Below are 72,089 nucleotides of genomic sequence, written 5' to 3'. Positions count from 1 at the left end.
GAGTTCAGCAACATCCTGCATTGAGTCAGAGACCCTTATCAGAAGTTTATGTTTAAAATTCTTCACTGAGTAATACCCCCCCGTAACTGCGCACGACCTCCCTAGCCAATAGCTAACAGCCACATCAGCTTCTGTATGATGGTTGCTCATCCTAGATAGCCACCCTATAAAAAGGAGCCATTTTAGAAGCTCGTGGCTGCAGTGCTCCAGTCTCTTCGGAGGCGTGGGTTGCCTGCAGTCCCTGCGCAGGTTTGGGGGGCTGCAGTGTTCCCCTGTGTGGGTTACCTGCAGTCCCTGCGCAGGTTTGGGGGGCTGCAGTGCTCCCTTGCATGGGTTGCCTGCAGTCCCTGTGCAGGTCTGCAATAAAACTTATAAAATTCACTTTGTGTCTGCTGTGGCCTTTCTCGCTAGGATGTAACAGTGAGCTTTGCTCAAACCAGATGAACCCGCGCTCAAGCTGGCGACCTTGGGGTCTCGAACATCCTTGTCCGACACTCTAGCCACTGCGCCACCATCAGTCCAGACAGGCTAGATTTAAGGTAAGCATTGACCTTTGTTAGAGAAAAATACCTCTCTAGGACATGACTAACCACCATGAACTGCTTTTAGTTAGAAAGTTTTCATTTCAGACCATCCTGTGTGGTTACTCTAGGTCTCTGAATCTGCAAGGTCACCATGTAGGTCAGGGGTCCCCAAACTTTTTTTTTTTTTAATTTATTTATTCATTTTTTTAGAGAGGAAAGGGAGAGAGAGAGAGAGGAGAGACAGAGAGAGAGAAGGAGGGTAGGAGCTGGAAGCATCAACTCCCATATATGCCTTGACCAGGCAAGCCCAGGGTTTCGAACCGGTGACCTCAGCATTTCCAGGTTGACGCTTTATCCACTGCACCACCACAGGTCAGGCGGGGGGCCCCCAAACTCTTTACACAGGGGCCAGTTCACTGTCCCTCAGACCATTGGAGGGCCGGACATAAAAAAAACAACTATGAAAAAATCCCTATGCACACTGCACATATCTTATTTTAAAGTAAAAAAAACAAAACGGGAACAAATACAATATTTAAAATAAAGAACAAGTAAATTTAAATCAACAAACTGACCAGTATTTCAATGGGAACTATGGGCCTGCTTTTGGCTAATGAGATGGTCAATGTCCAGCTCCATATTTGTCACTGCTAGCCGGAACAAGTGATATGATGTGCTTCGGGAGCCGTGACACATGTGTCCCGCATCACCGGAAGTAGTACTGTACGTGAACGACGCCGCGCTTTGCGACACCGCCACATACAGTACTCCAGGAGCACAGGATGCGGATGCTCTCAGTGACCACCAATGAAAGAGGTGCCCCTTCCGGAAGTGCGGCAGGGGCCGGATAAATGGCCTCAGGAGGCTGCAGTTTGGGGACACCTAATGTATGCTTTCCCTGAGCTTGTCAAGTTCAGCGTGTGGCCCCTTTTAATCCACATTACTATGAGTTCAAACTGCTTTTATAATAAAAAAAAATTAATATAAGCATCAACCCCATTTGAGCAGTCTTACCTGGGCCTACTCGTCTGCCTTCTTGCGCAGTGTGTCTGCTGGAACACTGGGGCTGGCACACCCTTGGCGTGAGATTTGTTCAACCTGGAAGCCACAGCTACTCTGCTGCTGGGACAAGAACACAACAGACTATCCTTTCTGACTGGAACAGCTTTCTCTTTCCCTCCTGCTCCTCCACTTCTTTGCAACAATATAATTCATCATTTACGGCCTAGAGGGCTTGCCCCAGGTCACTCCTGGCTGATGGGAGGCAGCTGCAACAGCAGTGGTGGATTCAACAGTTGTAATTACATTGGTGTTCTTGAAAATAAAACAATAAAACTCCAGTTAGGAATAGGATTTTTTAACTAGTAAAATGATAATGTGGTTATTGGTTATTTACATCAAATCCCAAAATACAAGAACCATATTGTCTCCCTGAGAAAGATAAGAGATTTGGGAAGGGGTCTCCAAAAGGAAGTGCCCCTTTACCTGATGTGTAGTCATCTTAGAGAAATCACAACCCGAGACTTTGATATGAGCTAGAAGCTCCAAACCCAGATAACTGCCAACTCAGGGGAAGTAAGAAGGGTTTAAAGGTAATTTCACAGACTTTCAAGATGGCACCCAAATAGGAATAATAGCATAATAGCCCTTTCTGCTTTTATTGAACTCATACCACTAAACTGGACAGGCTGTTCTCTGACTCTGAGAAATAGAGAACAAATAAGCACCTATAGAACTGTATGGCCAGTAGCCACGGCCACCATCACAGCCGCCTGGCCTTTGCAGGTTCACATTTGATTCAGACAGATGGTAATAAAACAACAGAGCCATGAACTGGTGAGCCATTTCCTTTATTCTAGACTCATACTAGCCAACGAGTAAAAACAAACACACAGGGCACCAAAACCCACTCACATGTTCTCCTGTTCCACAACCAGGAGAATCTTTCTGGTTTTTCCTAGAATCAAAGGACCTCACCAGTCTTATTCCCCTCTGTTCTCCATCTCCTTCTCTTGCACGAACTGGCTTCTCCTTCAGCATCCCACCATCTTGCTCTCTGTCTCCTCCACAACCACGTAGCCTCTCTTCCTTACAACAATGTGGTCTCCTCTCTCCAAAATGGCCTCCTAGCTCCTCCTTTTAAAACCTTTCGGTGGGACAATCCTTCCCCCTGCACACATTAGCATAACCAAGCCCCTTCCCAATCAGGAAGGTAATAAATATTATCACCTGGCAATGGCCATTCATGTGGGGCAGCACCATTTTTAACAATCAAAGTGAGCAAAACCAAAAAATACAGATTTTACAACTCACTTGCCCAACAAGAACCCTTCCACATTGGCCCTCACAGCTCAAAGTCCAGAATTTATTCAATCACAGCAAATCTGTGGGACACTATAGCCTCTTTATTTTTGTTTCCCCAATTACCTTGGCCTCTGGGTCTAATTTTAATTTTGCCTGTTTATTATATATCTTTTGCTTCTATTTCACTTTAAAAATTGTCCATGTTTCAGTATGGAGTGTCCTTAAAAAGTTAAAAATAAAACTAGCTTATGACCCAGCAATTCCACTTCTGGCGGTATATATGAAGAAACAAAAAACATGAATTCAAAAGACTATATGCACCCCTTTGTTCACTGCAGCATTATTTACAACAACCAAAATATAAAAGCAACCCAAGTGCCATCAATAAACAAGTGGATAAAAAATATGTGGTGCATATATACAGTGAAATATTACTCAGCCATAAAAAAGAATGAAATCTTACCATTTGCAACAGCATGAATAGACCTAGAGGATACTATGCTCAGTGACATAAATCAGTCAGAGAAAGACAAATACCATATGATTTCACTTCTATGTGGAATCTAATAAACGAGTACAAGTTGATGCTTCTCATCTCTCTCCCTTTTTGTCTGTCCATGGCTGTCCCTTTCTCTTTATTTTTCACTTAAAAAAAGGAAGTGAGTACTCCTCCTTGTTTCCTTTTAGAAGATGGGAAACGTGAGCATGAGAAAGAATAGTGCCTGACACATAGTAGGCACTCACTATTGGAGTGATATGAACGAAAGGCATAAGTGAATGAACAATGAATGAATGAAGGTTACTGACCTGCTTTAAGGCATAAGCATTTTCCTTGCCTCCAAATGGATGCATCAGTAAAATTGGTCAGGATTCCATCTCCTCTCCTGAATGAATTCTCCTGGGGTCCTAGGACTGGACCTAGAGTCCGCTGTGTGTAAATCAGGAACAAAAAAATTCATTCACTAATAGTCCGTCTGGTGTATGCTTGTCAGATGGACAAGCCATGTAGAAAAGTTTGTGGAACCTGAAACTTCATAGTAGCAGTGGCAGTAATCACAGTAATGATACAGATGAAAATAACAATAACAATAATAACAGGCATTTTTAAATTTGAAAGCACTTCATAGCTTTCAGAGTGCTTTTAAATGCATTAGCTGCTCCTTTCATGCCTCTGACAACCCTAATAATGCACAGGTAATCATGACTGTGGCCACATCTTTAAAAGTTCCTGTGATTTTGAATCAAGATTCAAAAGTGCAGGAAAAAGGAAACTAACCAAGATTCAAGGGTGCACGGAAAGGAAACTTTTATCAGTGCATAGAAGGAGATCTATACAATCCACTCACCAGACCATGCCAGGAAGCGTAGGCATCATCCTTGTGGTAAGGACCCTGAGCACAAGGATGATGGTCAGACTCCCCACCCCCTGTTGTCCACAACTGCCTTGGGTGCTTAGTAAGTAAATTGTAACAATCAACAATGTGAGACTTGATAAGCTCAGGATTGCCGGGAAAGGAGTGACCTTCTAAGGCTGTGTCACAATCTCATTTCTTTTCCTACTCACTGGAATTTTAATCAGTCTGAGCATCAGTTAATGATTCTTTCTTATCCATTTGATTAAAACACAAAGTCACTGAGGCAGCAGCAAATTGGATTTTTTTTCTTGGCCCTTAATGCACTGCAGTAATGAAATCCATGACTTCCAACCTCTGCTCATGAAGAGCCAACATGTATGTATAAGAGCCAGGAAGGCTCATTTGTCTCCTGGATGATTTTCTTTCCCAAAAAAGGCTCCCTAGGAGTCCTGCATCAATGGAACGGGCACCTGTGCTGATGGAGCTGAAGATTGAGTGTCAAATGCAGTACAACTTTATTTCTTTAAAGAAGTTGCAGCTTTGCCTGACCAGGCGGTGGCACAGTGAATAGAGTGTCAGACTGGGATGCGGAGGACCCAGGTTTGAGACCCCGAGGTCTTCCGCTTGAGCGTGGGCTCATCTGGTTTGAGCAAAGCTCATCAGCTTGGACCCAAGGTTGCTGGCTCAAGCAAGGGGTTACTTGGTCTGCTGAAGCCCACGGTCAAGGCAATATGAGAAAGCAATCAATGAACAACTAAGAGGTCACAACAAAAAACTAATAATTGCTGCTTCTCATCTCTCTCCCTTCCTGTCTGTCTGTCCCTATCTGTCCCTCTCTCTGATTCTCTCTGTCACTGAAAAAAAAAAGAAGTTGCAGCTTTAATTACTTGAATGAAATCATATCTCACATATTATCTTAAGAAACTCCTTTAAGCTTACACAAAGTCCTTTCTTGGAAAAAGGATGCATTTTTATCCCATTGGCCAGTGCACTAAAGGATTTTCATTTACATCCCAAGGGAGAAAGAGACATCAAGATTAAAAAGAAGTCCAAACCCCTCCAACTCATAATCTGATTAAACTTTACAGTCTAATGATCACAAAATCAGGTCATAAAAATTACATAATAAGGTGGCATCCAACGCCTTATCATTGAAATATATATATAAAGAAAGTGACTCTCCATGGCTATTGTTTAGGCCTTTATAATGATCCCCTAGTGCCCTGTATCCCATTGCCTCAGGTCCCAAGATCACCACACCTGGGCGAAGGCTGTCTTGTTCAAGTACAGTGCTAGTCTTGCCAGTGGGGGTGCTTTAGAGTAGTTGCTCCCAAGTGTACAGAAGAACCTGTGGCCCACCTTCCACTCCTTGTCTTTTTCAAGGAAAAAAGAAACCAGGTAACAAAGAATTGTTAAGGAACAAACAGCTGCAGTAGACTACTTCTTAGAAATATATACTTTTTTAAAAAGCCTTATTATTTACATTATAAGTGGATAATCTGAGTTTATACACCTTATTTTACATTTATTTATTCAACAAAAAAAAATGTTTTCTTCTGACACTGAAGATATATCCATACAAAAACGTATGTCCTCACAGAGCTTTCAATTGTATTATAAAACTATGCCCTATAAGCTTAAAAATACTTCTGTAGTCAGTATACTTCTGTAGTAAGTTTCATTATACTTCTGTAGTAAGTATACTTCTGTAGTAAGTTTCATTATACTTCTGTAGTATGTAAATATATGAAATGAGTAAAACACATCCTTCCAATCCCTGAAACTTCAGTACCACAGAGGTGGACAGCTCCACCTCCAATTTCAATTGTTTCCAGGCCAAGCAGGGCCACTTGCCTCTCCACATCCCAAAGTTGCACAAAGCTGCCAAGCTATACAAGCAAGCACAATCTGGAAGAAGGAAATCCGTGACACAGGGCTATCCTTGGGAAATAGGAATCCATAGATAAATGTCCTAGCATCTTCCAGTGAAACATCTCTGAAACATGGTTCCTCAGGTCTCCGATGCATTAACATCTAGTCTTTCTTAGTAGGAACCCACACAGTAAGAAAACCCTTATTGAAGTTTCTTTTTTTACTGAAACACATTCCCACTCTTCATTTTTGTTTCCCTGAGATGGCCCCCTTTATTAGTCAGGGTTCTCCAGAAAAACTGAGCCAATAAGATAGATAGAGATAATGATAAACACAGATATAGATATTTCTATATAAGAGAATAATATGAGAGAGATAAAGATGTAAGTATGAATGAATAGATAGATAGATAGATAGATAGATAGACAGATTGATGTTGATTTATTATAAATACTTTGCTTGTGCAATTATGGATGCTGAGAAGTCCCAGGATCTATAGTCAACAAGCTGGAGACCCAGGAAAGCCAGTAGTTTAGTTTTAGTCCAAGTATGAAGGCCTGGGAACAAGAAAAACTGATGGTGTCGATTTCAGTCCAAGGACAGGAGAAAACCAATGTACAGCTCAAATAATCAGGCAGCTGAAGTTCCTTAATCAATAATTCATACTATTCAGGCCTTCAGTTGATTGACTGAGAGCCACCAACATTAGGGAGGGCAATCAACTTTAGTTAATTTACCTATACAACTGCTAATTTCATCCAAAAACACCTTCACAGACACATTTTGAATAACGTTTAATCAAATGTCTGGCAAACCTGGTCAAAACAAAAAGGGAGGGGAGAAAATCATATTTAAACCATAGTGTGTGTGTTTTTAAGTTTTCATATAGGATTTTACAGTCAAAATATAATTAGTTCAAGTGCCATCATTACATACTAAAGAGTTTAAAAAAATAGGGGGAAAAGTATATTAGTAATGATAAAGCTGAGTTATCATTAAAGTTAAGTTTATCATTAAGTCAAGATAAACAGCCAGTGAAAACACTGAGCAACTCCAGAGATGTGAAACACTGCAGCCTCTGCAGGAGAAGCTTGGCCATGCTGCCCCGTTCAGGGGGCAGCCAGGCTTCTAAGAGAATCTGAATTAATCCTTTACAAACTAGCTTAAACCTCCAGTGTTCAACCCAAATCTCCTATTTGATTCATATTTAGCCTGCAGAAGGAAATCAGCCCAATCCCCGTGTCATGTCAAAGCTGGATCCGTAAACTTGTGAATGCTCACCAGCCCCATGATTCATAGGCTACCATCCTACCCAGTCAGCACAAAAGTGCCAGCGCTAAGCACAAACCATGTCACTTGAATTTATTGTCCTTTTCTGAATAATGGATTTCAAAATCGTGTATTATGATATAAGTGGAAGTAAAAAGCTCCTAAATGTTTTATATGTTAAAATGTTGTCAATCAGTTGAAGCATAAATTTACACCTATTATCACAAAATAGAATGCGGGCAAAATCACCCTTAGTAGCAGGGTCTAAACCCCTTGGCTACAGTGGCCTTGGGTCACTCCACGCTGGTCATGCTTCTGCTCTAGCGTCATCAATGGAAAGAGAGCAAGTGTTTTATATCTACATGTTCACAAGATGATGATCACAGAAGCAATTTATCAAACTTAAAATCTGACCACCAAAAAAAAGAAAAATCTCATTTTTAACAAAATTTAAATTATTCTTATATCTTAGCAATTTAGCCTATGGTGGCAATATTCAGCTGATAGATGATTTTCACCATTTGGTGTGTTGTCATTTGATTCATCTCTGATTTAAATGCCTGATTGTATTGCCCCTTAATAATTTGGCCAGGTACTAATAAGAAGGTCTCAATGGTAAAAATAAAAGTCTACAAAATTACTCCATCCTCATCTATAGCAGCAAATATATGAGTTGTGTTTGGGATGGGTGTACAGCTCCTGAAGGTGTCTTACAGTCCACTCTGGGCCATGGACCAGATGCTGAGCATCACGGCTGTCAAGCCCTGCCCAGGTAAAAGGGCACACACCTGCGCTTTGTTGAGAGACCATTTTTAAAGGGTCTCTCATCTTCCCACCTGCCTTGTGAGCAGAGGCACTGACTGCCCTTTTTTCTAAGAATGCCCTTTTTTAATCAAAGACGTTTGAATAGTGAACACACACTTACATATAATATAAAACAATGGATCTCAACCAGGCATGATTTTGGCAATGTCTGGAGACATTTTTGCTTGACATAACTGGGGTAGGAAAGCTAACAGTACTTGATGATAAGGCCAGAGATGCTGCCAGACATCTTACAATGCACAGAAACATCCCCCAAAATAAAGAATTATTCATCCCCAAATGTCCCTGGTGCCTAAGTTAAGAAATCCTCTATACAAATAGTCTCCCTCCAAAGCAAAGGACAAGCATGGTCATTGTTTATTATGAAAAGATTCAGAACCCCTAAACTCAAGTTACCTCAGGTAAGACATACATACTGTGTACACAGACATCTATCCAGTCCTGCTAGCTTTAATGCCTTGAGAGTTGGAGACAAGAAGAACCACTGTGCTTCATTTAATAAACTCTGTTGTCTCTGAGCCAAGAGTGTTATGTCTTCTACCAGCCCCAAGGAAATTGACAGGCTAACTTGTGAGCTTGCCAGCAGGGTAAAAATTTACACCCTTCACAGTCTTGACACCTTTCTAGAGACAACTGTTGCCCTTTGGATCCAATATGTTGATGTCTGAGATCTGAGATACTTTGATGTGTTAGAAGAGTGATGATAGAACAAACAAGCTGCTTGCAGAGTCAGCAGGAACAAGAGAAGAGCTTTGTGCCAGCATGCCTCTACCCTGCCTCATGTATAAGGAACTATACAGGGATGCAGAGTGGCAGCTCTCAGGCCCCAGGAGCAGTCCCTGACAGGAAAGGACTCTATTACAGCTCTGCCCAAAGCTAATAAGCAGCCAGACAAACTGAGGTTGTGACTGCCAGGTGTGACTGTATTAGGCTCTGGAGTCCATCAAAACAATTCAATAACTCATGTCGTATTACCAGTTCAATTCATTTTTCCAACAGGCATCTGTTCCTATTTGATCTGGGCAGAAGGAATTGGGCACAGCAAGCTCAGCATCCACACATCCAGGGGCCACTGACTCAGGAGGGGTTCACCCAGAACAGACGGTGTGACTGAGGAAGAGGAAAACAAGACTGACTCTGCATCAGAAAGTCAGGCACTGGAACTGCCTCAGAGCCCATCAAAGCCTCTCTGTAGTTTCCAGAACAAAGGAACCAGAAGCCATTGCATGGTGACACCAAAGTCAGGGTTCTCACCTCTCGCTCACTGACTCCCAAATGGGCCACTGCTGATGGACAGTCCTAAGCACCAATCAAGATATTGTCTCTCATCCATTTCCGCTCACTGACCCTGACTGGTCTGCCAGGAATCAAGGCCCTCTGCATCAGGGTTCAGGTCCAAGTACAAGTTCCAATCTCTAAATGGAATAAAATATAAATCAAGTTCTATAGTTTATTTTCCATCCTTGTGGCTGCAAGAGAAGGCGGTCACTGGGGAATGTTTTAGTGCTTTGAGGGAGCACATGCCACATTCCACACCGTGCCACTGTCAGAGGGAGAGCGAGGCGAGCCGGACGAGGACAGCCACTCAGGCCCCTTCCTACCTCTGCTACCACCAGGTGAGTGACCCTTCCTGCTCAGAACAGGACTGGCTCCTAGATTTGTCCTCATCAGGTGTCTGATTCCCAGAGTATCTGCTTCACCCAGTGCACCTAAGGTTTGTGTCACAACCCCATAGGGACAAGAGTGCTTAGAGCTCAGACCACTCAATACCAGGCACAAGATGAGCCTCCAGCAGCCCAGGGAAGGGGAGAGAGGCCCACTGTTGATTTCCCATTTCAGAACTAGCATCCTTTGTTATAAGGCCCTTTAGGAAAACAAATGTTGAAAAACAAGGAACTCGAAAACTGTGTTGTGTTTCACAAGACCCTCCCTTCTTGGAAGCATTTCTTCTTCCACCTTTAGGCCACTACTGTAAAATAGTTTTTATTCCTGGTTTTTTGTTGTTGTTGTTGTTGTTGTTGTTGAAAGATAATACACACTTCTTTTTTAAGTCCAAACTGTGCGAAAGATTGTGTCTGTCCCCTGAACACTAGGTCTCCCTTTTCTCTTCTCTGCAACAGTGACTATCACCAAGTTCTTATCTATCTAGGTCACTTCTGAAAAAATTCCATCATCTCCTGGGCACTGGAAGTGTAGTGAGGGAGGGTGGAGAGAAGCCACCCTTGTTGAGGCACGCTCTGTGACAAGGACATCAGTAGCCACTTTGCATATCTAACTTCATCTTCAAACATAAGCATGAGATGGACACTATTTTCCTTTTAAATAAGGAACCTGAGGTTCTAACCTGTGATTGTATCTAACTACTGATACCGTGAAGCTTTCACTCCAGTAACAAAAGATCTGGAAATAACTGTGGCTTATCATAACTTATTTATAAATTATATTCAGTTACCGATTATTGCAGAACAAATTATTCCAAAGCTCAGTGGTTTAAGACAGCACTTATTTATTTTGTTCACTGTTTTGCTGAGCAGAACTCAGCAGGGAAGCTTGGCCATGCCTCACATGGCATCAGTTCACATAAATCAACTGGATCCACTTCAAGATGGTACATCACAGAGCTGGCAGGTTGGTGCTGGCTATTGGGTCTTCTCCATGTGGGTATCTTCACAAGGTGGCTTCAGCTTCCTCACAGACTGGTGGCTGAGGTCATAGACTAAGTGTCCCAAGAAGCAGGAGGTAGAAGTTATCAGTTTCTTAACATGAGCTGAGACACTGGGCTGTCATCTCATTGTATTCTACTGTCTAAGCAACACAGACCCAAGATTCAAGAGGCAGGGACTCTGCCTCTCAATGGGGAAGAATTTTGAAAATATGTATCCAAGCTTTCACAGACACTCATTTTTTATATTGTTCATTCATTTGTTTATTTAATCATTCAAAGCTATTTTGAACATAATTAAAAATGCCGTTCATCCCAGGCACCACACTTAATTATATCATGCTCAAATATCAGCAAAAGTAGCCCAGCGTTTGTATCAGAAAACAAAGCCTGTCCTTGTGGCTTGCTAGTGGTTGGTTATAAAGAGAAAACCAAACCTATAGAAAATAGTGTCTTATTTTGAAAAATAGGACGGAGAGAGATTCAGAAGTGGCACTAGTCACGGCAGAGTCACAGCTGTGACACGTCCTATGAGAGCTCTTCCCTGTTTCTTACATGTGATTGATTATTCACAGCCCGCACCACCATCTGATCCGCACTGAGGCCTCCACCGTGTGACACATGGCTCTGTCCTCTGTTCTCCATGGCTCTGTTCTCCATGATCTCTGTCCTTCTCGGGCACAAGGGAGTCTCCTCTAAGCCTTCTGGCCTATTTGATCTCCTGTCTGATGTTTTATTAACAGCTCTTCTCTGTTTTCTCAGAGCTCTTACACATAACTCAGTCTTTTACCACTTCTTTAAAAATTTTTAACACTAAAAGCCTGACCTGTGGTGGCACAGTGGGTAGAGCATTGACCTGGAATGCTAAGGTCTCTGGTTTGAAACCTGACTTGCCCCGTCAAGGCACATGAGGGAGTTGCTATGTGCACCTTCCCACACATACAAAAAAATTTAACACTAAATTAAGTAAATCACGAGAATTAAAAAAACTGAGAGGACAAGGACACACCACCAGAGGGGACTGCACAGTGCCAGACCTTCCACACCCAAAACGCTTTGACTCACTAAGTAAACATTCAATGACAAATTTGGAGAGTTATAGTATTTTCATCTGCCTGTCACCTCGCAAAGGTAACATTTACCAACAAACAGCTGCAATTGTCACAGGATCACAGAATAATTATGCAGGCATTGCTTGCAGGGAGCCCACGAAACGTTCAACCAGCTGAACCTAAGTCAGACACAAACATTTTCTTTTTGTTTGTTTCTTTTATTGATTTTAGAGAGAGAGGAAGAGAGGAAGCTAGAGAGTGAGAGAAACAATGATCTGTTCCTCTGCGTGCCCTGACTGGGGATCGAACAGGTAACCTCTGCACTTCAAAACGATTCTCTAACCAACCGAGCTATCCCACCAGGGCCACAAGAATTTTCTGTAGAGTCCCTGGGGAAAGATGATTCTTACATTCTTCCAGTCACCATCTTTTTGTTCTAAGCACAGACATTTTATTCTTCAAATATTCATTTATTCAACAATATACAACCTGACCAGGTGGTGGCACAGTGGAAAGAGTGTTGGACTGGGACACGGAGGACACAGGTTCAAGCCCTGAGGTTGCTGGTTTGAGCGTGGGCTCATCTGGCTTGAGAGCAGGGTCACTGACTTGAGCATGGTATCATAGGCATGACCCCATGCTCGCTTGAGCCCAAGGCCACTGGCTTGAGCAAGGGGTCGCTTGGTCACTTGTTCTGCTGAAGCCCCCTGGTCAAGGCACATATGAGAAAGCAGTCAATGAACAACTAAGGATACTAAGAAGCTACAACAAAGAATTGATGCTTCTCATCTCTCTCCCTTCCTGCCTATCTGTCCTTCTCTCTGTCTCTCTCTCTCTGTCTGAGTCACAATAAAAAAGAAAAGAAAGAAACAATATGCAAGCACTTCCGAAACATAGGTACGTATGACTTCATGCATGTGTGAAGTCCACGGGGAGTCTGTGTTCTGGCTTCTCACAGTCAGGTTTGGACTCTGCAAATGCAGGGAGGTGGGAAGCTGCAGGGTCCATCAGGGAGAAGGGACAACTCAGCAGAACAGAGCTGGGAGAATAAGAAAGTCTGGAAGCTTGTTACTTGATATTTCCTGATCCCTAGCCTCTCTGCTCAGTACACACCAGGCACAACCCATGTGCACAATTTGGTGCTGCATACACATGCATGTGCTCACGTGTTCCTTCGGAAGCACTGTTCTTAAAGATTTTTAATGTGTGCTGTGACGGGGTCTGAGCACTACAGAGCTGGTGGAGAAGTTTCGTAGTCCTCTATCCAGTGCAGTGCAGGAATTCAACAGATGGTCATTAAGTAAGTAAATGAACAGCCATGAAGCAGTTTTCAGGGGTGAGGATGAAAGATTCAGCCTCCTCCTCACCACCCCCTCATCTCAGGCCCCCTAAGCTCTCGCCAGAGTATCAACTCAGCTCTGGACTCCTCTCATTGGACTTTTCATTTTTGTTTCACAAATGAGCCACTACAAGTACTGACATGCAGGCATGCATATGTGTGCATACGCATGAAAACGGGCACACACAGGTACATGCACATTTGTGCACTTACAGACACTCCATTGGATGCTCACACACCCGTACCTGCTCTCACTGAGCCTATTTCCCCTGTATGTGAAATGCCCTTTCCGCAGACCTGGAAGCAGACCCACACTCGAAATGAAGGCAAGGCCCCACCTCCCCCAGAATGGCATCCTTCCAAGATGGAATTGAATTCTTCCTCTCCTCATTCTCTTACATAGGCTTGTACAGAATCTCAGTCACAAGACTCCTCACTGAAGTCACTCTCTCTCAGTGCAGACACCCTCTGCCTCTGCCTTCAGTGTCATCCAGCCCCCGACCCAGCACCCCGGGAGCAGGGGTGGTGCTCTCTCCAGCTTTGCAGCCTCTTGGTCCCTGGCCGGAGCATTTCCATAGGTCCTCCCACAGGCTGTTGCATTGGAACGGGCACAGAGTGCCTGGACCACAGAGAAGAGGGAAGTCTGTCTGCTCAGGGAGCCTCAGGGCTGTCCCCCAAAGTCCTGGCCAGGCAGCACAACTCTCTCCCTCCCACTCTTGCCCTCCAGTAGGAGTTCCTACCCTTTGCTGCAACAGAGCATGCTCCAGCAGCCTTGAACAAATGTTCAAAATGCATAAAATACACCCCAGCTGAGTGGCTTGGTTGGGTAGAGTGTCGTTGTGATACACAAATGTTGGGAGTTTGATCCCCTGTCTGGTAACAATATAGGAACAGATAGATCGATGTTTCTCTCTCTCTCTCTCTCTCTCTCTCTCTCTCTCTCTCTCTCTCTCTCCCTTCCTCTCTAAAAATCAACAAATAAAAATTTAAAAATAAATATATAAAATGCATAAAATAAACACAAAGATTACAAAAGACCCAATGATACTGAAATTCAGGTCTCCAGTGGACTTAAGTGGGAGATCCCCTCCCTACCCACTGCAGCACTGCATTGAAACCCCTCCCCATCCTCCATGTTTCTTATCTCCAACCCCTCCATGTGGATCCTCCTCCCTTGGGTAGGAAAGACACAGAGGCGGTGATAGGCAGAGGGGCTGCTGGCAGGCCAGCAAAGGTAGGACAAGGGAGAATGAGACAAAAGACAGGATTGTATGTCTCTAAGAGGCTGTGGCTGTTTCATACAGCAAGATCTGAATCATGATTTATGGTTTGCAGAGCTCCATCTTGGGTGGAGAGAGAGAGAGAACTGTTCTCATAGACAAAGCACAAGAAATAGACAAAGCTGGTGAATAATTGTTCTCACTGCAATGGTGTTTCTGAACTGCAACTGTGGAGTTTAGAAATATTTTGTGAACTTTTATTGTTGACTCCATCACGCACTATACATATAAAGCATTAGGACCAGCAGGAACATAGTCATATGAATTCAAGGATCACACAAGCTCAAAGTAGAAAAAGAACTTGTTTTTTTATTTCTTTCTTTTAACCTGTGGCAAAGCAAAGGAAATGAAGTAATTTTTATATTATAGATTTTAGGGGTTTTGTACTGTGTCTATTTCCTCTCAATGACAGTTGTCAGAAGTCACTTTTAACAAAGTATTTTGAAATTGAATAGAAAATGTCTCACACATTTACTTTTCCTATTTTTGTGAAATTCAAATAAGATGTGAGGACAGGCACTGAGTGCTTTGTACCCCCATGTTCAACAAATGCCTCTGTTTTCTTTTAAAGCCTCTGTTTTCAGAAGTGGGAGAGGAGAGCAGAGATGTGTTAGGAGGCACCTGGCTGGGATTCCTGCCCTTGTGACTCAGGCCCCACCAGAAATGCTGTACAGGGTATGGTAGACAGAAGGCTGACCCCACACACACATTGTTCTTGCCCCAGTGCCTGGGACCTGTTTATATGGTAGGTTACATAGCAAAAAGGAATTGAGGTGGCAGATGGAATTCCTGGCCTTAACATAAAGAGGTCATCCTGGATTGTCTGGGTAGCTTCAGCATCATCACAAGGGTCCTTCAAAATGCAAAAAAGAAGAAAAGAGTAGAAAAGATGTGACGATGGAAAAAAGCACAGAGAGGCAATATACTGGGTGTGAAGATGGAGGAAGGGGCCACAAGGAATGCAGGCGGTCTCTAGACACTGGAAAAGACAAGAAACAGATTGTCCCTTAGAGCCTGTAGAAAAGACACAGCCTTGTGATGCCCACGTCAGACTTCTGACCTCCAGAACTGTAAGATAATACATTTGGATTGTTGAGCTGTTAAATGGCAGTAATTTGCTACAGCAGCCACAGGAAACAATATAGATCTGATCTCATAGTGTCATTGGGGGGAACCAAATGCCAAAGTCCAAGATTTGCTCTTACAACCATTTGAAAACTGTGTGACCTAAGCAGCTTTCTGAACCTCTCTGAATCTCTATTGTTTCATTTCTGAAATGTGTACAATCATGTCTTCAAGATGGTTGTTAGTCCTACATAAAATTGGGCTAATTAATTGTAAAAACGGCCCTGGCCGGTTGGCTCAGTAGTAGAGCGTCGGCCTGGCGTGCGAAGTCCCAGGTTCGATTCCCGGCCAGGGCACACAGGAGAGGCACCCATCTGCTTCTCCACCCCTCCCCCTCTCCTTCCTCTCTGTCTCTCTCTTCCCCTCCCGCAGCCGAGGCTCTATTGGAACAAAAGATGGCCCGGGCGCTGGGGATGGCTCCTTGGCCTCTGCCCCAGGCGCTAGAGTGGCTCTGGTCTTGACAGAGCGTCGCCCCGGATGGGCAGAACATCGCCCCCTGGTGGGCGTGCCGGGTGGATCCCGGTCGGGCGCATGCGGGAGTCTGTCTGACTGCCTCCCCGTTTCCAGCTTCAGAAAAAAAAATTGTAAACAACAAGAAAAGTATGAATTAGTTCATTGATTTGAAAGGAGCCTGAGGGGTAAAATTTTTGAAGCTGAGACAGAAATTGCTAATTGTTATTAACTACAATAGTTTTCCTCATTCATAGCAAAAAAAAAAAAAAGTTTGAATATCTGTAAACACTTCTCTTTTAAATAATCACATATATGGCTTTAAATCAATATAATGAACCTTCTTGGGAAGGGGCCAGGAAGCCAGTAGGAACTCCATCATGGGGTAACATAACAGCCCCAGGTAGGTCTTCCCAAGGCATAACACCGGTTCACCAGAGCTACAGGAATGGCAAACAGATAACTGGCCAGGAACTGTCCCATTGGCCCCTCCGACGGAGCACAGAGTGACACCTGTGCCACCTATAGCATGAAACTTGGGGAACCAGCCCCTCACCCTTGAGCTATAGAGCTATGACTGAAAGCCAAGTTGGCATGACTTTTTCCATCAGCATCACGTTAAAATGTAATGGGTTCTGCTGCAATTACATTCCCTGCGGTGAATTCCCCCATGGAGAAGCACTTTTATAATGTCAGAAATTACCCACTTTTTAGTTCTGGCTGTAGGGTTTTAGAATTGTAATGCATCACATTCTTATAAAGGCCAGAACAGCAGGATCTGGCATTGTTTTCGCAGGGGGCCAGCATTTACTGCACTTCTACACTGGGCCAGGCACCAATTACATGTTATCTCTCACACTCAATTCCTTTCTTCATGAAATATATATAATATCTACTTCATGAGGCTGTCAAGGAGTAAGTTAAATGAAATAAAATAATGTAGCCATGGACACAGCTGAGATGAAAAAGAAATGGGGCCACCCCACCAACTTCCTGGTTTCCCCCATGAGCTTTTCTCATTCCCTCCACACAACACAACCCACCTCATGGAAGGTGCTAGGTCAGGGGTGGCTCTTTTGATGGCTGCATCTGGCTCACAGACAAATCTTTAATAAAAATAATAATAACGTTAAAAATATAAAACATTCTCATGTATTACAATCCATTCATTTCCTACCGCTATGTTCATGGTTGCGGGTGGCTGGAGCCGATCACAGCTGTCTTCCGGGACAACATCAAAGTTTTATTGGATAATGTGTGCCGTACACGGGTCGTTGTATGGCTCTCAGGGAATTACATTTTAAAATATGTGGCGTTCATGGCTCTTTCAGCCAAAAGGTTACCGACCCCTGTGCTAGGTCTTCCATCCCTGTGAGTTTTTTTCTCATTCCATCATGTGACTAAGCTTTTCATTCCAAATTGTATCAGGTATTGAACCAATAATCTGTTCCCTACATATACATTCACTTAAAATAGCACATCCTTAAAAGTTAGTTAATAATAAGAGAAAAGGTTGTGCCCTGAACTCCATTAGGAAATTTAAAATTCATTCATCAATATCCACCATGTTCCTGCAGTGTGTAGAAACTCCTCTATAAACTGGGGATGTCAAGGGTCCAGTACTCTTGAGCTGACATAATGGGAGATGAGAGGACATAGACAATGAACAATCAACAAATCAAAAAAGAAGAACCATACAGGTGTTCTGAGTGTCATGCAGAGAATGATTTAAACTGATGTCTAATAAAAGCTTCTCTGTAAAGGCTGAGTTTTATTAAAGAGACCAGGAGGAGCACGCTGCTGGCAGAGAAAACAGCTGGTGTGAAGACCCTAGGGCAAGAGCAAGCCTCTGTCCTAGAGGAACAAAGGAAGGTAGAGTGGCTGGAGAGTGTGGGGGAGGGGAGCCGCCCAGGTGGCTTCAGGAGACAGGCCAAAGCCAGGTCCCGTAAGGCTTTATGGCCAATGGCAGAAGAATGGGTTTTTCTCTATGGGTAATGGGAAGCCAAAGGGTAATGTTAAGCAAGAGAATAACATGGCCCATTGTGCATTTTGTTGTGCTTTTAGATCACTTTAGCTGCTGTATGCGGACTGGGCCTGGGAAGTCAGGTGAAAAGTGGAAGCATCTTCAGAGGAAGAAGATGATGGCTTGTCCTGGAGGAAAGGGGAGGGGGTGTATAGAGGGCAGCGGTGGGGTATGTTCTGGAGATACAGGCAACAGAACTTGATGAACAAAACAAGAACTGTGGTTGACTGAATCATTTTCTCCAGTTAACCCATCCCACTCTGAGTATGGCTCCTGAGGGGAGAGCATGTGTCTTCTCCATTCACGTTGGACGTGGCCACATAACTTCCTCCAATCAATGGGATGTGCACAAATGTGACAGTGTGCTAGATACAGCAGAGAGTTTAGAAGGCACCTCCTGAGTCTGCTGCCCTTGCTAAGCTTCTACCTGCAATATGAGTAAAGCATGCCCAGGCAGTGACTGCTCTGCCAGCCTGGGTTTTGCTTGGATGAGAAGACACTTAGTCTCCTGTTAGGCCCAAAGGACTTTACTCAAGAGCATCAGAGCCCTGGAAGCTTCTGCCTACCTGCTGACCCACGAGCAAGACGCAAATGTTCATAATTGTAAGCTTCAGAGATTCTAAGAGTATTTGTTACTGTGGCAGAAGCTACCTTCTTCAAGAATATCTTCTAGATGTTTGTCTTAAGCAGTTGTGTAGATAGAGGTTCGGTTTACAGACTGAAGGGTTGACATAGTGGGGTAGCATTTCATTTTGGAAAACATGTAACAAACAAGAATACTGGATATTTTATAGATGACAAGATACAATTTTCACACTCCTCGTGTATGTAGGAAAATCAAATTATTTCTGTTTGGAATTTAACATCCCAAATAAATCTTTAAATCTTTTATACTCAATCTACTCATTGTCAAACATTTTATTCCCTGAAATTGTTTAATTCACATTTATTTAAAAACAAAGTATATTTAGAGTTAAAACTAGTTCCGCCCAAGAGGTTCTAAAGAGTTTTAAAATGGGATTACAAAGGATGACACCCACTAACTGTCATCATCTCGTCCTCATCACTCAGCTGTGTGAGGCTGGGGAGCAAATCTGTTGAGACTGAGGTGGGAAAGTGACTGTCCTTAAAATCATACCCAGCCCTTCCTAAGAAATAATACCCACTGTGTTATGGATGGCCCACTGTGAAGATGGCCAAAGGCATCTTTCCCAACAAAGCTAATGTGTTTGTTTGGTTGGTTGGTTTTTAAATCAAGACAAATCATCTTTTTAAAAATTGTATTAATTTTATTGAGGTGATATTGGTTTGGTTAATAAAATTATATAGGTTTCACATGTACAATTCTATAATATGTTATCTGTATATTACAGGGTGTGTTCACCACCCAAAGTCAAGTCTTCTTCTATCACCATAAATTTGACCCCTATACTTTCTTCTACTTGCCCCCAAGCCCCTTTCCCTCTGTAACCACCATACCATTGTCTGTGTTTATGAGTTTTAAGACAAAGTCATCTTAAACAAGATAAGAAAAATGGGGTTTTTTTGGAAATCCTAACCTGATATTGGGTTTATGAATAATTTTATATCATGCTCCATTCAACTGAATATCATAGTTTCACATAACAATGTAATTTTTATAATTAACTATTTAATGGAGCACAGTAAATAAATATACCATGGTATATTTTTAGTTTATTTTATTGTAACATAATTTTTAACAAACAATAATACACATCCATGGAAAGTTGTTGACTAGGCATTATTAAGTGGAAAAAAGAGATATAAAATTTTTGTATGATATAACAAAATTAAATATAATAATAAATAGTAATAATAAATATAATAAAAATTAAATATTATATAATGAATACTAAATATAATAATAAATATATTAATAAATATATACATAAATAAATATCTGAACAGATTAATGTTAAATTATAAACCTATAAGGATTTATGAGGGGGGTTCATTTCTACATCATTTACATTCTTTAGAATGAACACATTTTTTCTAGAATCAAAAACCAACAGCAAAAACATTTTTACCAAGAAGAAATAGAAGAAGAAATTGTTCATACCAGAGAAGACTGAAACTAAAGCATTGCAGCTAAAATGTTCTGAAATAGGCCTCCAAGCAAATGCCTTCAGTAGCGAGGCTTTCAGTCCATGGGATAATGAAGAACCCAACTTATATTCTCCAGTCCATACCTCCTGGCAGCCTAACACATGTTTACTGCTGCTTAGTGCACTTTCATATGGATACAGTATTAATATTTAATGTTCTTCTATTGTTTCTCTGTTTGTGGGTATCTACAGACTGAATGAGTAAGTTGTAGACTAGAGACAAAAACACACAGGTAAATTCACACTTCCCCTTAACGTCAGGAACGACGGATACATTAAAAGGATGATAGGGGATGCAGGTACACTTTGACAGTTTTATCTAACCCATTTCCACACTCAAAGGGTGCTTTGAGAATTACTTATAAATACATAATTGTGCACTTAGCATCAACTGAACACTTGCTTGAAGTCATAATTGGAGATTTACAGTAACGTGTCAGCCGACACAGTGACGGGACTTCTGAGCTCCGAGAAGGGCTGGCGAGGTGCCTGCTGATGAGAGTGGGCTCTGATGGGATCTGTTTATGTCTCTTACGCACCATGAAGGTCTGCCTTTTCCTGAACCCTCTCTGCCCCCTCTCCTTCTTGCCTTACTCCTCCGTTATGGGAAAGGAAAACCAAGAGGCAAACAAAATTCAATTCAGTTCTGCAGCAGATGAGTTGGTTTCAGACTCTCAGTTGTACAATCTTCACTCAAGAGTTTGTAATCCATCCACTCTCCCTTTGCCTTTGATGGTTGAGCTTGAATGAAACCCAAAGGCCACCTAAAGCTACAGGAGAAAATTACACTGATGACTGAGTCAAAATTCCAAATTTAGCCTGGATCTGTCTTCAAATGCTGATTCACCAGGCTTTGAAGTTTGATGCTTCCAACAAGGCTGGCTGGCCATGGGAAGTTAGAACAGAATCTTAAACCTTGAGAGTTTCAGCCTATTGCAAGCCCCACCCCTCCTGAGCCCCCTGCTTAATAACCAAGTGGAAGTGCTAATATTGAACAAGGGCCATCATTATAATTTGATAGCATCTCCAAGAACAGTGTCACACTCAGAATAGCCCACTGTGGATGCTTGTCGGCCAGTTAGCCAGAGACTGATGCTCTCTGTAGGTTTCTTTCAATTTTCCTGTTTCTTATAAGATTGTGGTTGTCTCACAAATTGCTGTTTTAAAAAAGGAATCTTTTTAAGGTTGATTCAAAAAATTGATTTTCCATTTTTAGCTGTAACATTTTAAAGTCAATAAATGCCAGAATGTTCCTACAACTCTTCTAGAACATGGACCAACCCAAAGAAGTGTTTTATTAAAAAGTGTCAGAAAGAGATGGTCACTATAATATACTTCTTCCTCTGTGGCCAGCTATCCCCTGGGCCTTTGGGCAGATGTCATAATGAGGCTCTCAGTTCCACCATCATGGAAGATGGGCTGTTATTACCTTGGTGAGCTGAAGGAACCAGGTCCACGGCCATGACAGCAGTGTATTTGTAACCACCACAAAGCTCAGGATCCCACTGAAATCATCTGAGGCTCTTAATAAAATACAGACACTGAGGTCAAACCCAAATTCACTGCATCAGACGCTCTGCAGGTGATGGTACTGGTTAGCCAGGTGCGGGTACTGAGCCTGCACTGTTCACTGCCCCCCTCTATCAGTGCCTTATTTTTCTGGGCCCTGACATCCTGGAAAGGAGGTAGGCAGGTCAGGCAAGAAAGCAGGAGTTGGAGCTCAGCATCACAGACTTTGCAACCTCATTAAAGAGACAACACTACTAACTACTTAGAGAAAATGTGGTATAAAATGAATGCCCAAGTGTAGCATTTAGAGAGTTAGAGACTGAGACAGAACATGTAACAGGAGGATGATTATGCAACTCGAAGCAGCTCTGCTCAGCTTTCTGCCCAGCCCAGTCGCAGAAAAACCAGAGTGCAAAGAAGCCGCATGGGTTTCGCAGAACCCGATGGCGAGCTGGCTTTCCAGTGAGCCTGGTACACAGTGCTCCAATTCCAGCTCCATGTGGCCCACTCAGCATGGAATGAAACACTCAGACCATTTTCTGTGTAATTATGGGTGCTTTTTCTTTAACTCTCATCTGATAAATGCACGTAATTGACCCCCTAAAAGTGATTTCTTTTCTTTTTGAATTATCCGTATAATTGCCTTCATTTTCCACTTCATTTTGCTTATGTAACTATAACCTCACTTCCCATTTTGCATAGTAAGCATGAAGCAAATTTTTTCCCTGAAAATCCACAGATGTTGACTTACCATTATATATAAGGCAATTTAATTGGTATGGTAAGGAACTGTGAACACAAATCATAAATAAGCATATCCAAGGGCCCTGCCTTTCATAAGCTCATAGCTGTTCCATACATAGTCTTAGGAGAAGGTAACTCACAAGGTAAGCAAGGCATGATGGGTGCAGGGGGAGGACAGTGCTGTTTGGAGGAGAAGGGGAGAGTGGAGAGCGTGAGAATAGTTAGAACAGAGATGAAGAGATGGAGAGTTAAGCTGGGTTGGGTGGGTCCTACGGGTGCTCATCTGAGTGAGAGGAAGGGGGTGTAAATGCCAGTCTGTGGGGCATTGGATGTCCAGCTGTTTGAAACCAGGTTTGACTGGGCTCTAATAGCTAAGAGCTGGGTGATTTGTGCAAGTCACTTCACCTCTCTGGACCTCAGTTTCCCATTTGTAAATGGGTGTGATAATAACTTTCTTTGTTAGGTTATTGTCTTAGTTTGGGCTGCTACACCAAAAACACCACAAACTGGGTGCTTAAACATTTATTTCTCACAGTTCTGAAGCTGGGGAAGTCCAAGACCAAGGACTTGGCAGATATGATTTCTAGTGAGGCCCTACTTCTAAATGGGTGCCTTCTGGTTGGAGCCTCAATGGCTGAGGGAGAACGCTCTAGTCCCTTTATCTCCTTATAATGGCACTAATCCCATCATAGGGGTCCCAACCTCATGGCCTCATCTACCTCTGATCACCTCCCAAAGTACCCACTTTCAAAACCCATTACACTGGGGACTAGAATTTCAACATATGGATTTGAAGAGAACAGAAACACTTAGTCCAAGGCAGTTATTTTGCAGATTAAATGAGTTGATATCTTTAAATCATTTCGGGAGGGCCAGGGGCATCGTAAGCACCATGTGATGGTGGTTAGTTAACTATTCTACAGATCCTAGGGCAGGGGTCCCCAAACTACGGCCCGCGGGCAGCATGCGGCCCCCTGAAGCCATTTATCCGGCCCCCGCCGCACTTCCGGAAGGGGCACCTCTTTCATTGGTGGTCAGTGAGAAAAGCATAGTTCCCACTGAAATACTGGTCAGTTTGTTAATTTAAATTTACTTGTTCTTTATTTTAAATATTGTATTTGTTCCCGTTTTGTTTTTTTACTTTAAAATAAGATATGTGCAGTGTGCATAGGGATTTTTTCATAGTTTTTTTATAGTCTGGCCCTCCAACGGTCTGAGGGACAGTGAACTGGCCCCTGTGTAAAAAGTTTGGGGACCCCTGTCCTAGAGACTGGAAGATGACCTTCATTCTGGGCTCTTTCCAGGGGTGTTGCGTGACAGTTCACCATGGACTCCATCACTCCTTTGCAGACTGGAGGGAGCCAGGATGGACGAGCAGCAGCAGCACTATGCCAGGGGAGAACCAGGGAGCCCTGACCTGCGGGAGCCTGGAAACACCACCAAGTCACAAACAAGAGATATGTGGAAAGAACGAAGGAAGAGGATGCCCTGGGTGGCCTCCTACTGAGTGTGAGGCAGGCCACACAGAGGGCCTTACAGTCCTCTACCGCTGGTTCGGCAGAAGAAAAGGAGAACCCTTAGTCTTTTCTGAATGAGGTCTCTCATGGTCCTCAAGTGAGAAAACCAGTGACTATTAGAGCAGAGAGACCAGAGGCGGTTGGGAGTTTGGGAGAGTGAAGGTATGCTGGAGGCGCGTGCTACGAGGAGGGAATCCAAGAAGAGGTAAGTCACGTGCTGAGGCCTGGAGAGCCAGGAAAGAGGCTTTGTTACACTGTGGGGAGCAGTGGTTCCAGGGAGGGTGGAGGTGACAACCAGAGCTCTATATGGAGCCCATATATACACCAACATACGTGGCACTGTGTGGGAAATACTACATCAAAGACAGAGCTCCAGGTGGCCTGTACCTGGGAGCATTCGCAGATCCCGTGCTCTGAACGCAGTCAAGATCCGGGGCTCGTGCCAGGAGTCAGTGAGGACGAGGGGGGTCATCTGACGCTGGCTGGCCTAGTGAGCCTCTTTGATTATTTTTTTAAACTTTCAGTTTTGACCATTTATTTAATGTTTAAATCCACAGGAGGGACCATGACTTTCTAGATATATTAGCAACCCTGAACTGAATACATGTTAAAATCTATCAGTTATATCCACAATGATACTTCTGAAGGATTTGTGAAGCCCCTGAAGATAAAGACTAAAAAGAGCCAGGCTGTACACAGAGCATCAAAACGCCATGAGGAACCGGAACTGGGTCAGCATTCTGAACAGAAGCTACTACTTCTGCCAGGCGACACACTGGTGCCCTGAGTAGCTCTTTTTTTTTTTTTAACCTCAAAAACCGCAGAAAACCTTCTAAATGTTTTAGCTAATTTTTCAATAAGTATAAAAGAAAATGGAAGGAGGGAGGGAGGTATGGAGGGCTGGAACAAAGAATGGAAAGATAGAAGGATGGATGGATGGATGGAGAACACTCTAGATCAGGGGTTGGGAACCTATGGCTTGCGGCTCATGGACAAATCTTTAATAAAAATAATAATAATAACGTTAAAAATATAAAACATTCTCATGTATTACAATCCATTCATTTCCTACTGTTCATGTTCCTGGTTGTGGGTGGCTGGAGCCAATCACAGCTGTCCTCCAGACAACACCAAATTTTTATTGGATAATGCGTAAAGTACACGGGTCGTTGTATGGCTCTCATGGAATTACATTTTAAAATATGTGGTGTTCATGGCTCTCTCAGCCAAAAAGGTTCCTGAACCCCTGCTCTAGATAATAAACCTTCCAACCAAAGTAAGCCTAAAACTTATAATAACATTAGTTTTCCATTTGTGAAATAAAACTTTCTTTCTATAGTTGTTATCTTTGTCTTACAGAGTTTGGTTTTAATAAATGAGGTAGCATTCCCTATGTTGTACCCCAAAATGCCCACAAAAAGCTCTTCTAAACTCTATTTGACCCATCACCTTGTTCCCTGCTTTTTTCTTTTCCAGTTGAACTCTTGGAAAGCAGGGCTTGCGCATGGCCAGAATTCAGAGTCACTGCCCTCTTCAGCACCCTGCACAAAGTCACCCAGGTTTGGTTTCCCAGCCTGAGTCCGAGTGGTGTCAGGTCATGTTCTCAGTGGCTGACGAGCAGTTGTGTGGTTGTTTGTGAATGTGTTTCTCACATTCTGAAGGTACTGAGTAATTAATTCCACAGGTCATGGCTTGAAGCTGTCTGCACATCAGTTTATAATTATTATTGATAACAATGGGGAACAAAATTTTTGTTGCATCCACAAAAACACTTGTTCTTACCTAGTTCAAGTGAGCTGATCTCAAATCTGACATTACTTTTTCTCTGTAAGTTACAGTTTTTTTTGCAATTCAAGATTTTAGGTTTTCATCTTGTAAAATTTTCAACATTTAGTTTAACATAATAAAGTAGAATGTCTTCTTGGGCATCATCTTTGTGAAAATATAATAATTTATATAATGCAGTAAATACACTAATACACTAAAAGATATGACTGCATCAGAATTTGTCTACAATTTCAAAATAGAACATATTAAAACACTTATTTTGATCATAAAATTTGTGCAAAACTTATTTAAATTCTATTCAGGCAAAAATTTGCGTTTGTAGCTGTTGCATTTGTGTACTTGTTGAGGACAATCTCGTTTGATGCTCCAGCAGTAGTCTGCTCATCACTAACAGCTCCAAGATTTTCGGGAAACTTATCAAGGTGACTGTTCAGGAAGTGAATCTTAACGCTCATGTTACATCCAATGTCGCGTAAAGCCAACAGCATCCTTTGAACCAGAAGTTCATAGATTTCTGCTTTTCAGTAGCCAAGGAAGTTCTTTGTAACTGCCACAAAAGACTGCCATGCTGCTTTCTCCTCCTTATTCATCTTCCTGGCAAATTCTTCGTCATGTATGAGGGTTTGAATTTGAAGTCCATCGAATACACCTGCTTTTATCTTCTCAAAAGACAAGGCAGGAAAAGCAGAAATAATATGTTGGAAGCATTCACTTTCTCTATTCAAAGCCTGAACAAACTGCTTCATTAAGCTAAGTTTGATGTGAAGTGGGGAAAAAATAATCCTGTCTCGATTAACTACAGGTTCATTCACAATATTTTGCATCCCTACTTCCACAGTTTCACGTTTCGGCCACTTCTTCTATGTCCAGTGTTTCTCCCGAGCTCGGCTGTGCCACAAACACAGAAAGCAAGGATACTTTGTGAAATCTTTTGGTTGTCCTAGAAGAAAATTTATCATTTTAAGATCCACACAAATGATCCAGTTATGCTCCTCATACTTCAGAAAGTCAAGGACAATTTTTATGTCATTCTTACTAAGTCATTCAATTTGGGTTGGCTAAACTGCTGAGGGGTTAATGACTAGCTTGGCATCAGAAGAAGACCCTTCAGATTCTACAATCATTTCTTCATGCATCTTATCAAAATACACTTGATCACCATGTTCACTTTCTTTGTCCTTAGAAGAAATAAAACCATTGAAAACTGGAACCGGGAGTGTCTCAGAGTGTGGGATAGGTCGTATTGCTGAAGGAATATTAGGATATGCGATCATATGCCATTTTTTCTTGCCGATGCCCTTTGTATGGATCAGACAGAAATAACAGTCACTGCTGTGGTCCTTAGGTTCATGCCAAACCATGGGAATATCAAAAGACATTCCTTTGCATTTTCATTTTGTCCAGTCACGAAGCATTTCCTCACAATTATGACACACAATATGAGAAGCCCCATTCTTGTCTTGATTACCAAGGGGGACTTGAAAATAGGCAATATATGTATGTGTCACAAATGATAAAATATTGCGCTTTTGACGTTGAAGTGTGTAACAGCCACATATAACAGAAGGTGTCAGGACTATTCTTACATTTACGCCTACTCGAAGAAGCCATGACTCAATCTTAAAACAAAATAAGAGGGTGTTTTTATTAGATAATAATTTTTTACATTTAAAAACAACTATAATTATGTAAAAGTAATGTTTGTAAAACATTAATTGCCTTGTGGTTATGTTCAATCCAAGACTCACTGCCCTTTAACTTCAGTTTAAAAACCAATGCATTTGTTCACAGTGGCCAGGACATGGAAACAACCAAAAAGCCCATCAATAGATGACTGGATAAAGAAGATGTGGCACATATACACTATGGAATACTACTCAGCCATAAGAAATGATGACATCGGAACATTTACAGCAAAATGGTGGGATCTTGATAACATGATACGAAGCGAAATAAGTAAATCAGAAAAAACCAGGAACTGTATTATTCCATACATAGGTGGGACATAATAGTGAAACTAAGAGACATTGATAAGAGTGTGGTGGTTACGGGGGGGGAGGGGGGAATGGGAGAGGGAAAGGGGGTGGGGAGGGGCACAAAGAAAACAAGATAGAAGGTGACAGAGGACAATCTGACTTATGGTGGTGGGTATGCAACATAATTGAACGACAAGATAACCTGGACTTGTTATCTTTGAATATATGTATCCTGATTTATTGATGTCACCCCATTAAAAAATAAAATTATTAAAAAAAAACAAAACAAAAAAAAACCAATGCATGCCATTAACTGTAATAAAAAGAAATTAAAGTTGCATAAAAACTAGAGTATACACCAAAAAACAAATTTCAGATTTGAAATCAGCGATGCAGAAATATATAGAAACAGTTCTAAAACCTCATGCAACTAAAATGAAAAGAAAAATTGTTCCCTAGTGTTATTAGATAAAGGAGATGGAAGGAAGGAAGGGAGGGAGGAAGGAAGGAAGGAAGGAAGGGAGGGAGGGAGGGAGGGAGGGAGGGAGGGAGGGAGGAAGGGAGGGAGGGAGGGAGGGAGAGAGAGAGAGAGAGAGAGAGAGAAAGAAAGAAAGAAAGAAAGAAAGAAAGAAAGAAAGAAAGAAAGAAAGAAAGAAAGAAAGAAAGAAAGAAAGAGAAAGGCATTCCGTGGGTTTTTCTTACACCATGAGAAGACAGGCTCCCATCACTCAGTGTTAACTCTGTTTCGACTCTGGAAAAATAAGCACCAGGAAACATGGAAATGAGACTAAAGGTAAAACTCTCTAATGTCTGGGAAAATGTAATCTGTTCACTTTCCTAAATCTAGCACATGTCGCTGCATGAGCTAGAGAAATCATCTCAAAATATTTGTGAATTATTATTCTGTCCAGAACATTAATTGCATCACTGTAAGTAAAATGATATAGAATGCATATTAATACTAAGGTATATTTTAGTGTTCATCATAATTGAGCTGTTCAAATGATATCTGATGACTAAAATTAATATTTGTTCATTCCTAATCTTATCAACATTAGGTTTAATATCATTTCAGTGGGTTTTCTAGTCAGTGGACAGGACAATTCTGAGGCAATTGCTTTTATAATATTTTTGTAAAAACTTCTTAAGTAAGCATAAGTGGCGCCAATTAAATTTTCCTTTGAGTTCTAACCAGCATTGTTCAAAACAACAACAACAAAAAGCTAAACATAAAAGTCACTAATTTATTTTATGAAACTCATCGAACACACAGCATGAGACACTATGATGAGCCCATATGCACAGGGTCTGAACCTTCTCACCAGTTCCGGTTTGAGATTATACAGCATGGCTCACCAGACATTCAGCACGAACATTTACCAAGAAACAAACATTTACTAAGGAGGCCACCTGTCAACTACTCCAGAGGCGATGGCGCCTGTGACAGGGGCACAGATATCTCTATCCAGGGCAGGTGGATGGAGACAATCTGTTACCTATAGGGCCAGAGTGGAGGCAGGAACGTCTTTGCAGAGCCAAGAAGGGGCCTCCTAGAGCATCTAAACTCGGCAGATGAGTGCAAGCAAGTCAGGGAGGCAGCAGCTGTGGTACAGAAACAGCAGCCCTGCAGAACGGGGAGACCCTCTGACGCGGGGCTGAGGGCACTGGGGTTGACAAAGGAGGCTCACAGATGGCAGGTGGCTGCACTTTGAGCCGTGTTGACTGGTCTGCCATGCTGGGCTGTCCAAGGATTGCTGAGGGAAGGGAAAGGATGCGAGGTGAGCTATGTCAAGGCCACCCTGGCTGGGCTAAGAGGATGGACTGGAGTGGGGGCGGGGATGGGACTGGGGGAGTAGGAAGCAGGCAGGAGGCAGCTGCGGCTCTGGCCTGGACAGTGAGAGCAGAAGCAGCAAGTGCCAGAGAAGCCAAGAGCAGACTCCCAGGACCACACATCAGTCTGTTGGAGCTGCACAATCGTGGCAGAAGAGGGCTTTAGCCAATGGCCAGGCTGTGGGCGGCAGACTGAGGTCATGGTCCCTGAGAGAAGCCCAGAGCAAGAGCACAGCTTCGTGCAGCATTGGGACTTCTGGCTGGTAGGATGTACCCAGGAGTCCCTGTGGCTAGTCACAGCGAGCAGCCTCAGATGACTGGTGACATTCTAGTTGCTGCTGTTGCTACTTCATCGAAATTCCCCACTACTTCCACGCAAACTTGAGCCACAAGAGCCTGAGGTGATGTCCCAGGCCTGAGGTTTGCAACAGACTGTATACCTAATCCTGGCAGAAGGGACCAGTCCCTGTCTCTTCCAGAAAAGAAAAGACAACTGGTGTCTTGGAACAAACCCTGGGGTTGGGACCCAGAGGTCTTGGATTCCAGACCCAGCTCTGTACCCTCTGAGCCCATTTAATCTCACTAGGCTCCTGTCTCCTTATCTAGAGAAGTAAGGCTTTGCTTGGAAATCTCTAAGGTGATTTCAGCTTTAAACCGTTGGAATCCCATCTTACTGCTGACTGACATTGTAATTTTACAGAGGCCTTATCTTCCCTGCAAATGATCTTCAGCTGCTGCAGAGCCTTTCATCCTTGCTTTAGTTTCCCTGACCTTTTTATCAAGTGGTTAATAAACACCCTGGTGCTGAAGGCGCTGTCCTGGCTGTGCGTGTGTGGTCCGTGGGGGGTCCTTCCAGGCGTGGGAAAGCCGCTTACATGATTAACACCAGGAACACAAAACTCCCTTTGGCTTGTCCTGCGGATTTCCCAAAGCTGAGCGCAGGAGAAGGTGGCCTGCAGAGGGGCCCTGGATCAAGAACACGGGCTCCCCATTCCTGCCTCATTTTTATCTTCAGAAGGGCTTGTCTCTGGGAGAAACCACATGAGACTGTCTGTCACCCAAGGAGCAGGTTGCAGATGTGACCAGAAGAGCCCCGCATCAGAAGGTCAGTCTCATCTTGGTGCCAGGAGAACCTCGCCCACTGGACACCTGTGCTCATACAGGTGACAGGAGGGGGCCAGTGTGAGTGTGTCTGGACAGACCAGGGGACAGAGCACATGAGTTCCAGGACAGGGCAGGACAGGGGGTGCGGTGCCCAGTCAAATCTCCTGAAACAGAGGCACACGTGCAGCAACATAGACCTTCTGTCTCCACTTGCCTTGCATCCTTATTTCAGGATTTCATATTATCAATTGGCCATTAGTGGATACAAGTTTATGAGATAAGAAGTAGTAAATATACAGGTTATCCTCACACACACACAAAAATGTGTATCTATGTATGGTAATGGATATTAATTAACTAGACTACTTCTGGTGGTCAGTTTATAACATAAATGGTATTGAATCATTATGATGTATACCTTAAACTAATATAATGTTATATGTCCATTATATCACAATTAAAAATATACATATATATGTTAAAACATTAGGGAAAATGTTCAGTATAACTAGCCGGTCTGATATCGCTGATCTGGTAGCTATACATACTTGTCTTATTAAAGGCACTAGGACATGAATGTTTTCTTTTTCTCACACATTATGCAATTATATAGGAGATATTGCCTCTATCTGTAGCTTTAAAATCATTACACTTGTCAAACTGGGCAAGTGATAAAAGTGGAATACTACTTCATTAGTTAGTAAGGCATTTGCAAACTATTTAATAATAAGCTTCTTTTAATTGAATCTCGTTGTTGGTCTCAGAATAATTCTGACAATATTACCTACCACCCCCAAAAGCAATAATAATACCGAAAAGCAATCATCTTTGGACCTGAGATTTGATTGTCTATGAATTACTTTTCTTTTTATGGCTGGAGCCCTAAAATAATACCAGTGACCAGTGGAGAAGGGGGGAGGGGAGGTAGAAGAGACACAGGATTTGAAAGCTGCCGACAAGGAGGCAGAAGGACCTGCTGTGGCTGCTGTTGCTGTTTGTTCTGCCTGAGCTTCATTTTATAAGGTCCACATAAGGGCATCACTCGGTAAATACCAGGGAGCTCTCACAGCAGGACTCTGGGCTCGGTAAACACACTTGTGCACAAGGCTCATAAACTGGCTGTCACTCACAGGGCTTCTGGAAGAGCAGACTTCCCAGCAGGGAACGAGGGTCACGTGAAGTTCACCACCCCTTAGTACCTTCCCCACCCCTGGCTGGGGTCGCTCTCTGTCCTCCAAAACCATGGAAGGAGTGTTGAGGGTGGCCGGCAGCTTCTTGAGCCAGCCCACAAACACTTGATGACCTCTTCATTTTGAAATGCAGTATTGTTCTAGGGCAGGAGTCAGGAACCTATGGCTCATGACCCAGATGTGCCTCTTTTAATGGCTGCATCTGGCTCACAGACAAATCTTTAATAAAAATAATAATAACGTTAAAAATATAAAACATTCTTATGTATTACAATCCATTCATTTCCTACCGCTCATGTTCATGGTTGTGGATGGTTGTGGCCAATCACAGCTGTCCTCCGGGACAACACCAAATTTTTATTGTATAATGCATAATGTACATGGGTTGTTGTGAGGTCAGGAAGTAAACTTCCCCCCTTTTAATCAAGTAGTCAGCTAGCTATTTGCAGAAACCCTTTTGACAAAGAAGATGGCTAAAAGAAAAAAAGATGAGGAATATCGTACTTTTCAGCAGGAATGGACAGAGGAATTCGCCTTTGTGGAGAGAGCAGGTTCTGCAGTGTGTCTAATATGCAGTGATAAAATTGCATCAATGAAACAGTCAAATATAAAGCGGCACTTCGACACATGCCATACTACATTTGCCTCGAAATATCCAGCAAGGGACAGCAGGAAGAAAGCATGTCAAGAGATACTGTGCAGAGTGCAAGCTAGTCAGCAGCAACTTTGTGTTTGGACCTCACAAGATGACTGGAATTTGGCTAGCTTTGCTGGTGCTTTACAATTGTGAGAAACGGAAAGCCATTCACAGATAGGGAGTATGCCAAAACATTCATGCTTGATGTTGCCAATGAACTTTTTGACGACTTTTCAGATAAAGATGATAATCAAACAAATAAAAGACATGCCTTTGTTGGCAAGAACTGTTCATGATCGTACCATCATGATGGCAAATCAAATTGAGGCAACACAAGTGAAGGATATAAATGCAGCACCATTTTTTTCTCTCACTTTGGATGAGTCAACAGACGTAAGCCATTTATCCCAGTTCAGCGTGATTGCAAGGTATGCTGTTGGTGACACACTACCTGAGGAAAGTCCTGCTGTTTTGCCTATGAAAGAGACAACAAGAGGGGAGGATTTATTCAAATCTTTCACTGAGGTCACTAAAGAAAAAAATCTACTGATGGATAAACTTATTTCTGTGTGTACTGATGGTGCTCCGTGCATGGTGGGGAAAAACAGAGGATTCGTAGTGCTTCTTCATGAACATGAAAAGAGACCCATCCTAAGTTTTCACTGCATCCTACATCAGAAAGCGCTTTGTGCTCAGATGTGTGGCGAGCAGCTTGATGAGGTGATGTCGCTGGTCATTCGGGTGGTCGACTTAATTGTTGCCAGAGCTTTAAATGATTGCCAGTTTAAAACACTGCTGGATGAAGTTGGGAATAATTATCCTGGTCTGCTTCTGCACAGCAATGTGTGTTGGTTGTCAAGAGGGAAGGTGCTCAGCTGTTTCACGGCTTGTCTGAGCGAAATCCAGACTTTTCTTGAAATGAAAAACGTTGAGCATACTGAGTTAGCTATCACTGAGTGGCTCCTGAAGTTCTATCTCATGGACATGACTGAACATCTGAACCAGCTCAATGTGAAAATGCAAGGTATTGGAAATATAGTCTTATCCCTTCAACAAGCAGTGTTTGCATTTGAAAACAAGCTGGAACTCTTCATCGCCGACATTGAAACAAGACGTTTACTACACTTTGAAAAACAGGGAGAGTTTAAAGATGCATGCACAGCAAGTGACCCTGCTCAACATCTTGATCTCCAGCAGCTAGCGGGCTTCACATCTAATCTCCTGCAGTCATTCAAAGTGCGCTTTGGAGAATTTCGTGAGCGCACTTGTCTTTTTGAGTTCATCATCCATCCACACAAGAGTGCAGTGGACAGAGCCGACCTGAGTTACATCCCCGGTGTCTCCATCAGAGATTTTGAGCTACAAGCTGCTGACCTGAAGGCCTCAGATATGTGGGTGAATAAGTTCAAGTCACTGAATGAAGATTTGGAAAGACTTGCATGACAGCAAGCAGAGTTGGCAAGCAAACACAAGTGGGGAGAAATGAAAAAACTTCAACCCACGGACCAGCTAATTGTCAAAACTTGGAACGCGCTTCCCATCACATACCACATACTGCAGCGTGTGAGTATTGCTGTACTGACAATGTTTGGTTCTACATATGCATGTGAGCAGTCTTTCTCACATCTAAAGAATGTTAAGACCAACCTACAATCACATTTAACGGATGGAAGTCTCAACACCTGCATGAAGCTTAACCTCATCAGGTATCAACCAAACTACAAAGCCATCAGCAAAACCATATAGCACCAGGAATCACATTAATGGTAAGAAGTACTTTATTCATCATTGGTTAGCAACAGTGTAACAACGTTAATAAAAAGAATTCAGAGACCTATTGTACTTTAAAAATGTTGGTCTTACATAAAATGCGCACATTTACTTGTATTTAGTGTTAAACATATTGTATGGCTCTCAAGGAATTACATTTTAAAATATGTGGCGTTCATGGCTCTCTCAGCCAAAAAGGTTCCCAACCCCTGATCTATACCACAACTTGACACACTCTGCACACTCACCAGAGCTGCTGAAGAGAGAGTCAGTGCCAGCTGTGGGCAGAGCGAGCGCCAGGCTTTGGTCCTCCCCCGGAAAGTGGACTCAATGCCTTGAGAGCAGCATCTACAGATGCTGAGAACATGCCTCCCTCTGGCCAGCTCTCACACTCACACTCTTTTTTTGTTCGTTTGTTTGTATTTTTGTATTTTTCCGAAATTGGAAACCGGGAGGCAGTCAGACAGACTCCTGCATGCGCCCGGCCAGGATCCACCCGGCACACCTACCAGAGGGGGATGCTCTGCCCATCTTGGGGCATTGCTCTGCCACAATCAGAGCCATTCTAGAACCTGAGGCAGAGGCCACAGAGCCATCCTCAGTGCCCGGGCCAACTTTGCTCCAATGGAGCCTTGGCTGTGGGAGGGGAAGAAAGAGACAGAGAGGAAGGAGAGAGGGAGGGGTGGAGAAGCAGGTGGGCTCTTCTCCTATGTGCCTTGGCCGGAAATCAAACCCGGGACTCCTGCACGTCAGGCCAATGCTCTACCACTGAGCCAACGAGCCCGGGCCTTTTTTTTTTTCCTTTTTTTTTTTCACACTCACACTCTTAGGTGTTCAGCCACAGCAATGGGTATGTGTGTGTGCACCAAGAGATGTTGAACCCACAGTAATCACAGCAGCACATTTGTAGTGGCTAAAAAAGAGAAACAATCCATCCCCTACCAGGGCAGAATGGATCAATACCAGCGGTGTGGTCACACACCGGAGGAACACCAGGGTGAGAGTATAGGAGCTACAACTGACACAGGATCAATTTCACACCTGACAGCTAGAGAAAGAAGTGGACACTAAACATATTCATGACTCCATGAGTATGTTGTTTCAAACTAGGCTGTTCAGAGGTGGTAGAGGGTCCCCCAGAGAGGGGGGAAATGCCTGCGGGAGGCACGGGGTGTTCTAGGATGTCTGCAGTGTTCTGTTACTCCATCTATATCCCATTTGCCTGGCTGGGTTCCATCTGCAGCAATTTGCTGAACTGTACACTCAGGATTTTCCATTTTCCTGTATATTTGGGTATAGTGGGCTGGATGGCGGCTGCCAAAAAGACATGCTCACATCCTGCTTCCCATAATCTTATGTGACGAAAGAGTGAATATTACCTTATGCAACAAAAGATGTAATTAAGTTAAAGCTCTTGCGAAGAGGAGTTTATCCAGGATATCCATGTGGATTCTCAGTCTAAAATGATAGTGTCCTTATAAGGGATAGAAGGACACACAGAGACACAGAGAAAGCCATGTGAAGACAGAGACAGACGCTGGGGTGACAGTGCTTTGAGCCAGAAGCTGAAAGAGGCGAGAAGAATCTTCCCTGGAAGCCTTCAGAGGGAGCTCCGTCCTGCTGACACCTGGATTTTAGACTTCTGGCCTCCAGAACTGTGAGAGAATAATTTTCTGTTGTTTTAAGCCACTACATGTATGGTAACTTGACATTACAGTCACAGGAAACTAGTACTCTTATACTTCAATGAAATAGAAAAGAAAGAAAAAGTAAGACCTAAGGATGCCTGGACAGCCCCCACCACCTCCACCAGACCACACAAGGCAGAATGGTTGGGAGATGGGGCCTTAGCAGCCATGGACTGATGCCAGTAATACTTTACTAGGTTTAAGAGCCACAAAGGGAGCCACACGCCTGCCCAGCGCCCCCGAAAGGCCCTCAGAGGGGAACAGAAGATGCGGTCGATTTCCAGCAGCACGGAGGCCCTTGTGAGCCTGGCTGCTGTGGATCTGAGTGGGAGCACAGTGAGGTTGTGTCATTTTCTCCTGCGGTGTTCAGACACTCGGGGCAGATGGATGGGTTTAATCAGAGCTGGGATCTTTTCGAGTGAATTATAAAATGGAGGAAAGAGGGCAAAGGAATTGAGAGCACTTAAAAGGAGTGCCTCCAGGAAAAACCGCAGCATCTCAGCTGGATGAGGAGGGAGACGAGGATGGAGCTGGGTGATGGACTCGTGGTAAGATGGAGCCCCGAGGAAGGTAGGAGGGCACAGCAGTGGGGGGCCTGGGGAGACTGGCTGGTGGACCAGACCGTCAAACAGAGGACGCTTGCCAGAGATCTTGGAGGAGGTGAGGACTCCGTGGGGATGACAGGTCTCAGGGATGGCCGTGGGAGTAGGTAGCCGATGTGGGCAAGAGAAGGATAGTTGGAGCTTTGAGGAGGTCACAGAACAGTGACCTGGCATTCCATGGGTTATCCTTACGAGGACTAATGACACAAAAATGGCGACTGAAGTGAAAATGTTGGGAACACCATGATCCAGGAGTCAAAGTCTCAGGGAATGGGGTGAGGACCCACAGGTCACTATGACAGCAATGAGATGTGTGCTTGAGAGAGTGATGGTGAAGGAGGAGAAAGGAGACGGCTCAGGGAAGAGGTAATAGGAAGCGAGGAGGGCCTACTCCACAGGGACCATGGACAGGGAGAAGTCCCTTTGGAGGAGCACAGGATGGCCGATTTCTGCAAAGGGAGCTTTCAGGGACAGGGCTGAGGAGCACACTGGCCTCTAGACTTTATGGAGAAGAATACATCAGGGAGAAAATGGATGGACACCACTCTTTAGCTGTGGGAATTCTAGCACCCTGACAGATTGACAAAAAAACATGAGAGGCAGCTTCCCAGTCATTCGGCCCTGGGAGTTCACAGAACAGGTGCATGCTGCACTACTGCCTCCTTCAAACCCTCACATGCGGGGTTCTCTCATTACGACCCTGCAGATGTGGAAAGTAGGTGACTGGGGACAGAAAGAGTCTGTCCTATCCCAGGAGACATTCTCTGGTCCCTACTCTGTGACATCAGCTGGGAAACAAATGTAGCTCAGAGCACCTCCCTGGAAGACACCTCTCATGGTTGCTCTCTGCTGGGGCTGAGCAACTTGGGGCTGCATTGCCTAGACCCACGCCCTCACTCCAGTGCCTGTGGGGTCTCTCATGCTGCTTCTTGCTGGGCTGCTCATTGCAAGGGCCGTGCTCAGGGCCTAGCAGCCCTGTTCTGGCCCCAGCCGCAGCCCCTGCAACAACAGTTTCCCCCTGTTGCCCTCTGCTACAGCCCTTCCCTTCCTTCCTTTTTGTGCCGTGGCCATCCTGGTTCAGATGCACACTGCTGCTTTGTATGCAAGAGTGAGATCCCCCACCCCACCCCCTGCAGAAGCCAAGATGTCCCTGGCTGGTAGAAAGTGAATGACCTCGGTCGGTCGGGGTTGGGGGAGACTTTCAGGCAATCTCATGTATTAGTTTTGTGCTGCTGCTGTAACAGCTTACCACTGTCTTAATGCTTTAAAATAGCAAAAATGTATCTTTGTGTTCTAGAGGCTAGATGCTCAAAAAAGTTCTCACTGGGCTAAAGTCCAGGTGTTTTCAGGGCTGCATTCCTTCTGGGAGCTCCATCTTTGCATTTTCCAGCTTCTAGAGGCTGCCCACCTCGTGGCTCATGACCCTTCCCTCCATCTTCAAAGCAGCAACCTTGTCTCTTTGCGCGCTCTCTCTCTCTCTCTCTCTCTCCTGTACTCCCATCACCCTCTAATTCTCTTCCTCTGACTTGCGGTGGCATTGGGCCCACCCTGATAATCTGGGGTAACTTCCCTATGTAAAGATCAGCTAATTAGCAACCTTGATTTCCCCTTCCTCGTTCACCTAACATATCCACCAACTCCAGAGGGCAGGATGTGGACATCCTTGGACGCCATTATCCAACCTATCACTCCTCAGACACAAGCTCTCCTCCTGCCCAGGCTTACGTTCTTCCATTCAGTTCCTGACGAGGCAGGGGAAAGACGGGCTTCCCCAGCAACACTGAATAAGACTGAAGTTATCATGATGGAATGGCCCCCTCCAGGGACTACGCAAGTTTGTGTGGGAGCCAACATCATCAATACGTAGAGAGAGCTCTAAAAGTACAACTGCCAAAGGGCCTGACGTTCTAAAATTTACCATTAAAGACTGGAGAGTTTTTGCAATTTGTGCATCGCACCAGGGAACAAGAACCCGCCAGGACTGAAGTGGCGTGTGCTCCAAAGCAAGAGACGGAGGCAAAGCAGAGACTATGGAGAAACAGGAAGGTGAGGGCAGAATAGACCACAGAGAGAAGCAGGATGAAGACAGGGCCCCAGCCTTCCCGCTGAAGGGCCTTCCTTGGGCGAGGAGGAAACATCTGGCTACCTGCATGTCATCAACAGCCAATCAGGACATTTACTGAGAGTTGATTTAGTTGTTCAGTAATGGTACCGTATTCATTCCATTCTCACCCAAACCTCCTGTGTCCTTCCCAGCAGAGGAAAAGAATGAATAAGGCTGGTACGGGTCAGACCCCACTCCAGGTGCCTCCCTGCTTGCCTGCAGGCAGTGCTGAAAATGCAGACCTGGACCTCAGGAACCAAGGGCCACAAGGCTTAAACTTCTAGCAGCCAGTGCTCTCACAGTCCTGCTCCCTGCTTGCCATGCTTCTCGGCCAGAGGCCATGAGTGCACCGACGGGTGAGAATGCAACAGGTAAACAAGGAGAGATTTTCAGGCCATTTTTCTCAATGCAAATAATTTTTAATCTATTTTATTTAAAACAAATACAAACCTATTAAGCTACAGATAAGAAAGATATATATATATTTTTAAATCTGCTGAGGCAGGACCTTGATTTTTGCTTCCCGACTATGAATCCAGGCAGAAAATACAAGGGGATGCTTTGCTGGAAGTTTGAAGTTCACTGTCAGAGCAGCTGCTCACCCTCCTTTTCTGCCCAGCTGTGACAGTCCAGCATGTCAATCTCTTAACCCAGTTGTTCCTCTCAGAGCCTCACACCAACAGAATGAGAAATGTCTACAGAACCAGGCTCCAGTGGTGTATGACTATCTTTAACTTCCTCTCGGAGTATAGCACAGTGTTTATGCTCATGAGCCCTCAGGCCAGCTTCTTAAGTCTTCCTCTGTGACACTTGTGTTAGACTCGGTAGGGCAGTTCTGGTCTTGGCTGGGCTCACTCAGAGATCTTGGCTCACTTGCCAGGTTGGCTGGGGGCTGGCTGGTCCAGGATGGCTCCGGCTGGGTACTTCACTCCATTCCACAGGGTCTGTCATCGTCCAGCACCCTGGCCCTGACTTGTTCACAGTGGTGGCTGGGTAGGGCTGTCTGAGAGAGTAGAAGCGCATACAGCCCCTGAAGCCTGCACACGGGGCTAATACAGCAGCACCTCTGCACCTCTGCCACATTCTCTTGGACAAAGCCAGTCACGATGTTAGCCCAGATTCAAGGAGTGGAGAAACAGACTGCTCCTCCTGATGGAAGAGCTCCAAAGTCAGACTTCACACAAGGAGGGGAATAATGGTAGCAGTTTCTGCAAACATGCAGTTTTCTCTGTTCTCCATAATCCAATGTGGGGTTTCCAGATTAAAACTTTCTCACAACCGTTCCCACAGAAGCACAGACAAATGCTCCTCAGAGATACGCGTGCACATGTTTGTGTGTGTGCTCTCACATATCTGTGTAAAGAAGAAACTAGGGATTTCAGCAACTGTCTTTGTGGATAAAGCATTTTATAAAATACATTTCATTAGTTGGAGAGTTCATGCATGTCTTATATTTTCCTATTTTCCTACGACCACCAGAACACATCTACATGTTGTATTCTGTTTCCTTTGCTAATAGTTGTCACTGACATGGTTCATCCCTACCTACAGCTTGGCTCCCAGCTCTTTTCTTTTTGATTTGCTCTACCTGATACTTGTGCTGTATCCAACCCAGAAAACAAGGGCCATACCAGAGTTCAATAAAGGCCATTTGATATTGAAAACTGGTTACAAAGACATTAGAAAAGATGGGAAACCAAATCATGAGGAGATCCAAGAGCAGGAGGAGCCCCCTAGGGCTGGAGGGATACCAGGAAGAGGGGGGTGTTTGGAGAGCCCAGAGGCCAGGCCCTCTGGTGGAAGCTGGGTCCTCAGGAGGGGCTGCCAGCGAGAGCTGGAACCACAGCCAATACCCAGAGAATACCAGAGATGCGTCCTGAAGCCGAGAAGCAAGAGGGTCTCTGGCTGCTGCAGCCCTCCTGCCAATGCTGTTGGTGGCTAGCCGCAATCAGGAGCCAAGCCGCAGGTAGGGACAAACCATCTCAGTGGCTGACAAGAAAGGACTGTTCTGACTCACACAGATTGCCATGTGCTGGCTGCAGCTCTGCTCCACCTCCCCATCATTGCCAGATCTGGGCTGAAGAGCAGGTGTGCTGTTCTCATGGCAGAGAAGGGAAGCGAGAGTTGGCCAATGACCACCACGTAAGGCTCTGCTGGGCCCCCAGCAGTACCCCACATCCCTGCTGCTCACACTTCGCTGGCTGAAGCGAGACACATGGCCAAGCTCAGCATCACCAGGAGATCCTCCTCCTTACTGCAGAGAGGCACCACAAGCCACATGGCCATAGGCAGCTCTCTTGTAGAAAGAACAGCTTTATTAGTTTCCTGTAACTGCAATAATATATCACCATACATTTAATGGTTTAAAACAACACAAATTTATTCTCTTCCAGTGCTGGAGGCAAGAATTTTGAAATTGGTATTTCTGGGCTAAAGTCAAGTTGTCATGAGGCTGGTTCCTTCTAGAGGCTCCAAGGGAGAATTCCTTCCCTTGTCTTTTGTGCTTCTGAGGGTCACCCATGTTCCCTGGCTCATGACCACTCCTTTGCATCACTCCAACCTCTTACATCCATTGTCACATTTTCAACTTCCTCTTCTGATATCCTGCATCTGTCTTTCTTTTTATAAGGACGCTTGTTGTTACATTGAACCAGTCTGGATTATCCAGCATGATCTCCTCATTGCAAGACTCTTAACCTCATCTGTGAAGACTCTTTTGCCACAATGGTAACATCCCCAGGTCCTGGGGATTAGGGTCTGGACATCTTGGGGGCCATCATTCAGTTGACCACAGCAACAATAGCATGATCCATAAGTGAGGGAACTGGAACAATCACTGTTTGCAAGGGGAAAGGAGTAAGAACCTTACAGCACATCCTGGCCACTGCGTACTGACAGCTAGCCTGAGTTAACCCCACACATGCTGATAAGGGGGGATCCCAGAGATATTTTAAATCAAAAAGGTTTAAGGTGAAATGCTATACAGTACATATCAAAAGATCCATTTGTATCTGTATAAGCATAAACATGAATATATACTCAGAGAATTTCTGGTTTGCCTAGAAGGATACATGTAGTTAATAAAGAAGAGACTGGGATCTGCTGGGTGCCAGGTACACTGCACCATTTGCATTTCTCACCATGGAAAACACACACATGAAATAACAGTAGTCAGGCCTGACCAGGTGGTGGTACAGTGGATAGAGTGTCGGACTGGGATATGGAGGACCCAGGTTCGAAACCCCGAGGTTGCCAGCTTGAGCCCACGGTCACTGCTTCGAGCAAGGGGTCACTCGGTCTGCTGTAGCCCCCCAGTCAAGGCACATATGAAAAATCAATGAATGAACAACTAAGGAGCCACACGAAGAATTGATGTTTCTCATCTCTCTCTGTTCCTGTCTCTCTGTCCCTATCGGTCCCTCTCTCTGACTCTGTCTCTGCCACAAAAAAATAAAATAAAATAACAGTAGTCACTGTACTATCTGGTTTTGCTTACTGCATAAGATAACATCTGTACAAACAAAAGACTACAGAAGCTTAACAAGAGATGTAATAAAAACTGGTCCAAATCGATACAGTTTAAGCTCCCTTATATATATGAGGAGGCTGCCATGCTCTGTGCTGAGTAAGATTTCTGGTTGCACACTCTGGATAATGAATACAATATTATTAATAATGGTAATGATAATGACCTCCATTTGCTCCTGCAATACAATTAGTTTCACAGTGGGGTATGATGTACATCTGAGGACTAGCATTCAATTTCCACTTGTGTCCCCAACTTAAAGGGGTCAGACAACAGTTTACATAAAAGACCCATCCTGTGTTTCACTTTGTGCCTTAATTTCATAACTCAACTTCACCCAGGGCCCCAGCTGCTTCTTTTGATTAAATCAGTGGACAACTGTGTGAGCATCCCTTTGGGACACGGATGCAGCAGCCTACATCCGCTGGAGAGTTAATAAACACCATGGCACAAACGAGCTGCCCAGAGGGCACCTTAAAATATGTGCATCTTCCCCCAATATACTGCTAGGGACAACAAATAAGGGTCCCAGCAGGGCTGACTGGGGGTGGTGCATGGGCATCGTGTGCAAAGAAGGGCGGGACCAGTATCTTCTTCATCCTGAGCGCATCTCATACTCAGTCCCTTTGTGGGAGGGAGGGTAACTGAGAAGGGCACAAGACAGAGCTCAGGGCATTTGCAGGGGAAGAGTGGGGGGGAAGGGCAGCAGGAAGGGGAAGGAGGAGAGGAAGAGGGAAAGAGTAGATGGGAGGCCTGTGAACTCTGGAACTGTCTGCATTCATTACCTCCCGAGCCTTGAGAAGGTAAAGGCACAAGGAATAGGAAGGTCGGAAGAAATGATCGCACAGGAAGGAGAGAAGACGAGGAGTTGAAAATTAACTGGGTGTGATGCTGTAGAGGTTGATGCTACTGATACAAACCGGGGCACTGTACCCAATGTAGGAGGACAATGACCACTGTCCTCCTGGCTTCCCAGAGCCCTGGTCTCCTCCCCGTCCACCCACACACCACAGCAAGTGTTCTAGAGCCCCTGTACTTCCAGGTCCTTTCGGGCCTATACAGGGGAGTTGGCCCCCCTCAGACCACCAGTGCTGACACCTTCTGGATCTTTTAGCAGTTTGCGCATCTCAGTTGAAGTATCTGGACACTGACTTGGGACTACACAGACGGGGCAGGGGTGAAACCAGAGTGGGAGGCATGGCGTGGCCCTGGAGCAAGATGCTGAAGGTGCCACTCACCTGCAGCTCGGGACTCAAGGAGAAATGGGCCATGGACCCCAACTCTGCTCCAGCTCTTTACCATCAGTGTTGTTACCCAGCATTCCCAGGGTGAGCCCGTGGAAGACCCCATGCCCAGGTCCTCCTCATTCCAGACTATCTAGACAGTGGCATGTGACACATCCTTCCTTGTACCTTCCTGTACCTTTCATTCTTAATATAATAGACCCCACATATTTGCCAAATAAACAAAACTTGAAAAATGCATAACTCTGCATCTGGGATCTATAGTTACTTACACAAGATTAAAATTTTTAGCATTAAGTTACCCCTACAAGTAAGTTTCTGCAGGAGCAGACCAACATCAGCACCTGGTGTGTGGGGGAATCCAGGTCTCTTTGTCCTGAATGTGCCAGGCCCAGCCCTAGGGGTTATCTGACAACTCTCATTCCCAGCAAACTCCCTCCTTGCCTGCCTCTGCTCTACAGACTGTGAAAGCTAAGGTCTAGATCACCTTGCCTCCCTTGAAACTAGGGGTGGCTGTGCGACACCCTAGTGGTCAATGACATGTGGGCAGAAGTCTCTGAGAGACAGCCCTTCCTGAATGGCCGTGCCTCCACAAGAGGTGTCTTTTTGCTCATCACCTTTTGCTTTTCTCTTCTATGTTCTGATGCCTGGAGACACAGCAGCCTTCTTGAGATGTGAAGACAAAGCCACTTACTAAAAAGAGCGGAGGAGAAAGGCAGATCAACATGGGTCCTGGTTGACATTTGTGAGGAGCTACCGCTTTTTTGGACAGACAACTTTAAATTGCTTGTCATAGGAGAAAAACTAACCTTTATCATTTTAACTCATTATTAGTTGAACCTTCCCTAATTTGAAGCCAATCTACATGAAACAGTAAAGGCCAATAATAATTATAATAAAATAAAATTGGAATAAAATGATTGTATACACATATATACATATATATAATTATTTTCAATTATCCAATATATTTCATTTTAAATTATCCATTGAAATCTAGTACTTAAAATTGTTTTTAAGTTTTAGAGTATTATTGGTGTTATATAAGATTGCTTGCCCCTAAAAGCCTTTGAAACTTCAATGATAGTGAAAACAGAAATATATGACTCTGAACCATTGTGGAAAATCCTAGCCCAACAGGGACCCACAAAAATAAAATGTCTGAAGAGCCCTGTTGAAAGAAAGATTTTAGCAATCCTGCTTGTCTTGGACAGTCCCTTAATTGCCGGGCAGAAAAAGGCCCTGTGACACGTAACTTGGTCACAGAACACCAAGGAGCCAAGGCAAAAAAATAACACCCAGAGCAGAATGGGGACAGGGACAGGAAAGAAAACAAAGGGACATGTCTGACAGCCTGAGCGCCAGCAAAGCCTCCGCAGCGATGGGACACGTGGGGGCAGTCCTACCTCTCTGACACTTCGCTGATTTCTGATTCTGCACCATACGATGCTATAAATAAAGTCAGAAATAAATATTCCGCCGGCGCGTCCCTTGTTCTCAGCCTGTGCGTGTTCAGCTGCAGAGCGAGCCTGGCCTCCCTTCCTGTTCTCATTATCTTAATGGCTCCGCCATAAAAATAACAAAAAAAGACTGCTCCTATGACCCCACTTGTCTGTGCCCACATCTCAGGAGCGGCCACTCTGTCTGGCTTGGTGTCTTGGCAGAAATAGTTTGGAAGGCAACAACAAAGGACCTGCGCGCTGGCTTCCCAAAGCCTGTCGCTGCCCAGCATGGGGATGTCACAGTCTCTCCACCTTGCTCCTCACCCTCCTCCAACCAGTGCTCAGCACTGTGCTGGGCCAAAGAGTTAGGAGCCAAGAAAATCAAACAGCTGCTTGGGGAACCAAGACTAGCAGTGAGACCCAGTAACCTTGAGAGAGAAATAATAAAAGTGACTCCCTACTTACTAGTCACTACTGACTGACTTATTGAGCGAGGGTCTAAAATGTTCCAAGCATGGTAGCGAGTCAACACGTGTATCTGTCTGTTCAGGTGCCATCACATCTGCGCATGTGGCCACAAGGACATAAGGCACAAGCTCTGCATAAAATAAGAAACAGTGAATGATGAGTACCGAATCGGAACCAGAATCGGAACCAGCCTCCTCCTGTGTGTCCAAGGCACTTTAAAAGTAAGTGGATGCTAGTGTCGTGTTTGTGTTTGCAGTGTGCTTACCAAATGAAACCAGTTATTTCCAATGTTTGTTTTGAAAACAGTCCTCATACACAGGCTTAGTGACGCATATAAAAGCCTGTGGATGACGTGCTACCTGAGGGAAACTGTCCTCCCCAGCTCAACACAGACACCAACATCCCCTTGGGTAGGCTCAGTATCAAACGAGGACATGCAGTTTGGGCCACTTCGTGTGTCAGCTCTCTTCTCTCAGAGCACTGACAGGCATGGGGACTGGAAGGACCCCCATCTCCAGGAACCTTCCTCCTGAAGGTCTGGAACCTCCCGCAGTGCCTGTTAATGTGCATCAGTGCGTGGCAGCTCATATCTTTCCCTCACCTCTGGGATTTCCTGCACTTAGAAGCCGGTCCCACCCTCAGCACATTTGCAATAATGAGGATTTACTGCAATGTGTGTGTGTGTGTCTATATCAAGGCTGTCTGCAAGGATTTCTGCTTTCTCAGCATTGTAACTTTCACTGTCACCACAATATTTCTTCCTTATAATCAAGCCAGAAAACCTGTGTCTTTTTTTCTTTTTTGTTGTATGATTCATTTTTTTTTGCTTTCAAAAAGCAGAAAAGGATAATACGGGACAAGGGAAAAGGCAAATGGTGCTTCTTCTCTACATGGACATGCACTGTTTTGCGTTCTCCCAAGTCCTCTGCCTTAAACTATGAACTCATGAGCCATGCCTCTGGGAAAAGGGACACAGATGTGTACAGTGGGCAGTGGCTGGGCTCTGGGCAGATCTGGGAGAATGGACATGGAAATCCCAGAGTAAGACTTGACTCTCACAAGGCTGAGTCAACAGAGCCAGGGCCCTGGTAGCTGACCTGCCTACAAGGGCAGATTTGTGGGTGAACGGTGACTCCCCGAAACCTCTGTCCATGGGGATCCTGCCAATGTGATCTTAATTAGAAAAAGTCTTTGCAGATGTAATTAGTAAAGATTCTCAAGAGGAGGTCATCCTGGATTATCCAGGTGGACCCAAAGCCCAGTAATAAATGTTGTTACAAGGGACACCCAGGAAGGATACCTAAAGATGAGAAGTCCGTGTGAGATGGAGAAAGACAAGGAATGAGCCACAAAATACCGGGAGCACCAGAAGCGGAAGCAGGAAGGACCTTCCCCTAGAGTTTTCAGAGGGCGTATGACTGTTCCAGCACCTTGATTTCAGACCTCTGGTCTCCAGAACCATGAAATTGGGTTTGAAGCCACCCAACTGGGGCACTTTGTTATGGCAGCCTCAGGAACTCATCTAGGTAGCAAGCAGGAATTGCAGACACTGTCTTTACCCTCAGCTGTCCCTTCCTACTTACACAGCTCCTGATGGTCTTGCCATTGTTCCACCTCAGATTACACTTCAGCTCTCCTCGACCTCTCTGGAGAGAGTGATGAAAATTCTCACACACGTCGGAACAGAAATTAGGTCTTGAGATAGGCCTGCTATTTCTAATCTCTGCTCTGCAAAATGTTTCCCAGGATGATGACTTCATACATATGAAGTATTTTGAGAACTTTAGGTTAAACAGATAATGACAATTAAACCAAACTATAAATATTAAATATAGCCATTTCATTCAAAGGTCAGTGAATAGATTGCCTCTTCTATCCATATTATTTCCCTCATCTCTTTGCTCAGTTGGGGTATTAGTTTCCTGTTGCTGCTGTAACAAATTAGCACACATTTAAACAACAAAAATATATTACTTTACAGTTCTGGAGGTCACAAGTCCTAAATTCAAGGGGTCTAATAGGGTTACTTTGCTTTCGGAGTCTGTAGGGAAAAAAATTGTTTCCTTTTTTACAGCTTCAAGAGGACACCTAAACTTAACTCATGACTCATGGCCCCTTCTCAGAAGCATAGTATAGCATCTCTTTCTCCCCCTCTCTTTTTCCCTCTCATTCTTTCCCTCTCTCTCCTCTCACCTCCCTCTCATTTCTTCCCCTTCCCTCTCCCTATCTCATCGTCACATGTCCTTCATACTGTCTACTCTTTAAAAACCATTGTGATGACTTTGGGACCAGCTGGATCATCCAAGATAATCTCTCATCTTAAGATCCTTATCTTAATCACATCTGCAAAGTGCCTCCCCTATGCCATGTAAGGTAACAGTCATGGGTTCCAGGGATTCTAATGTGGATGTCTTGAGGGGCCACTGTTCTGCCTACCACAGTGAGATATGATGGTCAACGGTATAGTGGATGACCATGTAGGGAGATGGAATAAGGGAAATCTGGAAATAAGGGTGGGTAACATGGCAATGAGAGTCAAGTTGGAGAAATAAATTAAATGTGAAAACACTGCTCAAGAGTTTTATACTCAGCTAATTGCTTCTATAACTTTAAGAATGAAGTCTGCAGCTGGATTTTTCCAAAATTCTTTTTAATATGAATGAATAATCTAATTGCAAATAATTCAACAATATGTTTCATATAATAAAAAAGAACAGTGGGCATTTTATGTAAACATATGCATTGATAGTCTCATAATGAACCACACCTCCCAGGAATCATGCCCTTGACTCAGGGCTTTGTCACAGGGTGAGCTTTGGCCAGTGGGACATCAGCAAGCAAGACACAAGCAGGAGCTTGTATAATGGAGAGTGCCCTTTTAGATCTTTCACTCTTGGGACCCTCTCTCTCAGAACCCAGCGCCCAGGTGATGAGAAGCCCAACCTCACCACTAAGAAAGGGCATGTGGAAGAGAACTGAGGACCCAGCCAACAGCCCAGCTCCCAGCCCCAGCAAGCACCTCCTCACCAGGCATGTGAGTGGGCTACCTTGGCAGTGAACCTGCCAGCCTGAGGTGAGTGTCCTGCGGAGCACAAGCTGTCCCCACTGAGCCCTGTCCAAATCAAAGAATCATGAGCAAATAAATAATGGTTGTTCTTTTTGGCTACCAAGTAGAGTTTTTTTTTTTCTTTTGAGTGGGTGGAGCATGAGGAAAATAAGGGAGGAATTGGGTGTTATGCAAAAAAGGCAACAGAAATGCCCTCTATCTTTTCCCCCTTCCATCTTTTTTTCTATACATCTATCTCTCATTAAGTAGTATATTAGTTAGCCATTGGTAGGTAACATTACTGCTAAAATTAGAGATTTAAAACAACAAACACTTAATGGACCAGTCAGACTAAATGTAAGAGAAACTATCTTAACGTTATTTTGGGTCTCCCTGTTACAATGATTTCACCTTTACCTTAATGCAAAACTATGACTTTTCATTTATAACCAAAAAATAGAAGTACACGCATTTAAATTTTTACATTAAAAATCAATAAAATCTAGATTTGGGATACAATAATTCAATGATAATAAATGCTATGTACTCAAGTTATTCTGTACTTATTATAGCCCTGAACCAAAATGGTATTAAAATAGATTCTTAGAAACTACAATAACTTGGATATGGAATCATTTTAGAGTCAAATAAAATAAACATATGGCTGTCCCCTTTAAGGGCAAGTAACACTCTTTTTATAATAACAGGAATACTTATGACATATGTGGATCTTTTCGTCAACAACTGAAACTTGGCCAAAGGCTGTGTGAGGGTCCCAGAAGGGAAAGAGGCAAACAAGAGAAAGGGCCACCAGCGCTGCTCCAAGGACAGTAGCTCCACTGAGTAAAGGCAGAGTTCATGGACCAGAAGAAGTCCCTGCAAACAGCCTGGCCTCAACAGATCCCAAATGGGCAGGATGAAGGGAGTAATTGAGAATATGAAGCCATTTTGAACTGGGTCTTTTTTTCTGTGCAGAAACACTCTGGGTGGTCTGGGAGGATCATTTCACATCTGTCTCCATTCAAAGTTTCAGCGTCAGACCCCTCAGCCACCCGACCAGAACTCCTTTTGATGGAGTCTGGCCGTTTTCATCATCTCATGAGCTCTGCCCCGTTAACATCATAAAGGGTGGATGGAAGGTCTGGGCAACACCCAGAACATTCCTTCTGTGGGGATACAGGGGTCCCCAAACTTTTTACACAGGGGGCCAGTTCACTGTCCCTCAGATGGTTGGAGGGCCAGACTATTAAAAAAACTATGAACAAATCCCTATGCACACTGCACATATCTTATTTTAAAGTAAAAATCAAAACAGGAACAAATATAGTATTTAAAATAAAGAACAAGTAAATTTAAATCAACAAACTGACCAGTATTTCAATGGGAACTATGCTCCTCTCACTGACCACCAATGAAAGAGGTGCCCCTTTCGGAAGTGCAGCGGGGGCCAGATAAATGGCCTCAGGGGGCCACATGGGGCCCGCGGGCCATAGTTTGGGGACCTCTGGGATAGGACATCCTCAAGGTCCAATGCAATTATGATATTTCACTTCCGCGCTCTATCACACCATCACTTTATGTCATTTCACTTGGCCACTGATAGATCCATGCACGATTTCCCAAATAGCTAACCTTGTGCACATCACATAATTTGATTGCTCACTGTTCAGTGACTAACAAGCACCATTACGCGTCAGACACATAGTAAGTCCTAAAGCACAGGAATAAATAAGGCCTGCATGATTCAGGCTCTGAGGGAGATTAGTCTTGAAGCGAAGATGTTTCCCCTCTCAGTGTCTTTGATACTGAACATCAAAGAAAAGATTAACAAATAGACCAGCTCTGCTCTGAAGCCTCAGAAAAGGTAAGCTAATGAAGGTGCTTTTACACTGCAACCTGGAAGATGAGTAAAGTAGCCAGGTAGGGAGGTGGAGCATGAGGGAAGGGATGTACTATATTGGGAGAACCAAATACTAGCATCGCTGGAGTAAAAACAGCAAAGAAATGGAGTATTTAGGAGACTTAGTGACAGCTTCCAAAGGAAGGCAGGAGAAGCGGTGAGGGCGGCAAAGGAGGTTACAAATGATGGACCTAGATAGCCAGTGGTGCCACTGAGGGGGAGGCACAGGGGGTGATGATTGGGTGGGAAAGATAGTGAGTCCAGCTTTAGGGACACTGAGTTGGAGGTGCCTGGGAGACAGCAAGTGGAGAGAGGAACAGAAAGCTGGGTTAAAGACACATTGGACTCACTTAGCAGGGATGTAGACAATCCTGGGAATCTTGTCACAAGACTGTAACTGGAGTCATGAGATGGACGAGATTGCCCAAGGAGAGGGTATATAATAAAAGAACCCCTGAGGAACCCAACACTGAATGTAAAGGTCAAGTGTGTTGTTTAGAAGTCAAGGTTGTGGGGAAGGACTCCAGTGCAGCAGCCCTGGTGGAGAGATTCAGTATTCAGCATTTTTTTTTTTTTACAGAGACGGGTGTGTGTGTGTGTGTGTGTGTGTGTGTGTGTGTGTGTGTGTGTGTGTGTGTGTGTGTGTAGGGACACGACACGACAGATAGGGACAGACAGGAATGGAGAGAGAAGAGAAGCATCAATCATCAGTTTTTCGTTGCGATACCTTAGTTGTTCATTGATTGCTTTCTCATATGTGCCTTGACTGTGGGCCTTCAGTAGACCAAGTAACCCCTTGCTCAAGCCAGCGACCTTGGGTCCAAGCTGGTGAGCTTTTGCCCAAACCAGATGAGCCCACTCAAACTGGCTACCTCAGGGTCTCGAACCTGGGTCCTCCACATCCCAGTCTGATGCCCTATCCACTGCACCACCGTCCGGTCATGCAAGAGTCAGCATTTTTAATAAGCTCCCCATCACAAGTTAAGCAGATCACCTTGGAGAAACATTCAGGCTGGCATATAGTCTACAGCAGGAGAGCTTTAATCAATGTCTGTTGAACAAACTTGTTTTTAAATAATTTAATATTAAAATCTTGGCAATTTTTCTCTTTATTTATTTATTTTTTTGTATTTTTCTGAAGCTGGAAACAGGGAGAGACAGTCAGACAGACTCCCCCATGCGCCTGACTGGGATCCACCCGGCACGCCCACCAGAGGGCGACGCTTTGCCCACCAGGGGGCGATGCTCTGCCCCTCCGGGGCGTCGCTCTGTTGCGACCAGAGCCACTCCAGTGCCTGGGGCAGAGGCCAAGGAGCCATCCCCAGCGCCCGGGCCATCTTTGCTCCAATGGAGCCTCAGCTGCGGGAGGGGAAGAGACAGAGAGGAAGGAGAGGGGGAGGGGTGGAGAAGCAGATGGGCGCTTCTCCTGTGTGCCCTGGCCGGAAATCGAACCCAGGACTTCTGCACGCCAGGCTGATGCTCTACCACTGAGCCAACCGGCCAGGGCCGGCAATTTTTCTTTATCATTTCACAAAGACTTTCTTTTTCCTTTCATTCTTTTTAATCATTGTATAGTACTCCATCAAACAGATAAACCATAATTTAAGCTATTCTTTATGGGCATTCAACTTCCTGCCTTTTTTCTTTTCCTTCTACTTTTCTTCTAATTATAAACAATGAACATCTGCTTATTCTTTCATAAGTTTGTCTTCTTTTTCTTATAAGAGCTCTTTGTACAGTACATATTTAGCCCTTTGTCGTATGTGTATTTTTCTTCATTCTTTTGTCTTTGGGTTTATTGTGTTTTTGTAACTTTACGTTAGTTTGGAGGGTTGTTTTTTTTTAACATTTATGTAGCCAAATATATTAATCTCTTTCGTTTGTAACTTCTTAGCTTTGTGGACACTTGAAAAGAACAGCTGTCCCCTAACATCACCTGAGTCTATGAAGGATCAAACTTTGTATGTTGTGTTGCTCCCTCTTGGATCAATGGCATTTCTATCACTTGGACAATGGGTCAGTCCTGTCCAGGTGAGTAGCAAAAAACAAGAGCAGGCTATCTGGTTGTTCAGGGTTACCATGTAACCTTATTAGTAGTCAGCATCTGTCTTCATTGACTATAGTAATACTTCAACAAGCTACCGGTATTCATATATTTTTGTTTGATAAGAACATAATTAATCAACTACCCAGGGACATTACTGATATCCCCCATAGATAAACACTTGCCTTTGAAACTAACACCTGGTTATTTCAGAGCTTAAGGGCAATAGAAAATGAGTATGGCACCCTGAACAAGTGTAAATCCCATGATCCACTTCCAGGAACTTATCCTAAATCATCATTGAACAAGGGGAGGAAACTATATGAACAAAGATAAGGATTTTGTAGTAGTAAAAAATCGTGAACCACATAGAATGACTTCAAGAGGCAGGGGGGCCAAGCAAGGTTGATTTTCTGACTCCGCAGATGCAAGCCACACTTCACCCCTTGTCAGCAGAGTGATCTAAGCAGGTTACTCAACCTCTCTGTGCCTCAGGTTCTTCACCGGTTTACTGTGGGGATTGAGTCAATGCATAGAAAGGGCTTAAACCGTGTTTGCCATACCAATTACAACATATAAGTGTCTGCTGTTGTTACATTAATTGAACACTAAGTACTAACAACTATTATGTAGGAGAAAGTTTATTGAACTCTCCCAGATTTTCTTGGTACAGTATTTTTAAAAAAGGGCCTGATCTGTGGTGGCACAGTGGATCAAGCATTGACCTGAAACGCTGAGATCGCCTGTTCAAAACCCTGGGCTTGCCTGGTCAAGGCACATATGGGGGTTGATACTTCCTGTTCCTCCCCCCTTTTCTCTCTCTCTTCTCTAAAAAAATGAATTAAAATAATTTTTAAAAAAGGTTACCAACTTATATGTATAGGAATAATTCTACATCTAATTATTCATGTGCTTATGGGCAAAAAAAAAAAGTCTAGGTATAAATAGCACAATATTAACATTAGGGCAGCAATATGGTGCTCTTCTTGGCTGTATGTTTCTATTGATGGGGCTTAATATTTATTTTTCAATTTTCTCCACCACGGAGGCAGCTCACAGCCTCAAACAGTGATTTAAAGCTCAGGCCCCATGTTTGTACCAGGACTCACCCCATGGCAGAGGTATAGAGATGTAGGTGTGCAGAAAACCACTGGGCTAACTAGTTGGCTGGTTAACTGATCTGTGTTTGGAGAAAGGGGGTGGAAGAAAAGTTCACAACTGAAAGGAGAATTGACAACACACTTGAAGATAATGGGTAGAAAGGACCTAAAAACCAGCAGCCCATCAAAATGACTACTTCAACAGGCAAACTCCAAAAATTATTGTTTTAACTGAAATAATGCCCTTGAGCCTGACCAGGCGGTGGCGCAGTGGATAGAGCATCGGACTGGGATGCCAAGGACCCAGGTTCGAGACCCCAAGGTCACCAGCTTGAGCACAGGCTCATCTGGTTAGAACAAAGCTCACTAGCTTGGACCCAAGGCCGCTGGCTCGAGCAAGGGGTTACTCGGTCTGCTGAAGGCTCAAGGTCAAGGCACATATGAGAAAGCAATCAATGAACAACTAAGGAGTTGCAATGCGCAACGAAAAACTAATGATTGATGCTTCTCATCTCTCCATTCCCATCTGTCTGTCCCTGTCTATCCCTCTCTCTGACTCCCTCTCTGTCTCTGTAAAAAAAAAAAAAAACAGCCCTTGAGGACGGGTCAGAAATCCAAGGGAAGGGACAGTGAGTTAAGTAAGGTGGGCACATCAGCTCTGAGGTGTGGTCCTAGACCTTCGGGTGGAGATGTCTGGGAGACAGTGGCAGTTACAATCAGCATCACACCTTTATTTTTGTTTGCAAGAAGGCGGTCTGTGGACCGTTCAATGCTGCTCTGAACTCTCACAATACCATGTCAGTTCTGAACCGAAAGGTTTACAAGTGACTTGCCAGGTACAGTGCAAAACAGAGACCAACCCATGAACTTAGGGAGAACACAGCATAGTGTCATGGCATCATGAGCTGCCAATTCCTACTCATTCCTGGGATTCCACTGTGGAGGTGGTGTTTAAGAGTTCCAGGGCCGTGAACCCATACACCTGAACCTGTAGTGAAAAAGGGACCATGATTGTTCCAGCGTGACATGTTGTAGCTACATCTGCACTGCCGGGCCAAGGTCAGCATACTCACAATGCTGGCAGGCTTTGCATTATCATTGGCCATACATAAGCATCTCCACTAACTGATGGCAACCCCGCTCTTCTGAAGGTTAGGTATCTGTATTAAATAGCCAAGGCCACCTGTAACTCCTAGGCCCACCATGCGGAACCAACAGCTTCCCTTTGCCAGCTATGCATTGTAAGTACAGAACCAGAGAGGAACGAGGGACACCATTGGCCCCACTAAGAACCACTACAGAGGATGGAAATGCACATTCCAAGAAGGCTGGGGAGCAAGAAACCAAAACCTGGAGCCATGGTACAACGTTTTAAGCGCCACGATCTGGAGCAATTGGGCTACTGCTACAACTGCAGAATGATGTCTATTAAGGCAACACAGTGCCATGGTTGAGAACACAAACCCTGGATGAGGTCAGCCAGCAATGAACATGTAGCTCTACTACACATCAGCTGTGCAAGTAGGCATGCAATTTAGCCTCTATGCCCAGTTTTGGATTAATAACATGCAAACAACAGTTCCCGCAGCTCAGGGGTGTGGTGAGGACCAAATGAGCTGACTATGGGAATGGTGTCTGGGTAGGGCTTAGCAAGCCAGGCCCCCAAATCCCCTGCGGAGCAGCTAATAGGGAGGTTAGAGCAGGGGTATAGTCAACCTTTTTATACCTACCGCCCACTTTTGTATCTCTGTTAGTAGCAAAATTTTCTAACCGCCCACCGATTCCACAGTAATGGTGATTTATAAAGTAGGGAAGTAACTTTACTTTATAAAATTTATAAAGCAGAGTTACAGCAAGTTAAAGCATATAATAATAATTACTTACCAAGTACTTTATGTCAGATTTTCGCTAAGTTTGGCAGAATAAATCTTTATAAAACAACTTACTATAGTTAAATCTATCTTTTTATTTATACCTTGGTTGCTCTGCCACAGCCGACCATGAAAGCTGGAACACCCACTAGTGGGCGGTAGGGACCAGGTTGACGACCACTGGGTTAGAGGCTGGAAAACCGCTGGCTCTAGGACCTAATGGGCAGGGGAGTCCCCTTATCGTGAAGAAACCATGTCTCCAAATGGGAGACCTTTTCTAGTGTTACTCTGGAGAAAACAGAACTACTAACAAAGTAGCAACTTCCTAAGGGGTACTGCGGGACTCCCAGCAAGACCCTTTGAGAAGCAGTGGCTATGCACAAGTTCCCCCATTCCAGAGGGGCCAGTGAAAACACTGAAAGCTGGACACTGACCCTCACACTTCACTAAACCATTCCTACGGTCTCACATGACACAGACCACTGACACTGCTGTGCACATCAAAGTCCTCACGGTGTACTGGGATCTAAGGGGCCCAGAATCACTCAGGAAGCAAATCAGCAACACAGGTTCCCAGGCCACATCCTTAAAGCCTCTAACTCAGCAGGACTGAACTGGGCCCACCTTTCAAATAAACAAGTCCAGGTCATTCTGATGCAGATGACCCGCAAGTCACCCTGAGGGACGATGCACAGGGATATGCCTCACAGTGCAGCCCACAGATGCAAAAGTACGGAGAGTTTGTAAGACAGGCAGGCCCCAAGGCCCACGGGGACCCACGGAGTCAGACACTGCGGTGAACAAAACCACCTGCGATCAGTAAGCAGTCCACAGGGTGTTCTGCAATAGTGTCCCTAAATCTGCCTTCTTCGGTATTTGCTATGCTCTCTATGAAGAAGGCTGTGAAGAAATCAGAATTTTGCATTTTGCTTTAGCTTTTCCTGCCTAAATGCCTGAAGAACCAATTTTATAAATATTACTCACATTTTGGGGAATACTTGAGTATTTACAAGACGCACTGTACTATAAAATTGTTATAAAATAATTACATGGAATAAGTCATATAAGTACTTAAAGACTTTATTATATATGCTTATGTCTAATTGAAATCCATGTAAACAGTTACATTGAATACATTCTTTATGCACTATACTTGAAAATAGAAAATACAAAACCAAGTACTTCTCATATTAAACCAATTTTTTTTTTTTTGGCTTTCTTTGACACCATAAAATGGGACAGAAAAGTACACAAACAGAAAAGAATTAGGTAGAATTCTCAAAACCTTTTACTTTACCTACCACATTTAATATTTCCAAGACGACGCTGCCTGGATCAAAAGCGGCACACGCAGCTGGGAGGGCACCAGCCGTCAGGAACAAGGCTCCAGCAGCACAACTCCCAAAGCCCTCGAGGCCCTGCCACCCCCAGGCCTCTCAGTCACAGGCTGCCTGAAAGTCCCCTTGATTCACACAGGACTAGGAGGATCTTCAGACAGAGGGTGGAGCAAGTTAGGAAGGGGGGTGGTCCTCCCCGCGGATGCTTCGGTATTTAGCCATGTCTTCTGGAAATACTTTAGAAAGTTCTTGAATCAACAGGCTTTTAAATTTCTAAGGAGAAAAATGAACACTATCATAATATCTCTGTTTGTGACCCATCACCCAAGTTAAAGACCACACCTACCCCCCAGCCCTCCCTCCAAAGGAACAGACTCTCCCTGCCTCACCGCAAACCCATGGCCCCATGCCACCTGCTCATCGATGGCCCATGGACATAGTATTTGAAGAACTAGCGGAAAGTAACATTTGCAACTGACTACATTACAGGTACACTAAGAACTACCTGAAAGAGGAATACACATTCAAATACCACTTCTTCCCTCCTGTTCCAAAGTAAAAAAGGTTCTCGAATGGGAAGCCAGTCACACAGGTGAAAATGATTTTTGCACATAACACACGTAACAGGAATCTTCAAATAACATTACTTAAGCAATTGATAATTGGAAGCATACAGCACTCTGTGTGCAAACAGCTCGATCAAAGCTTTGGAAGCACCTGGAAACCTGTCTATGCTGAATGCCATGGCTCCCTGACCCTACTAGCCAGCATAAGATTTGTTTGATGCCACCCTTAAAGGCAGCTAAGTCTCTATCAGCATCTCAAAATCTTTTCTTAAAAGCTACACTAGGAGGAAGCACTGTGGATATAAAGATATAATGCTTACACAGTTAAGAATACATTCTCAAAGGAGACTGCACTTCAACAACATAATACCCACCCACTAAGTAAAGGCAGGCCAAGGAACTGCACAGTGACTTTCACGGGTCTTGGAGAGAATGAAACCAAGTGACTGAAGATCAATCACAGAGTCCCCATGTAGTACCACCAGCAGGAAACCTCTGCATCCCACAGGCCCCAGAGTCGCACAGAAAAAGGACAGGACTGAGAGAACACACATAAACCACAATCCTGTTCACAGAGAGAAGATTTCTGCTGAACAATGTGACTCACTCACAAAACAGTCCCAACAGTCACAGCTTACTACTGAATGAAGCTATATTATGTCCCGAGGGTGATGCCAAGTTCATCAACAATTCAGTCCCAAACTGACAATAGAGAAATAAAGATACAGTAACAGTCACAGCAAATGCCACCTCCCAGGCATGCCGCCTACCTTCCGCACAGATTACCTGGGGGGACACTGGGAAGCCCTGCCTCCTCAGGGCAACATGTGACGCCCATCACTGTCACCCTGAGAGCGTCTCTCTGCTGACTCTTCACACCTTATGACCTAAGAGGTCACACATCAGACACAAAGTGTGTACACCTGTGGGTGTGGGCATCAGCAGGAACAGAGCACTCATGCCTCGAGATCCTGGAGTGTAAGCTGCATGAAGAAGACAGACTAGGAAAAAAGAAAAGGAGGAATTCTGCTCAGACTCTCCGGAAAAAGGTTTGGGAAAGGCTCGTCCCCATGGCCTCTCTGAGCAGGTGACACACAATGACCCCAAAGGAAAGCCAGTTTGCAAAGAGAGCACACAGGAGAATCAAATCCTCCTTCCTAGGAGAGGTTTTAATGAGTTCCAGAAACAGAAACAAGACCAGCCTGGCTGGGCCGAACGAGGAACGGGGGTAAAGAGGCAGGAGGGCTCGTTGTATGAGGCCAACAGAAATGGGAGACCAGAAAAGGGATGGCACCATCCAATTAGAGGAAAAATCAAACCACACATGCTCCAACTGGGACCTAATTTAACTGAATTTAAGGAAAAACAACATAAATCATGTAGATGTACAGAGTTTTCTAGACTTCATTACAGCAAAGAAACAGAGCCAGTTCTCTGTGGAGACCTGTGTGACAGGGGATACAGCACAAAGGAGCCTGGAGTTCAAAGCTGGAGACCACCACCAGCAAAGGAAAAGGGAAGGAAGAATCCAGACTCCTCCAAACCAAAGAACCACAAATACAGGAAAAGGCCCAACAGAAGGCATCCCTGGTATTTAGCTCTGTTTACTACCTGTTGCCCAATTCAGAAATCTCAACTGTGTTATAAAACAGCTGATGTTTTAGCAAGCATGAAAAAGAAAGTCTACTTACTAGCCAAATTTACTTTCTAAGGATTCCTTTCTGTTCTGACATTAATTTGTTTACAGGAGGAGCCTTACCTTCATTGTGTCGATCTTGCCTTTAACTTGTTCGTTTTTCGCTAGAGCCCTCTCCAGGCACTCTTTGGTGTAGAGTTGCGGGTTTCGACCTTGATCTATGTATCTGGAAACAGGAAACATCTAATTAACACTCTCCTGGCTGATCTCTATTCTGTTTTCTCATCGAAAAAAAAAAACTAGCTATACATAACTTCACGCATGTGGCCCTGTTCAGAATAAACTACATCCAGGAACCAAGTAAATCAGGATTCCTTCATTTATACAAAGACACATGAGGTGATCCCGTACTATTTGTAATACCATGAATGACATATAAAATCAAGGCATGATCACTTATAAACCCAGCAAGCTCCATGGCCACACCACACACATTTGCAGCCTCCTTGCTCCCCAAAGGCTTCATGGCCAGGACCTTCGATCCTCATAACAACCTGTGAGGTTAGGAAGCTCTTGACAAGAGAACTAAGAGTGGGCCAGGGCTTCAGACCCAGCAGCATGGCGGAGCTAGGGAGAGCCCTCCAGGATGCAGCCTATACTCCAGGGCCCCCATCCCCTTGGGAGCCGTGTGGAGGGGCCTCAGGCCACTGGAGGGAGAAAGGAAGAGAGCTGCAAGCAGGACAGCCGGCCCTGCTCTCCCCAAAATCATTTTCCAAAGCTTCAACTGCTTTCAGGGGTGGGGGGCACAGCATAGTACTAAATACCCTATGTAACTCGGATGTAGCAAAGAGAAAGTTTCTCTGTAATTATTTCTAAACAATATAAAACTGCTTCTTCAAATTTTTAACACTTGTTCCCAAAATGTCTTCATTATCCCAAAGATTTCATCAGCATACTGCCTAGATGAATATGCACATTTTACCAGCTGTAAGCCACCTGTCTATTTCTGTACCTTGAAGATCTTCATATCACTCAACTAAACTGAATTATTCATTACAAAGAAACTACCACCACACAAAGTTCAATTTGTGCACTTGAATGCTTCAGTTAAAAAAATATATATCAGTTCAGATGAAAGGCACTGTTAAATTACTGTTAATGACATGAAAATTGGCCATTATGATAGCAAAAAATAAATCATGAGTTCTAGAAATTCCATTATATTGCAATGTTTTTGAAATGATGGAATGAAGGAAGTAGAATTATGGTTAATTCTAAACAAACTCCGTCCATTTCTGGAGGAAAAAAACCCCTACAGGTTCAAGTGTCCTAAACAACCATTCATCAGCAATATTATTTGAATTAGGCTCTTCTGCTAGGGCCTAAGGAATGAACCCCATTCTGCCAACACACCCACCCTGTGAGGTAAGAATGGGCTGGACAGAAGGGACCAGGCTAACACCTTTATCTGTTACAGACACAGTCTCAAAGTGTGTGCTAAACAGGCCACCGTGGGCCTGAAAACTTCTCCCACCTCATGCAAAAATGACTGACAGTTTACAGTGCTGCTTATTAGAGCCCAAAAGCTATCTCATTCCCAACACCCCAAGTGAGTCTCCTCTGTCTCTCTGCCCACCTGCTGGGGCTGGGGCTGAGAACTCCCCGCTGTCCTTCAGCGATCTCTACCCATCACCCTACTCTGATTTGCCCCACATCGAAGATTCAAGTAGTTACTGGCATCTGTCAATATACCCATCTCGCACATTCATAACCAGAAGAGCACTGATGAGAAAAGGAAAGAAGCCTCCACCTTCCTGCCCTACACAGCCAGCATCATCACCCAGGAGTCCAGAGCTGTAACACATACACGTGACCTCCACTTCCCCCTGAAGCAGGAGAACTCACTGGGGCCAGCTGAGAACTCGCAGGAAAAACATGACACCACGGCCAACAGGCAAGGATGGAGCTGAGCCTGTGAAAACTGCAGCCTACTTGGACTTTTATCTCTTGATTTTTGGGGATGTAAAATACAATAGCTAGTCCTTTATTGCTCAAGGAAATTATTGGTGGTTTACATTTGCAGTTTTGCTGCAATAAGTACTAACGTGCTTTTGCAGATTAGAGCCAACTCCAGGAGGGAGAGGCTGTTGGTCATAGACAAAACGGCCCTGGTTGAGGAACAAGTCCAGGATTTTAGTCCTAACTCTGACACTGACTAGTAAATAGCCCACTGTAGTTACTTATCAGTTCCTTCACTTATAAAATTAGGGGTGTGACAACCAACCAGTGTGATAAAATCTGGATTAAAAAAAAAAACAAAACAAAACCTAAGACATTTATTTCCTGAATGAATTCTCTGGGTCACGACTATGGTAGGCACAGATAAGTTTCCTGGAGAAAATCTTGAATAGCCTTCCCAAACTTACTTGGCCTAAGAACTTTTTTTTTTTCAACAGAGCATATATGATCACCTCCCAGAACCAGTAGTCCCAGGGCAGTACGGGAGACACCAAACCAGATTCCTTTTCAGGTTGTTTCTGGCTGTTACTTATTTTTAATTTAAAATATAACCCGCCTGACCTGTGGTGGCGCAGTGGATCAAGCGTCGACCTGGAAATGCTGAGGTCGCCGGTTCGAAACCCTGGGCTTGCCTGATCAAGGTACAAATGGGAGTTGATGCTTCCAGCTCCTCCCCACCTTCTCTCTCTGTCTCTCTCTCCTCTCTCTCCCTCTCTGTCTCTCTCTCTCCTCTCTAAAATGAATAAGGAAAATTTAAAAATATATATATAACCCACTCAAAATTTTCTACCTCTTTTTTCTATTTTTTAAGATAAAAAGGCAGTTATATAGCTGTCCTTCTATCTAAACAAAACTTTAAGAATCTATGGTGTTTTTCATATTTAATATTTAATACATCTCTATTCACAAGGAACTCTTTTACAACAATACAAACATTGAGTTTTTTTTTAATTGTTAATCTCATCGGAACATAAAATTTCCTGAGGGCAGGTGCTTTTGTCTGCTTTTCTTCACTGGCATATTCTCCTGCATGTAGGCTGTGCCTGCCACAGAGCAGGCACTAAAACAGCCACCACAGAAGCAGTCATTATACCACAACTAAACGAGAATTATACTTGAATGTTGAATGAATATCCGAAATGGTACTTACTCAAAGACTTCTAAAGGTACTGTAATGTCATGAAGTTGCTGTCGGCACTTATCAATATCCTGTAAGCCAGTCACAATAAAATTCCTGGGGGAAAAAGCAAAATTGGCACATGTGGTTAACTCCATGACACCATGAGCACCATCCACCTGGCCAAATAAAAAAGTTCTCCTTCCACATATAGGGGTTTACACACAGCTCATAACTTTTTTGTTACCTACAGAATTCCGAGAAAGGGTCTGGAATTACAGAATACACTCCGATCTTTGTTGATTTCCTTTCTAAACTAGAAATTGCCAATACCGGGGAGAGGAACTAACCCCTATGAGAATCTGATGAAAAATAGGAACCTTCTCTCAAAAACAATTACCTTGATGTACATATGATGTTGTGTGTGGGTTTCAGAAAACACATGGAGCAGTGGACTCCAGCTTAAGAACCCTCCTCAAAGTCTGGGGTAAGAAAGTCATCTCTGCCAGGTTGAATTTCAGCTCCCTTAAGGAGTCTTCCTAGATCACCTGGCTAGACCCACAGCACTGGGTACATAAGGCAGAGTTGCACTTACATGTTTATATGCCTACGTGAGCCCTTCTCCAGAGTGTTCGTGTGTTTGCCTTTGTCCATCCCAGGGCTTGAGCACCATGGCTGCAAAACGCAGCGGCCAAAAAGTATAGTTAATAAACGGCCTGCGGCCTTTCTCACCGTTCCTTCCCCCAATTTCTCCATACTCTGGCCTATGCAGCAGGTGGAGTCTGCAGCCCTCGTCCTCCCGAGCCCACTTTAGTGCACTCCCACGAGTCCCGCCTCCACTCTGGGCACAGACAGGCTCTGAATTCCTCACTGTTCAGGAGGAAACGCTGAGAGGGAGTTACAAGTGCGCAGAGAGAGGCTTAGATCATAAAGAATGACTCCCTGGATGTGGCCCCAAACAGAATCCATTTTGTCTGCCATGAAAACTTCTCCAAATGGGCCCTCAAGAAAAGGTCCCAGCAAGGCAAAGCGGGAAGGAGGCGGGTCCGTAACAGGCGGCAGCGGCTAGCCCGCCCTGGACGCACAGCCTGGAGCGAGAGGAGTCCGGGAGGGGCCAGGCCCAGGAGAGGCCCAAAGGATGTGGCTCTCCGCCCGGCCCTCACGCCCCGATTCCGCTTTCCGATCCCGGTTCTCCAGCCCCATCCCGATTCCCATCCGGCTCCCCGAGCGGACGCTGCCCCGCCGGCCCCGGAGAAACGCCGGACTCTAGTCGCCACTTACAGTTTTTGGTTGAGCCCGGCCTGACTGCTGGGCTGGAAGTCGCTGACGATGATGCCGAGCTGCCTGATGTTCTCCACGAACTTCTCCAGATGCTCCTCCAGGTGGTCGAACTTCTCCGCCATGGCACAATACTCAGCACCGCTACGGGCGTCCCTCTACTCTGCCGCTTCCTGCTTCCGCCCGCACCCGCTACCACTTCCGTTTCCTCTAGGGGGGCGGAGAAGTAGCTGGGTGGTGGGAGGGGCTGGCAGTCGGGGGCGAATTCAGGATCCTGGAGCGCCTCGGGGGCGGGGCTTGGGGCGGGCTTTAGATTGGGCCCGCCCCAGCAGCCCTAAGCAGTACAGGTGAGCGGACCAGGCAGGTATCAGTAATCAGGGCTCCCCAACGGACCAGTGGTGAACACCCGCTAGAGCTAGACCTCGTTTTGCCTCCACTGGCCCTGAACAAGTTACTTTGTCCCTGAGCCTCTGTTCACATCCATAAAAATCAGGAAAAGAAGACTTGACAGTTACTTGAAGTTAGAAGAGGTACCACCAGGAAAAAAAAGGGAACAGAGGCTAGGGCTTGGAGAGAGTAATTTGTACTCACAATTAGAATGACTTTTCTTAAATATATAAATTACAGGTATTCATTGTAAATAGTTAAAATAATACAGAAAAATGGTATAATGAAGAAAGCAGAAAAGACACCTGAAAGCACACCCCTCTGACTAAAGCCATCTTTAAGATCTTGGAGAGCATCCCTTCCTGCATTCCTTTACACACAGATGCAACGGCTCTGGGGGTGGAAGGGAGCTTGCTCAACCTTTCATTCGCAAACCCCTGTTTGCTGCTGTGCAGGATCCAGCAGGCCTGAAAGGCAGCTCAAGGTGGTCTTCAGACCTGTGAGTTTACCAGTAATGATTTGCCATCCCCAAATAAATAAATTAGCAACCAAGACAACTCATCCTGACTTAAACTTTAAAGCCTAGAGTCACGGTTGATACCTTCTAGCACTAATTGTTACTAGTCCCACCAGAGATCTTGGTCCCCTCCATGCTCCATACAATGTAGCATCTTCACAAATACCCACTGGAATAAAAATCCTAAAGTTTGCATGAAGGACCCAATAAAGACAGTTTCCCTGCACCTCAATTGAAATCCTTGGGTCAGCTTCCCTTCTTTCCTCTTGTATATAACTAGCCACCATCTCTTCTAACTCTTGTTTTCCCTAATTTCTGCCAAGGTGAGGCACTTACCTCCTGTGCCAACTCAAATAAAACAGCACCTTCTGGAGTTTCCTGTTGATGAAGAAAAACCTCTCCTACTTCACTAAGCTTTCAGTAAACTGCTGTTCGTTGATCTTACTATTTTCCAGTTTGATCACATCACTCTTGCACTTAAGAAATTTTTTTGCTCATTCTTCTAAGACTAGTCGATGTTTGCTCATACAATAGCCTATCTGAAATCCTCAAGCCAGAGTGATTTCACTTTACTGAATATCATGATATTCATCACCTGTACTTTTCTATTCCTAGGAAAACTGAGGGAGCTCCTTTTCTCAATAATCTGCAAAGTTTTTCCCAGTTGTTACCAGAAATGGGAACCCAAAGAAGGTAAGTGATTTGTTAAACTTACTGAATCAGGGACTCAATTCATGCAGTGGCCAGAATGGACATGGTAAATCTCTGTTCCCACTCTGAATACACAGAAAATTTACACAGGGGAATTAATCCCCTGAATACACAGGGGAATTTTAAAACAAAGTGAAAACAAAATATTTGATAAAAGAGAAAAAGATGTTTGGGGAAAGATCAGAATATGAAATTAACAGTCTTTTTGTAGAAAGGAAGAGATATTGATGTAACTTAGTTTTTACTAAGAATATATTTTTAAAAACTAAGGTTACCTCTGTCCTAGAATATAAATTTTCCAAGCTAGTAGAGTGGGTTAAGAGAAAACAATCAATTAGATAAAAGGCAAGAAAAAGAGGGAATTAAGTGAAGCAAAGAACAAGCATGGAAATGAAAAAGCACAAAATAAGATAAAAGAATTAAAGACAAATAAGTTGGTGATAATGGTGAATGTAAACAGATTTGACTACTTGTTTAAAGAAGAGACTCTTAGATTGGAAGTATTTCTTGTTGTTTCAATCTAACTATGTGGTTCTTGAAAAGCACACCTGAAGCAAACATAAAGGAAGGAGAAGATAAAGAGATACATTAAGATAAAATATGCCAGGCAACCAAAAGAAAGTTGCTAAAGCATATTATATTAAAAATTAATGGAAATGTAAAAAATAACTTTTAATGATAAAGGGAAAAATCACCAAGATAATATTCTAATATCAACGCATAAGCAAACAAAAACATAGTCTTATAACACCAAGCACAAAATTTGACAAATTGTGGGGAGACATTCAAAATTTATAATCATCACAAGATATTTGGATTGTCACTATCAGAAAATGTTAAATCAAGTGGACCAAAAATATATAAAGAATATGGAAACTTGAATAATATGACTAATAAATGTAATCTGTGAGAAACATGAAGACTGAAAACAGATTGCATCAATCACATATGGAATATTTATAAAATTTGACCATTCAATAGACCACAAAGTAAGTTTCAGCAAATTCCAAATTCTGTCATATAGACCAGTTATTCGGATCTCAGTGTAACTATAGTGGAAATCAGTGAAGTGTATGCTTTTTGCACACACACTTCAAAACCAAAACACACTCTGAAATCATTTATGAGTGTGCATGCCTCTAAATTTGTATGGGCATGACCCTATTTTTTATGCCTGTCATCCTGACACAGTATCAAAAGTGTTTCAATTTGTTTGATACATTATGTGGTCATTCATCCTTGTTAAAGGGAAAATTGTAATTGGTTTAGAACTGAGTGACAAGCACTTCTTATCAAACTTTTGCTCTGTTTCTGAAGTGATACTTTGAGCAAAAATAGCCTGGAAATAAGTTAGAGTTACAACTCAAAAGGAAATAAATAGGAGGAGGCAAGAGAAAATGAAAAGCTCAACAATCATATAGAAAAGAGTGATGAAAGTAAAGACATATAGTGATGAAAAGAAAAACATTTCACTAGTTTTCTTCCTACTCTCATTAGAAGCTAGAAAGATGAACCATAAAGAAAAGCTGATGCTGAAAAGCCGAATATGCATACTTTTGGCAAGTCTCATCAGGGAGGCAGAGAAGGAGAATAAGCAATATTATAAATGAATAGGGGAATATAATTTAGTTACAGTGAAATTTGATGTTCATATTTAGAAAGCTTGAAGGATGCAGACAAGTTTCTAGAAACTATCAAAAATTAACTTAAGAAATAATAGGAAGTCAGAATAGATCCTAACCTTTCAACAAACTAGCCAGTAAACAAAAATCTTTTTAAGAAATGAAAGGCATCAAGCCCTGATAGTTTTTTGTATTAATTTGTCTCTCTTTTTCATTAAATTGTAAAGAAAAAATAATTTCAATCTTACCCAGATGCACTTAGAGACTAGGGAAAAAAGGAACACATCCCAGCTCATTTTTAAAGGGTTGAATAACTTAGATATGAAAAGCAAACAACAAGGACAGTGGGGAAAATAAATAGAAGAAGAAAAGAAAATATAGTCCAATCTTCCTTCTGAGTGAGGGCTTCCTGTAGAACTGTACAAATAGTTAAATAACATAGACTCTATTCTATAATTAAGTCCATGCAAAAATCCTAAATAAAACATAAGCAAACTGAATCAAACATCATGTGTCAGCTATCTGTTCTTACATAGCAAACCTCCCTAAAACTCAGTGAGTTAAAACAATTGCCGTCTCTTCTAATTCGTTCTCAAATCTGCAATGTGAGCTGTGCATGGCATTCATAGCTTGCCTCTGCTCCTTGTCACATTGGTGAGGGTAGCTTCACTGGGGCTGGAGGATCTGCTTTCAAGGTGACTGACTCACTTGGCTAGTGGATGCCAGCTGGGAGCTCAGCTGGACTCCAGGCTGAAGACCAGCATTCCCCTCCGTGTCAGTCTCTCTGCGGGCTTTGGGGGGATTTCTCGCCTCACTGTGGCTGGGTCCCAAGAGCACACAGCTCAAGAGAAGCAGGCAGTAGCTGTACTGCCATTTGTGACTTAGCCTTAGGAGTTCCATCATGTCACTCCCATCAGAGCCATGGCACATTTAGATTTCCAGAGAGGGAACCTAAAACCATGCTGTCAATGGAAGATACAAGTCACATTGTCAAAGAGCAGATAAAATAGGAAGTCTTATTAAAGCCATTTTCAGAGAGTACAACCTGTCATGCTTCATATTGAAAAAAATTGTAATGACCTACTGGGCTTCCTGTAGAACTGTACAAATAGTTAAATAACATAGACTCTATTCTATAATTAAGTCCATTAAAAAGTACAGAAAAAAAATCTCCAGTAGATTTTCAAAATAGACATTTGATAAAATTCAAAATGATTCGTGATTACTTAAAAAAACAAAAACAAAAAAAAACTCTGAGAAAACTAAGAATAGAAAGAAATTTCCTAAAATCTAAAAAAAGATAAATACTAAACATTTGCAGAAGGCATTGGACGTAATGATGAAACTGGCAGCCCAACTACTCAGTAGTACTTTACACTGGAGTGCCAGTCAGCTTGGAAACAGTTATGGAAGTAAGTAGCACTTGGCTATTTTTTGTGTACTTGCTATTGTCTGCCTCCCTTTTTTTTTAATTATTGAACCTCCAGTGTTATCATTATAATTTCTTTTTTGTACCTTAGCTTCCCAACTATATTTTAGGCATTTTGAGGACAAGAATCTAAACTTACTTATTCCTCAGACTCCTAAATATCATATATGCAAAGTAGCCCAATAAATGGTTTTTTATTATTTTAAAGCTACAGAAAAAGGAGACAAAGCAAGAAGCAAAAGGAAACCCAATGCCTCTTTTCCCACTATGAGTGTTACTCCCCAGGAAGTCGTTCTTTTCTGTGGGGATGGAACCTGGCAGCAACTTGCTTTTCAAATAATTAAGAGGAATAAGTGCTTCTGCAGTTTTGACTTATGGCCCCATATGCTGTATTTCTCTCCTCTCTTCTTCAGCATTTACTGTGTTGTTTCTGTCTTCTCCTGTACTTGCAGGTATAGCCTGCAAGGGCCAGTCTGTAAGAGCAGTTTATCCAAAGAAAAGCTGGCATGGAGATGTCTGCTCTGCCACTTTTGCCCTGCTTGATATCAGTCACACTGGGTCTGTTACGTTACCCTACTATTAATTCCCTAGGGCTAGAGCAACAAAATATCACAGACTGGAAGGGCTTAAACAACAGACAGTTATTCTCTCTCAGCTCTAGAGGCCAAAACTCTGTGATATGGTGTTGGCAAGTTGGTTCCTACTGACACAGAGGGAGAATCTGTCTCAGGCTCTCCCCTAGCTTCTGGTGGTTTGAAGGTAACGTTTGCAGTTCCTTGGCTTATAAACAAATCTCCCTGGTCAGTGTCTTCATGTTCTCATGGCTCTCTCCCTACATGTGTCTATCTTAGAATTTCTACTTTTCCCCAGTCATTTTGGATTAAAGACCTGATCTTTAACTTGGTTATATCTACAAAGACCTTATTACCAATACAGGTCACATTCAGAGGTACTGGGAGTTAGGATTCCAACTTATCTTTTTTTTCCAGACACAAGCCGACCTGTAACACCTTCCTGATCTGTTCAGAAACACTAGACCCAGCTCTGCATTGTGATGGAAGGATGTTTGTGTCATGTGGTAATGAGTACAATGATCAGTGCCTACATTTTTGTGATCCATGATTAGACATCAGCTCCAACTTTCATTTCCATAAACTTTCTGCTTCTGCTCCTCTCTTATTCGCATTGGCCAGAGAATAGAAATTGAGGTTTTAAAATCTGACTTTTGGAACCATCCCAAATGGAGCCTTTGAGCTAGATCCCCTGAGTACATAGGACTTTAAAAGCATTTCTAAATTACTTCTCTCCGAGGTGTCCAAAACTGACTATTGTACTCTGCTAAAACCAAAAGCATTCAGAACCCATTGAAATCGACATTGAAATTCACCCTTTTCCTCCTTAAACAGCTAAATAGTAGCTGCTTTCCCTTTACTTAAACATCTTAAATATTGTTGATTTGTTTGTAGGAACCATTTTAAAATTTTAACACCCCAGGCTCCAAATGTAAATGAAATTAAGCTGGAAAATTCCAGCAAGCCAGGAGGTGTACCTGTTAAGACTGCTGCATACAGAAAACCTGCAGAGCTCTGCTGACAGTAAACCTGGTCTCCCTGTTTTCACTCTGGCAACATGATCTGCCACTGGGAAACTTTCTAACTTCTATACCTTCCTGACCTTGGAATCTCGAGCTGTACCCCCCCCCCTCCATTCACATTATTGTTGCTCCATCAGCACTTTGCCCTTAGTGATGCCATTTGGAACATCTTTTTGCCATTCATTCTAATTTATTCTGAGAACCAGATCCAGCTTAATTTTTTTTTAAGCAGCTATCCTGCTAAGAGGGCAAAACAGCTGGGTTTTTGCTTTGCACTCTGTGGATTTTCAGCACATTAGCAGTTCTAGCAGAAGATGATTTGTAACTTGGTTGCTTTGATGTGATGATGATGATGATGATGATGATGATGATGATAATGATAATGATGATGGCAGTGGTCATGATCAAACTGACGACAATATCTAGTAATTTATATATACTATCTCATTTATTCTTCATAACCCTAAGAGAAAACTACTATAATTTGCCTCATACATGGTCAAATATAGGCTAAAAAAATATTCCCTAAATAGAGAATTGGGAAGCAGAATAATTCCAGCTAGTAGAAGATGCCGATACTATTTTTCTTCAAGTATCACACTGACACATGAATGTTCACATAAATTAGATTTACCATTCATTCTAGTATGTTCACAAATCAATGAGAGGGCATGACTTGTGCAATAAAAAATATAAATTTTGTCTTGTTTTTACACTAATAAGTGTTGAGAAACAGTAAGATTTCTCTTCTATTTTCTTTTACATGCAAGATTTGTGGTTGGTTCTACCTTGGAATTCTGTGTAATGAAACTATGACAAGGTTTTAAAAGCTCCAAAAGGAGATTACACTTGTAAAGGCTATAAATTGGCATGTGAACCAATCGGAAATGGAAGTGTGCAGTTGACTTTCACTATCAAATTTCCATGAAAAATTTGTCACAAATTTAAGGGAGGACAGGAAAATATTATAGAAATGAGGATGAGGTAAGACATCTAACTCTTTCAATTATACACATAGACACACAAACATAGAAATATAAACTTTTTAGACTTCATACCATTTTCACCCTACTATGTAGTTCCTTCAGTACACTGCCTAAGTTAAGACATCTCATAGTCTTCTGTAAAAACTAGTGACCTTTAGCTGAAGTCTAATTTAGTCTTAAACATGCCAAAGAGAAATGAGTTATGTTCAAGTATGCTCTTCTAATTCTGATCATCCAGAAAAGAAAGTCTTACCTTGCAGAAAATCAGAGCACATGTGGACCCAAAACACCTTCTTCTGGTTCTGGTCAAGAAAGATAGATTACCAGGATGCAGTGCAGCAAAGAACACCTGAAAATAAGCAGCTTTTGTTATAAAACTAAGTAAAACTATATAAAACTATATATTATAAAGTAAAACTATATATTAAAACTCTTCAGTATGAAAGATGGAAACTAAGAAGGGATATGATCAAGGTCTATACCACTTTGAACAGACATGCTTGTTAATGCCCAAGATGCTAGAACTAGTGTTAACTTCCTTAACTGTCTAGAAAATGGCGTTAGTTATGCTAGTCCAGGTACTGTGAGAATCAGATCCCAAGATGGGATTAAACATGTAAGAAATTTTTAAGGAAGCTATCTATTAGAGAAACTGGGGAAGAAATCAGAAAAGGCTGGAAGAACTATCAGACCAAGATATAGGTTTGACCTCAAGAGCAGGAGAGAAGGAAGGAAGCAAGGAGGTAAGGAGGAGAAGAGAGAGAGTGAGGGAGGAGGGAAGGAAGGAAGCAGGAAAGGAAATAGGAAGGAAGGAAGGGAAATGAGAAGCATCTAAGGCAGTTCTTACAAGAGTTTGATAAAACCACTACAGAGTCCTCAAACCCAAATACTTCATCACCAGGTCCCTGGTATCTCAGGATGAATAAGCTTTAGCATCCCTGACTTACTCAAAGTTGATTAGAAGTAGCCCACCAGAGTAAAAACTTCTATAGAGTTCAGAATGGAGCACTGCAGCCTTTGGTCAATTTAGGACCCTGCAGTTGGAGACCTGAGAGGTACATTTTCATGGGCACCACTTGAGCACAAATAACAATCATAATCACAATAATAGCCATTTATTGACAGCTTGCTCAGAGCCACGTATTTCAGTAGATATTTTACATATATAAACATAATTGTCAAAACAACCCTCAAGACTAGGTATGATTAACCCCCAATTTCAATAAGGCAACTAAAGCTGAAAAGGGTAAGTGCTCTGCCTAGACTACAGAAGTGGTTGGTGTGGAGGTGACATTGGGTCCTAGCCCATTGGGTTTTAAAGTCCATATTCTTACTTCAACAAACAAATGAGAGGACTTCTGCTTCTATAATAATAAATAATGAATTTACTAAACTTGTTAAACCAAAAGGTTGAGTTTTTTAAAAATATAAACAAATGATGCATGTGTTCTACATAATTCATAAGTTACAAACTTTGAGACCTATACCATCACACCTTGAAACCAAATGACTCATCATCCTGCTGAGCCCTCAATGACCCCAAATGGATTCCCTATGTCCTTCTGACTGTCTAAAAATGGA

General features: G+C 43.5%; 1 protein-coding gene across 1 annotated transcript; it reads right to left on the bottom strand.

Moving 5' to 3' along the window:
* Positions 1-56,371: 56,371 nt before the first annotated feature.
* Positions 56,372-63,465, bottom strand: MED10 (mediator complex subunit 10). The gene is made up of 4 exons (XM_066360794.1): positions 63,266-63,465; positions 62,018-62,101; positions 58,972-59,074; positions 56,372-56,919 (listed from the first exon to the last, which is right to left on the bottom strand). The coding sequence occupies exons 1-4, from the start codon at positions 63,385-63,387 to the stop codon at positions 56,821-56,823; spliced, it is 408 nt and encodes a 135-aa protein (XP_066216891.1). The 5' UTR covers positions 63,388-63,465; the 3' UTR covers positions 56,372-56,820.
* Between the last annotated feature and the right edge of the window lie 8,624 nt (positions 63,466-72,089).

Source organism: Saccopteryx leptura, chromosome 1 (assembly GCF_036850995.1).
Source record: "Saccopteryx leptura isolate mSacLep1 chromosome 1, mSacLep1_pri_phased_curated, whole genome shotgun sequence".
Classification (NCBI taxonomy): domain Eukaryota; kingdom Metazoa; phylum Chordata; class Mammalia; order Chiroptera; family Emballonuridae; genus Saccopteryx; species Saccopteryx leptura.
Note: the sequence above shows the minus strand (reverse complement) of the source record. Positions and strands in the feature narration are given on the sequence as shown.

Coding starts and splice junctions, on each gene's coding strand:
- MED10 (XM_066360794.1), bottom strand. CDS start 63,387: ATGGCGGAGAAGTTCGACCACCTGGAGGAGCATCTGGAGAAGTTCGTG. Junction 62,102..63,265: donor GCCGGGCTCAACCAAAAACT/GTAAGTGGCGAC, acceptor TTTTTCCCCCAG/GAATTTTATTGTGACTGGCT. Junction 56,920..58,971: donor GCAAGATCGACACAATGAAG/GTAAGGCTCCTC, acceptor TTTTCTCCTTAG/AAATTTAAAAGCCTGTTGAT.